Raw genomic sequence first — 72,089 nt, forward strand, 5'->3', positions numbered from 1 at the left:
GACTTTCGCATCGTGCAGAATGTCAGTCTGTCCCCCATGGTGGGGGCAGATAGTCGCAACCAATGCCTAAGCAACCACTCACAAATTTGTATTTTAAAAAGGTTGAGGCCAAAATTATGCCAAAAATCTTAAACAAAAATTCTGTGTGATGTGTGAGTTATTGGGGTGGCCCTGGGGACCTCGACATGCAACAGATGCCACATGGGGAATTTAGGACTCAGTGTAGCAGCTGAGGAGCTGGTTTTCAGCAACCACCTGAGGGACCCTGGACCATCGCAAGCCTGTGTTGGGAGTGGAGGCTCTAACCTCCATCTCACAATCTTGATGCAGCCTTAGCAACATGGAAGCAATATTTTCCCTTGACTCCCAATCAGTGACTGAAGTAGGGAAGACCTATGGGCTGCTGGTTGCCTATATGTGCCTTTGAAACTTTATATAATTCTGAAGCTCTTCATATACATGAACATTCTTCAGGGTTCTGTTCCTAGTGGAGGAATCCTTATTTCTTTTGGCTGAAATATATTCAGTGCAAAACAGTGGCTTCACCTATGATCACCTGCAAATATTCCAAGAAAATGACAGGGAAAAGTAAGATTTCCTAGAGGTCTGACGTTTCCTTAAAAATAAAAATCTGAATACAATGGTTGCTTCAGGGGAAAGGGGGAAACAGGTGAAAGCCTACTCAAGCTGCCATAATGGACACTCCGAAACAGCTTAATTTATTGATAGTCTTAATTGATCTTTTGTTGAGTGCCTCGGCTTGACATCAGCTTCTTTCGCCTAGTGTGAGAGGTTGATAGATCCACATTATGACATTTTCAAATCCTGCTTTATTAGTCACAGAGAAAGCATTATTGGCCAGGAACCTCTTATTTAGATGCGTTGTTGACAAGAACCATTTTTCTTTGGGAGGGTTGGGTCAGGGTCTTTCTTTCTTTCTTTCTTTTTGCTTGTATTCATTCTGCATTCTTTCCTGGGTTATGCTTTCTGTTTTTGTATTGCAGGAGCTCATGAACATTTTTTTTAGATGATATGCTTTTGTGATTAACTGAATGCACAGATTTTGCGGCATAAGTCACTCCAGATCACATGGCAAAAGATCTATACCTTGTTTCTCCCACTAGCACTGGCTAAATCCATACATCTCCATTCACAGGGTCAATATTAGGTAGAAGCCCTCTTCAGCATCTGATCACAACTATTCCAGTTTAATATGATTGGCAACCTAAAGGCTTACAGATGGGCTTCGTGCTTTCCACTTATAAGCTAAGTGAAAATAGGACCTGGCAATGGTTTGCTCAACATATTCAGTTGCATGACTTAAATTATGTAACAAAGAAAGTGCATTTGGTTGATTTAACATGTGTATTTATTTGAAATATTTATGCCCCACCTTCCCACGTATAGTTCAGGGTGTAGCAGACAGACAATCCTTTATGGCCATTAGATTCCAGTCAGCTGCACGCAAAGTACTGGAAGGATATTTTAAAATTAACTGTGATCTGCTGTTTGCTTATGTGATATGGGTGTCTGATTTAATAACTCCAATTTCTTACTGTTCCATTCTATGGATGCAAATGTTACATCTATTTTTTAACAACAATTTTCAGTTATCTGTTTTGAATTCTTGTTCAATGGATTTTCACGCATCTGTTGGATGGTAGAAATCCCAGTCTTTAGGATCGTTTCTCTATTGCTGCAGCTAAATGTAAAAACTCTCAGGAGAGATCTACAACAATGTTCAATAAAAGAATAGTTTAAAATATCTTTATTGCAGCAATCTTGATTGCTTACAGTCTTTAGAAAATTCTGTTCTACTGCCAGATGATTTCACAATTCTTGTTTTTGTCCAGAAATGTTTTGTCTTACGTGAATATTGGACAATATAATATAGGTATACCTATGTTCATGTATGTCACTGTTACAGCAAGGTGGGCTATAAAATAGCCCTGAAACCAAACAAGCTATCCTGTCTTCAGAAGTAAGCAGCAGATTGATAGCATTTATGAAGCACATTTTAGTGGTGGCACTAGCCAACCATTTTTTTTAAAAAGAAAACTGTATTAGTGGGAAATCCACAAGATTCTAGGTACTATCGCCAGTTCTCAAGATTTTTCAGACCTCCATAAAGTGCAGTTACCTGACCCTGAGCATATACTGTATATGGTCACAAAGATTTCTTCCTTCCATCAGTGGGTGGATTGATGAGAAACAACAACATGAGCTCCTGCAATCTGGGGCAGCTGTTCTCCGATAAGCAGAAGCTGCTTCATATGATTACACAGGGATAGTTTTGTTGTTAGGTTTGTTTTAATTGTTGCTATTTTACTGTGTATCTCATTGAGAGAATATTTAATTAGGTGACAAATAAAATAAACAGATCACTTAAAAGGCTACACAGAATCCTAGCTATAGTCAGGCAACCCCCATCTCAACCCCATACAACAAAACATTACCAACAATATGGGGATTTTGCCCTTGCGAACAGAATTGAATTAACAACTCTAAGGGAGGGCACCCTTTGGCATCACCCATTCAGAGTCAACAAAAAGGCTTGTATCTTTGATGGTGGTCTGCTGCCATGTCAGTATCTCTGTTCTCTATTATTCAAATCTTCCCTTCCCTCTATTTTCAAATCTGGGGGCTCATCCACACTAGTGCTTGTCCCGCTGCCTTCCCTTGAGCAAAACTGCTCTTTAGTGCTCAATTGGAGTGAACGACAATTTGGGTTTCCCCCAGATTGATGTATGCTCTGATTTAGCGCTAAAGAGCAGGTTTTCCCTGGGAAAGGTGCAGGCAAGGGGAAGACCTCTTGGTCCTGTGATTTCTTGGCAGGGGGCGAGCAGAAGTGTGAACGAGCCCTGGATTATCCCATAGAGTTAACAGAGCATGAGCACATGTGTCAGAGTGTCATTGCTGAAACATTATGCCATGTCTCCCTAGCTGAAGACCCTAATGCCATTAACCCACAAACGGGTGCCAAATACATGATCCTTCAAGATTAACCATGCAGGAGTGTTTGCAGGAAAAGAGGCTTCCAAATACCGTAATCAAGCAAGACTGGTAAGTTCACCCACATGTCTTGGGTGATGAACTTCATCAAAATATTTATGAATGCCCAGCTGCACAATGTCTACCAAATCACCCCTATCCAAATGCCAGCACTTTCAAAGGACTTTGAAAGATTACTTAGGTCAAACATACCTTTGCAGAAGTCATGGTGATTCTTCTTCAGCAAGACTTGTTCTTCTATATGCTTGATATTATTATCTTTAATAATGTTTCCCACCATTGTGGTTCCTTCCAACTCTACAGTTCTATTAATTCCCCTGGAACATACATGCATGTTACTGTCACGACTTGGAACTTCATCTTGGCACACTGTCAGGTAGGCCAGGGGATCAGGACAGTTGCACTAAGGGCTCGCCCATACTTCTGCTGGTGCCATGCCTAGAAAACACAGGTCTGAGCAGTTTCCCCCTTGCCCTGCTCCTTCCCAAGGCAAATCCTTTGCTTTAGTGATAGATAGTAACCAATGGCAATCCAGGGAAATCCCAAATTGCTGTTTGCTGCGATTGAATGCTAAAGAGCAGTTTTCTCCTGGGCAAAAGCAGTGGGACAGGAAGAAGCGTGGATAAACCCTTACTCGCTTGTAATTTCAGAGATACCTCCTGGAACCCCTTTAAAATATTGGTTTGATACTGGGTCCCCAAATGGTCTTCATGTAGTCTGGTAATAAAGTGTGGCTTTTAAAGGAAGCTTTTGGCCTAAATTAATTGTCATTCCTTACTACTCTTTCAAATTTTCTCCTGTAAATTTTGAGTCTTTATTTTGCAGATATTTCATATTGTCCATAGTTGTAATTGTTTGTAGATTTGCTACCATTAACTTCAGGTTCTCCTGACACAAAGACTGTAAATGTTTAAATAAATGCAAGCATTATCATGACTCCCCACTTTTCCCCCGCCCCTGCCACAGGGTTTGGGGACATGCTAGGAGGAGAGCCCTATCTCTTTTCACAGAACTACTTTTATCAAGGGGACAGCAAATAAATGTTAAGCCATTGTCTGTAGTCTTTGGTACACCTGTAGAAATGTAGTGAGTGTTGATTTTTTCTGGCATGGTGAAAAGTAATTTGGAATTTGTCACCTGCTACATTCCTATGTGTCAGTAGAGTTTAAGTAGAGTTGTAAACTCTTGCAATACTTGGTAAACCTGTGTAGAGTTCTAGAGGACCCATTAAAAGGCACGGGAAACCTACATTGGAATAAAAGATTTAAGATCGCTGTCCCATTGCTTTTGTTTGTAAGAATTAGCTTCATTTTTGACTCAACATTTTAAAAACAAATTCATCTTTTAATATTTTGTTGGACTTTCTCTTCCTTTCCCAGCTCCCATACTTTTGTTGTTGTTTGGAAGCTGTTTTCTACAAAGGAGCCTTGTACGGTTTAATGTTGTTTCTTCTGTAATGCTGTTTAATGTAGCAACACAAACCCTGGCAAGTGACCTGAATTTCACAGATCAAACTGCAATCGCGTAGGAGACTCGGGGACCTGCAAACAAGAATGTTTTGCCTCACTCCTGCTGTTCTGTTCCCTGCCCATAATCCTACTGCTCCCCCATCTGACCTTTCAGGCAATTTCTACAACTGATTCTTAGGAGCTCTCTAGGTGCGCGGCATGCCTACAAGTCCAGTGAGGATATTGCATGTGCACCATCTGATTAATATGTGGAGAATCTGAATCAGGCCTGCACAGCTCTGATGACCCACCAAACTGAAAGCAGCCTCCCAAATACCTGATAACCTCCCTGCTCTTGCAGAGAAAGGTGCTGATGAAGGATTTAGGCCCAAAGTCATTCAAGGCTTTGTAAGCCATTTATAAAAACTATTATTCAGACCAGAAACTCAATGCAGATATTTAAGAATCAATGTGACATGATTTTGGCTGGTGGCTCCACTCAAAAGTTGGACCACTGCATTTTATGCTGGCAGCAATTCCCAAGTTGTCTTCAAGGGCAACATTACAATAATGGGAGGATATCAGAGCATGGATTCCTGTGGCCAAGCTATCCCTGCTGAGAGATGATGTAGCTGGAGACCTTTGCATCTCCACCAACAAGATGGTATCAAAGAGCACCCTAGACTATGTACCTGCACCTTCTGGGAAAGTGCAGCATATCTAAATCAGGCTGTTCCCCTAGTTCTTAGGCCCAGGGGACATCAAGGAAGAGCACGCCACATCTTATAAAGATTCAATTTTAATTTATTCACCTTCATCCAACTCAGTGGCCAGATACCAAGTTATCAGTTTCCTCCAAGCATGCCTGAAGATGAACTGCCACTGCCTTCTCAAGCACCTTGATGAAAAAAGGATGAGAGTTGCTTAATGCTTCTGGGTCCATGGAGGTCTTCTTAAGGAGAATCCTTCAAGGCTGTTGGTTCCCCGACCCCCTTCACTAAGGAAGCAGCAATCACTCTCTGGACCCACAATCCGCTATGGCTAACTCTAAGAAACCAAGGTGCGCAAGTGCCAGAGGGGCAGATGGTCAGCCACACATATTCCAGCAGCTTGTCCATATCCTCAAGATATAATTGTTGTTCTTAATAACAATTTGTCCCAGTTACTCAGTGTTTTGCATGAGATGAATTTCCCACCTGGATGCAATATCCCAACAGGAAATTGTTTTTCAACACCCACTCTCTTAATAGTTATGAATAAACACATGTGCATTCATCTCACATTTTTGCCATGTAAAAATTAATCCTGTGTGACGTAGCTTTTATTGGGGCTATTTCACACATTTTCTGTGCCCTTTGCCTTCAAACCATGTTTTCTGATGTTAACAGACTGCATTTACTGGTGATTCAATCTCTTCCTCTACATATCTTTCTACGTAACTAAACTTGGTTCCTTGGGATTTACCTGTCCATCATTGCCTTCCTTCCCTTAGGCAGGATCAGCGTTGCCAGCAGGTAAATATCTGGAACAGAGAAATTTGGATTCCTTCAGAGACCTTGCAGAGTAGAAAGCTTCATTGCTTTCTATTCTGACCTTGGAAGCCACAGTTTGGCAAACAAAATACTGAAGTCTAAGATTATCCTTTTAATGTTTGCCTGAAAAGAACCTATGGGCCTTATATTTTACTAATTCCATGGGGTTTATCACAGATTTCACTGTGAGGTACTTTGCATGAATGGCTCATCTGAATAAGCAACTGTCTTTCCCTTTTGTGGTGAATGTGAATGTGAATGTGAATGTGACTTCAGATAAATTGGTGAGCAATGACTCAAGAGCTCAAGTCAACTGGACTAGGGCTAAGAGGACAAGTAAATTCATTTCAACACTTCTTAGGGCTCATCCATATTTGCCTTTTGCCCCACTCTTTCCAGGCATAGGTTCATGCTTAAAAACACTATGTCTGAGCAGCTGGTTTTTGCTTCTTTAGCACTCAATCAGAGCCAACGTCAATTCAGGTTTTCTGTGGACTGTCATTTGCTCCGATTAAGCTTTAAAGAGCGAGTTTCCACAAGGAAAGCTCTAGAGCGAAAAAAGGGTGTTTAGTACACAGCTTTAAAGGACAGACTCTGACACAGTAAAACTATTAAGGTACAAACCTGTGTGAAAACTTTCCTGTAGGAGTTATAGAACATAAATGATATTCTTTGTATGCTATACTTTACAATTGGGGGTTAGGCGCTTCATGAGGTAAATGAAGGGAAAGAGTAGAGCACGGGATCACCATCTGAAAGACTGGTTTAGCTTAGGTATTTACAGGAGACGGGTTTTTCAGTGCTGTCCTTGCAGCATGTAGCCCTGAAAGGAAGTCTAGCTTCTTCTTACCTGAAAACTGCTACCAAAAGAGTAGCTAGCTGCATTCTTTTATGATCTCCCCTGTGAAACTGATGCAGTGGAACGGTCTGATTTAGGATAAGGGACAGGGGTCAAACCAGTCTGGGTCCACACAGAGAAAAACTTGACACTCCAGTTTGGGTGCATGAGGAGCTGACCCCCCCCCCCCCCCGAACACTTGAGATGTGGCTAAACAAAAGCATTTATTCAAGTTAATAAACAACTGCAACAAGAAAATAGTAAAACGGATAAAAGCACAACAGCAATCCAGGTTCAAGAACTTCCCACCTCCTCCCAGTGTCTAGAGGAGCCGATGGAAATCTATGTCCTTCGGCTTTATTCATGCTTAACCTAAGAATCAAACTTGTTAGTTGGTTCTGCAAAATAAAATAGAATAAATTTGGTGACTGAAAGCAACAAACAGGCATAGGGGTCAGTTCTAAGGAAGTTTCCTCCATCAATACAGTAAGATTCCAATGTTTCATAAGGCAACACAGGCTGAGGACAATATGAGGCAACTCTCCTGGTCCCAGGTACTCCATCTTTCCCATCTAGGTTTGGGCCTGAAAGAGCCAGGAGATGTGTGGGTGCATAGATGGTAAGTTGTAAGCAAACACAGTTTGTGACATTGCACAACATAATTTCTGATCATGGCACAGGGCATGTCTGTTAAGGCATCAGTCTTGGCTTCCAGTCCCCTGGCTTTGTAGAGCTTGAAGAAGTCTGGTCTTAAATTGACAGGTTTTTTTTAAAGCAATGAATGTGTTGACCACAGCAAATTATGGCAAGTTCTTAAAGAAATGGGAGTGCCTGATCACCTCATCTGTCTCCTAAGAAATCTCTATGTGGGACAAGAAGCTACAGTTAGAACTGGATATGGAACAACTGATTGGTTCAAAATTGGGAAAGGAGTACAACAAGGCTGTATATTGTCTCCCTCCTTATTTAACTTATATGCAGAATTCATCATGCGAAAGGCTGGACTGGATGAATCCCAAACTGGAATTAAGATTGCCGGAAGAAATACCAACAACCTCAGATATGCAGATGACACAACCTTGATGGCAGAAAGTGAGGAGGAATTAAAGAACCTTTTAATGAAGGTGAAAGAGGAGAGCGCAAAATATGGTCTGAAGCTCAACATCAAAAAAACTAAGATCATGGCCACTGGTCCCATCACTTCCTGGCAAATAGAAGGGGAAGAAATGGAGCCAGTGAGAGATTTTACTTTCTTAGGTTCCATGATCATGACAGCAGTCACGAAATTAAAAGACGTCTGCTTCTTGGGAGAAAAGCAGTGACAAAGCTAGACAGCATCTTAAAAAGCCTCTGCTTTTTACATGTCGGCATGATGTCAGCATCACCTTGCCGACAAAGATCTGTATAGTTAAAGCTATGGTATAGTTAAAGCTATGGTTTTCCCAGCAGTGATGGAAGTGAGAGCTGGACCATAAAGAAGGCTGATTGCCAGAGAATGGATGCTTTTGAATTCTGGTGCTGGAGGAGACTCTTGAGAGTCCCATGGACTGCAAGAAGATCAAACCTATCCATTCTGAAGGAAATCAGCCCTGAGTGCTCACTGGAAGGACAGATCCTGAAGCTGAGGCTCCAGTGCTTTGGCCACCTCATGAGAAGAGAAGACTCTTTGGAAAAGACCCTGATGCTGGGAAAGATTGAGGGCACAAGGAGAAGGGGACGACAGAGGACGAGATGGTGGGACAGTGTTCTCGAAGCGACTAACATGAGTTTGACCAAGCTGCGGAAGGCAGTGGAAGACAGGAGTGCCTGGCGTGCTCTGGTCCATGGGGTCACGAAGAGTCGGACACGACTAAATGACTAAACAACAACAACAACATATTCCAGGCTGATGGAAAAGGTGAATTTAATGTTGATACAGATGGCCTAGAACACCATACGATAGGAAAAGTTCTGCCCGGCATCAATGAAGCCTGGTGGACAAAGTCCAATGGCCAGACTCGCCAAACATCTGGCTTTCGGAAGATGCATTCTATGCAAAATATTGCTGTGTAAATATTGCCTTCCAGACATCTCCTTATATAGGCCCTCATAATTTTTAAACATCAGATTGCTAAAGAAATTGTTTTGACTACCAGCCACCATGACTGCATTAATACTATGCATTTAGTGGATGTAAATTTTGTCATAATCTTTTATGCGAACGCTAAGATTTATGAGGCTGGACAGACCATTAAGTCATTTTTTTCTCCTTTAATAATGTCTCTGATTCAGTGAACTCAGATTTATGCTTTACACTATAGTGTGCTAACAGCTATTTTTTGGCTGGGAACTCAGCAGTAAATTTGAATTTAATAAAGTGACAATAGATCTCAGCATGAAAGAGATTAGGGCGCCAATTTTTTTTCTTCCTTCTTACTAAACAGAGCAGGAACGGCATGTAATCCATGCACTAAATTTAGCATTAAAAAGATATTTGCCACAATGCATTTGTAACTACACACACAAAAGGGGTTAGCATTTAATGCAGCGCCACTGCATGGGACTGGAGGTGGTGGGCAGGGAGGGTCAGGGCACCCTCAGCTGTAATGGCCGTGGTTCTTCATAGTCAGCACTGGGAAGCTATACTATCCTGTGCTTTTGTCTCAAAATGTCTATCAAATGTATCACATTGTAATCCTGTCCTTCCGCCAATGAGCTCAGAAAACAGCAATCCTTTTATTGTCACAACAAACCTGCAAGGTTAGATACAGGTATGACTATACTTAAGCTATTCATTTCTGGAGGTGCTTTTTTCTCTTTTGCTTTGCGTGCCTATTTGCATAGCCTAATTTGGGGTTCTGTCATACTAAGTGGTGGTTAAATTTGAAAAATCTCATATATAGGTACTCTTGGAGATTTGGAGAGTGCATATTCTCATCTTTTGCACATTATCTAGAAAGTTAGGAAATTCTACTACCATTCTTAATGGCATTCCAGAAACACCTTATCACACACTAACACAGGTTGTATTAATTAGCCCCACCTTGTATTCTAAAGAAGTTTACTGATCTGTAAACTGAGCCCCATAATGCAGCTCTTGCTATGTCCTCGGTGGGACAATTTTGCCCACACCTGTGACACACTGCAGTTCTACAGCAGGTATGAAAAATGTGGGCAGGTAATGGAACATAGCAAAGAGAAAAAAAGCAAGATTGCAGTTTTCTCTACCCAGAAAAAAATAATTAGTTTATTTGCCTAATCCTAGGGATTGACTTTTGTTGTTTCTAAAAGCACAAAGTACCATTCTTAGAATTATCACACGTTTTATTTTACATTTTATTGGTTAAGACTAGTATGACATCTGCTGTTACACTTCAGGTTTGCTTTGCAATTCTTATATCTATTTGGATGCTATGGTGCACTCAAAACGCATTTTACAAACTTCATGACCTTTACTGAAAGAAATGCAGTGGTAGAAGCACAATTTTCATTCAAGTGAGTAAAAAGTTATTGGAGATAGATAATATACCGAATCTACAAGTATTTGCTCCAAAGGTCTTGATTATTAAGAGCGACTATACACAGCTGTCTTCCTCCTCTGTGTTGCTATCCGTGTCTTAAAGGTAAAGGGACCCCTGACCATTAGGTCCAGTCGTGGCCGACTCTGGGGTTGCGGCGCTCATCTCGCTTTATTGGCTGAGGGAGCCGGCGTACAGCTTCCAGGTCATGTGGCCAGCATGACTAAGCTGCTTCTGGTGAACCAGAGCAGTGCACGGAAATGCCGTTTACCTTCCCGCCGGAGCGGTGCCTATTTATCTACTTGCACTTTGACATGCTTTCGAACTGCTAGGTTGGCAGGAGCAGGGACCGAGCAACGGGAACTCACCCCGTCGCGAGGATTCGAACCGCTGACCTTCTGATCGGCAAGTCCTAGGCTCTGTGGTTTGACCCACAGCACCACCCGCGTCCCATTCCATGTCTTACATCCTCCAATTAAAAAACATGTGATGGAGGCCAGCCATATTCACAATTAGGTTTGTCTATTTGACATACCAGTTGACTGTGTTTGCTGAACAATGTATTCTGCCTGTAAAGCCTGAACTATCCTTTGTTGTGGTCAAAAATGATTAATGAGAGTAGATAGTTTTGAACCACTGGAAAATGTGGTCACAGAATTTATGATGTCTAAGTGAACCTAAGACTGGGTGTTGCAAGAACAGGTTAGAAGTGCACTTCAGTACAATAAAATAGAAAACAATCTGATCTTCTAGTCTGTCTCTGCAGTGACCATTGGACAGAACCCAGAACTTTCCACATGGAAACATTTTGTTGTAGGTCCCACTTGTGTCACCTGCACCCCCCCCCCCAATGTTGCAGTGTGGAGTTTCCTGTTCAGGGTTCCAGCCAGCCAGCAAAGCTCTCTTGGTCATATTAAGAAAGGTTTGGGTTTACTGCCCTTGGGTTTTTATTGTTGTTCCACAGACCTTGGTTTCTCCCAAAAGTGCTGATTCCTCCCTCTTGTACATGGATGACGTCATTTTGACTATATAATGACTGACATTCAGAGACTGATTTCACTATAGTATTTTTGATGTTAAAATCAGATGCAGGAACAGGAGTATTTCCTTTGTGTGTTGATACATGGATAATGGTAGAGTAAAAGGAAACAGATGGAAGAGAGGGAACTTGATTCCTCTTCATTTTGTTGCTGGCCAGGGGGTGCCAAGCAAACAAAGCTGAATCAAATCTCCATTAATGACTGCACCAAATGTTGCCATTTGTAATGCACAATTTAAAATTTGCAAAGCATTGTTGGTGAATTGGATAAAGAGTTTTTGTGATGGTGGGAATTCTAATGATTATCACATTCAACTCTATCCTTAGTTTCCCCATTAGAACAGTCAACCTGATCTCTACCTTTGAGAAGACAGGCCACCCCACCAGGTCCAGGGGCTGCCAGTCACCACTGAGTGTAAACAAATGTAAAGTGATGCATGTCAGGGCAAGAAAATCCTTGATTTTACATATGTGCTCATAGAGTTTGGACTGGCGGTAGCTGACCAGGAACAAGGCCTTGGGGCAGTAGTGGACAGCTCAGTGAAGATGTCAACTCAGTGTGAAAAAGGTAAATTACATGCTAGGAATCATTAGGAAAACAACTGAAAATAAAACTGCTGATATCATAATTCCACTATAAGACAGTGCCCATCAAAACACTCACTAAGTGACACGACTGAAATTTTTTAGAAACTGCTGGTGGCACCTTTGCTAAGGTATTTCCCTCAATAGGGGAAAAAGATGAGCAATTGGGAAATGTTGTACCATCTTTCAACCTGGGATCACTCAGTGAAGTTTATTGGCAGATTTGGAGCAGGCAGGATAAAGAATTTCTTCACACAATGCACAATTATTGAATTAAATTGTCATAAAACATGGTGATAGATAGATAGCTTTTATTTTAGAAATGGACAAATTCATGAAAGACAGGTCTATCATCAGCTATTAGTGATGAAAGCTCTACAGAAGCTCCATGTTCAATGGCAGTATTCCTCATCAGGATTAGTCCCTTTCAACTCTAGGATCTGTGATCTAGGATCACTCCATGCCTTGCTTGTGAGCCTCCTGAGTGGGGGTGGGAAACAAAATGCTGGGCTAGGTAGACTTTGGATAGCTCCATTACAGCAAATATTATATTCTGATTCTCTGTAACATGCAAGCAAAGTGGTACCTCAGGTTACATACACTTCGGGTTACATACGCTTCAGGTTACAGACTCCACTAACCCAGAAATAGTGCTTCAGGTTAAGAACTTTGCTTCAGGATGAGAACAGAAATCGTGCTCCAGCGGCACGGTGGCATCGGGAGGCCCCATTAGCCAAAGTGGTGCTTCAGGTTAAGAACAGTTTCAGGTTAAGAACAGACCTCCGGAATGAATTAAGTACTTAACCCGAGGTACCACTGTACTCATAAAAAGAACACAATATTGGCTTTAGAATGTGTTTCGGTCTTAACAGTGTGAAACTCCCTCAGGCACGGACGTGAGGCAATGTCTCCAGCATTCAACATACTGTGGCTAATAGTTAGCCTTCCTCCTGCTCTGTGAAGACAAGGGTCTCCCAGCTGGTTGGCAGACCTTCTGTGCTCTGAAGCAATCTGGTACAACAAGCTGCACATTGGCCTACTGCTTTGTTTGTATCCCTCCTGCCCCCTAAAAATGCTGAATTAAATGCATCTGAAAACAACAATATAGTCAAGAGAACAATATAGTCAACTGTTGCTGACTTGCGATAAGTAATTTTCCTTTGGGCAACAGGATAGATAATGGAATGGAGAACTGGAACACACTACTGGTAATTGCTTCGTGAGAGATGCACTGAAAACAAGAAACCTAATTATATACCATGTAAGGATCCAAATTTGTGGTTACCACTTGGTAAAGGCACATCAGGGTCAGCACAGAGACTTCACTGAAAGCATCAGCCCAATGGCAGGCAGAAATTTTAAAAGGTGATAGAATTGCTAGAGGAATTATTATGATGATAACAGTTTACTAAGCTTCCAGGAAATAAACTCAGATGGACATTCTTGGGATTCTACTATACCCTGAAAATTCAGACAAGTTCAGTGCCCAACTTTGCATCTTTCTTTGTAAGCCAGTGGTGATTTTACTATTGACAGCTTTTGTGTTCGTTGAAATGTATCCCCTGTGGGATTGCTCCCCCCCCCCCCGAACATCACATTTCTCTCCCTGCTCTGCCATTTCACACACATACTTGTAAACACAAGACTAAGCCCTTAACTGTGTGCCTAAATAATGTTGAGTTGAAACAACAATGAGGCTAATTCCATGCACCCAAAGGAGATTTGGACTTGTGGTTCTCAAACAGCCTCCCTTCCCAGAGATATTATTTCATGTTTCAATAGGAAGACTGAGATCTTAGTAGAGAGGGCAAAATTCTCAGCAAGGTTTAACTGCCCATTCTTCGTTATATTGAAGATGAATTGACAGTACTAACAGTAATGTGATTATCATCATCTGTATTTTAACAGCAAGCTGATTCCTGTTTATATTCTAAAGGGCTAATTTTATTTTGGATATCATTGTTTGCACATGAGCAATTTTGAGCAATGCTGATACACACACACATTGTTAACATACCTTCAGCATCAACCAATGGAAAACAGGCATGCGGCATTTCTTCTTTCGGTTGATTGAAACAAAATTGTGCTAAATTGTGTTGTGGGGGGGGCAATTGGAAGTGGGGGGGGTGACCACAGAGAGCAGCCACTAAAACGTCACTACATACATTTTTTTAAAAGCTCACTCAAAATGTGAACTCACAGTGCACTTCACTCAGGTAATGCATGATTTTATGCTGGATTCCCTCCCCTCCTTAACCGGATTATCTGCAGACCAGGGAAATCTGAATTGGAAGGAAGTGTAGGCTGCCACTTGGTTAAGGAGAATGTTGTGTGGCCACTGACAAAAGAATCGAGGCACACTCTGGGCACAGTGGAAAAAGAGAGGTGCCTAGAAATAATAATAATGATTTCAGACCCTCCAAGTGTCCCTATTTTCCAGAGACATCCCTGATTTAGAGAAGCTGTCCAGGTTTCTGATTTGATGCCAGAATGTCCCACTTTTCCTTAGGATGTCCCTATTTTCATTGGAAAAATGTTGGAGGGGATGGGGTTATCTGACCCTCCCAAGCTGTCTGAAGGCAATCCTGTGTAGGGAAGTTTTTAAAAAAATATATTTAATGTTTTATTATGTTTTTATATATGTTGGAAGTTGCCCAGAGTGGCTGGGGCAACCCAGTAAGATGTGTGGGGTATAAATAGTAAAATTACCGTTGTGGAATAGGATGTCCCTATTTTCATCGGAGAAATGTTGGAGGGTATGTAATTTTGTTATTTATACCCCGCCCATCTGAATGGGTTGCCCCAGCCACTCTGGGCGGCTTCCAGCATAAACAAAAACAGTATGTTGCAACAAATATTCACAACTGATTTGAAAAGTTGGGAGTGTCTTCTGTTCTTTCCTAAAAGGAATTCAACCCCCCCCCCTTTTGCCATTTTTACTTATTAGTTGCAATAGAAGTTTGTTTGTTTGTTTGTTTGTTTGTTTGTTTGTTTGTTTGTTTCCTTCCTTCCTTCCTTCCTTCCTTCTTGAAAATTATGACTGACGCTGAACTAGAGAATCTCAGAAGAAAGTAGAAGTTGTGTCAGACATCATAAACAATTCAATCTATATTCTGTCAGGTGAGCAATACATGACAGAGCCATACAACAGAGGAAGATATATCTCTTAATCAAACACAAACCTCGTTTATCGCCACTTGAACTTGAATTAATAAGCCCTGCGCCTTCTCTTCTGCCCAGGGTGCCAGAGGGCCTTGGTTCCTCCCGTGAAACAGGGAAGCTTCCAGAACTGGCAGTTGCATTTCAATGGGCTTAATGTGGATCCTGAGCATACTCTAGCACCATCTACCAGTCTTCCTAAGTAATTCACAAAATGCACGGTTTCTGTTTCTGTGATATTGTCTGTCTTTTAAGAGAGGAAAAACTCTTCTCAAAAATCTGTTAGACTTTACAAGGTATCTATCAGCATATCCTGAAGAAGTATTTCCAACAGTGAAGCAGGATAATGCAGCAATTTACACGTTTACGTACTAATTCTGATCCCAGAATTGCATTAATGTAAATTAACAGCAATTACTCTGGTTACGTACTTAATTTGTCCCAGAGGTCTGTTCTTAACCTGCTGAAACTGTTCTTAACCTGAAGCACCACTTTAGCTAATGGGGCCTCGCGCTGCTGCCACACCATCGCCACACAATTTCTGTTCTCATCCTGAAGCAAAGTTCTTAACCCGAGGTACTATTTCTGGGTTAGCAGAATCTGTAACCTGAAGCATATGTAACCTGAAGCGTATGTAACCCGAGGTATCACTGTACCATAATTGTAGTCATATTAATAGGGTGCCAAACTAAAACATACAATTTTTAAAAAACTCATATTGCCAATTTACCCTCATAAAAAGGGGGGGCAAAATCTGAGGTAAACACAGTTTGGGTTCTATCCCTCAGCTTGCAAGCTCTCCGTAGCCATTGGCAGAGTTGCTATGCGATGCCAGGAAAACACAGAGACCAAAGCTGCCGTTGATGATGATGATGATGATGATGATGATATTTATACCCCAACATTCTTCCAAAGAACTCCAGGCGGCATTCATGTCCCATCGCCCCCCCCCCCCATCCATTCTATCTTGACAACAAGTACATTGAGAGGCAGCGAGTGGCCCAAGGTCACACAGAGAGCTTCATGGCTGAGAAGGAATTTGAATCCAGCTCTTCTGGATCCTAGTACGACACAAAACATGCCCACTTAAAGCAAAGCTTGAGGCCACTTCATAAAGGAGCAAAGTTTTAAGGATTTAAATTTCATTATTTTTCAACTTCCATTTTAAAATGCGGTTTGAAGTGATATGTTCTAAGACACTGATGACATTTGGAAATTATTATTAGGTGTCAGCTTGTTAAATGCAATATCTTAACCAGCATTAAAACCTATGAGATGTAGGGAAGATGATTCCTGAACTAAAGCTCTGGGAGAGCCTCTTTTTTTTTTTTGTATATTTATGGAATCTGTAAATTGCCCTGAAGAAAATTCCTGTTGTTAGGTTACACAGGAGATAAAGGCAAATGTCTAACCCTTTCCCCCCTTTTTCTTTGGAAGCCTCCAAATAACACCCCTTCCCCCGTTAAATGTTAATAAGAATGGGAAATGCCCTAAATATAGTTATGTCAACTAATTTATTTCCAAAGAGGGAAAGGAAAGGGGGGGGAGACATGCTGAAAAGTTATTTTGAGAACTGTAATTTGTTTGATAAATATGGGAATAAGGGTTTTAAAGAGAATGTTCCTTTCATTTGTACTAGATGCTACTTTTTGAAAGGAAAAACGAGGAAGGTGACTGGTGAGTATACATACACAAAACATGGGTTAAAGATCATTGAGCTGAAAAATGGTGCAACAGCAAATAATTTCTGCTCCAGTTCCAGTTCCGTTCTGTTCCAGTTCAGATCCTGGGCGCTGTTTGTGCTTGTTGCAACATCCTTTATGGGTGGTTTTTTTTTGGGGGGGGGGCGCGGAGGTTGCTGTTGCATGGGCTAAGCTATAAGTCATGGGTGGGCAAACTAAGGCCCGGGGGGGCCGGATCTGGCCCAATCGCCTTCTCAATCCAGCCCACGGACGGTCCGGAAATCAGTGTGTTTTTACATGAGTAGAATGTGTTCTTTTATTTAAAATGCATCTCTGGGTTATTTGTGGGGCATAGGAATTCGTTCATTTCCCCCCCAAAAAATATAGTCCGGCCCCCCACAAGGTCTGAGGAACAGTGGACCGGCCCCCTGCTGAAGACGTTTACTGACCCCTGCTGTAAGTGGTAGAAAGCGTAGGACCTGTCACCACACACATAACGTATGGGCATTGCCTGTCGGAGTGGCATCTTTATGGCTGTGTGACTTCTAATCCGAGCCTGAGCAGCCCAGGGCCAGGGTGCTTCAGGGCCAGAGCGCCAGTCATGCTGCAGGATGCCTTTCTTTTTTTAGCCGGCTATTTCTTCTCGGAGTGGCTGTGATGTGACCGTCAGCTCCCGTTTCCTGATGCCCCGTCTCACATGACTTCTGGAAGCTGGGCACCATCACATTCATAGAGCTGCTATCCAATTCCTAATCAGTACAGAACAGCAGGCATGGACAGTAAGAGACTCTCTGCTGGCTCCGCTCCACAATGTACTTGGAGGAGGACAAACAGTTGCTGCTCACATGCGAGTTTTGGAGTCCCCTCGTACAATCAGGAGGTCGATGGAAAAAGAAATCCCTGCTGCAGCACAAATGTAATACAGGTTGGGTTAGAAGCTTGGTAGCAAGTGATCTCCTCAGATGACTGGCTTCAGGGCTGCGAGGGGACATTCTTCAAGCACACCCATTTACTACTCAGCACCTCTCTCCCCTTTGTTTATCAGACGGGATAATGATCATGTCACACATTGCCTGGTATGCGTGTTGTATTCCAACTATACTTTCCCAGAAAAATCTAGACCACCTTCTCCGTTCTTGACTTTCATAGAGAAACATGGAATGGGGGTGTTTGGCTTAAATTGTGAAACCTGTTTAAATATTGGCTTCCCAAAGAGCCTGGAGATTATCAGTTTTGTATATCTCAGGCACATTATCAGCCATTCTCATTGGCTAGTGGACTGACCACAAGGGCAAACAGCCATGCTTCTAATTGTTTATTCTAAGTCAGCCAGCCAGATAAAGGAGTCAATTACCGTATTTTTCGCCCTATAGGACGCACTTTTTCCCCTCCAAAAATGAAGGGGAAATGTGTGTGCGTCCTATGGGGCGAATGCAGGCTTTCGCTGAAGCCTGGAGAGCGAGAAGCGTGAGTGCGCACCGACGTCTCTCGCTCTCCAGGCTCCAGGAAGCTATTCGCAAGCCTTGCACGCCCGGGGGGAGTTCCCCCAGGCGCGCAAGGCTTGCGGACAGCAGCCGGCAGCACTCAATTTATTCCCCCCCCCCAAAAAAAAAGTAGGTGCGTCCCATGGGACGGAGCGTCCTATGGGACGAAAAATACGGTAATTGATTCATTGGTTAACCAATTAAATCTGGAAATGAATAATCAGTAGTTCTGAAGCATCCTGTTTTTAGATGATGCATGCCGGTGTAATGTCAGACACTGTCTTAGGTGGTTCTTAGAAGAAGCATTCCTGCCTGTGTATTACAGAAGGGGGAAATGCTTCTAGAAGCTAATCTCCTGCATATTTTGTACTTGTATTTTTTAAAAATTAAACCTCACCTCACCAAATTAAACTGAAGATTGATTTTTAATTAATAAAAATGATTTAAGAATCCAACAAAAGAAATTGTTGAATCGTTGGAATATTCTGTTAGTCTTGTTTGTTATATATTTAATAACAAAATAATTTCTAAACAAGTAAATAAATATGCTTTAAACTGACTACTCTAACAATTGACCGAGTGCTGCAGTTCCTATATAGGAAGGCATGTATTGAAATCATTTCTCAATTCTGAGTGTCTCAGAAACATTTCACATCAGGGACATCATCCAACCAAACCTGAGCACTTTGGAGAGTCCAGCTGCTTAAATCTATTCTACTTCAGCCACAGAAATTTAAAATTGCCTGGCATTGGTGGGAACTATAAAGTTAACCCAAAAACTGATGGCATCATTCTATCCCAATTATCTCTAGACTTCATGTGGGGAAACATGGCAAATAATAATAATATAATTCTTTAAAAAAAAAAAAAAAAGTTTGAGGATTTTGTGAACGACTCCCGCTGGGGTTTATCCACCTGAAATTTGACAGCTTTAATCCCCCTTTTTGGGTGGAGAGGGTGCCCTTTGCCTGCAAATTTAATCCATCCATGTATGTGAAAAAGGAGGGAGAAGCTTCAGATTTAACAGATCAGATCTGAACCTGAATAAAAAAATTGAATCTGAGTGACAGAGCGGAGCTGAAACAGATGGGGCTGTTTCCAAACGCTGCAAAAACAAGGCGAATCTGGTGCTTGCTGCACACTCCTATTAAATACACCTTTAACCTGCAAAGCTTAATAAAGTACACTGTCACTTGCTTGCTCCGATTGAAAATTAACACAAGAATTAATTAGTGCCCAGAAGAAAGAAGCAGCAAACTATTTAACTTGTTTAACAAAAAGGTCAGAAGGAATTGAATTTACAACCTTTAAAAATAAGGCCAACAATCCTCATTTGCTTCCAACACGTGGAATATTCTTAGCTTTATTATTTCCTGTTACTTACAACTTAAAGCCACTGCTGCCACTGTCATTACGTGTAGACCCTATAGTGGCCATCAGGTATAGAATAAGGAATGGGAGCTTGGAATCCCACTAATGCATTTAAATGGCGTCATAAAGTAGCCACTTCTCGCTTCCACCAAACTAAACTGAACAAAATTAACAAAAGTAATAATAGTTGGCAATGGAACGTTCACCGCACATCCCATATGTCAAGAATATTTACAACGTCCCTGCAAAGGAGGTCAGCATTATGTTGCCATACTACAGATTGGGGGCTGAGGCTGAACAATTGTGTTTTGCTGAGGGCTGCCTAGGGAGCTCAAGACTGAGGTGTGATTTGACACCTGATATTAGAGGGCTTAAAAATGCTTAACTCTGCATTGGGTCCTGCGGCTCCTGGCAAGCCTCTCATTATCAAAGTGCAGTGCTCCAGTATAGACACCTCAAGAAACAGGCTCATTGAATGTGAAGATTATTTAATTTATATAAACTCATTGTGAGAATGATTTCAGTATCTCCATGCATAACTACAGTACATCATTCCCATTTACTCACACAGGGCCCACCTGCAGCACCAAACAGCTTGGCTTGCAGTGAACAATTCATCACCTGAGTGCCAGAGATGGACAGCTGTACTCTGTGCATGACACGGTTGCTCCATCTGCAGATGACATCAAATGACAGATGCTGAATTTGGAGGGCACCTACTTAATAAAGAGATTGGAAGGTATGTGCCTGAAAGAGAAATAAATACAGATTTCATCTGTATCTGACAAGCCATTTAAACGGGAGTGCCTCTTGGATCCATACATTTTGGCTCAACTGCTTTGTGGCTTTAAGCTGCTCCAAGATGAGAGGCGGCATTTGTTTCCAATTCTGTTTTGAATCCCTTCAGCTGCAGTTCTGCAGCACAACCTGTCAACTGGAGAAACGCTGGGAATCCACATAAGCCAAATGTATCATAGGGTACAAATGATCATGTAAGATATAAAAAGTATTTTTTAAAAAATATAATTGACCGCTAATAATGTATCATGCATGTCTCATTAGCTTAAATGCCACATAATGGTGTTCCATTAAAACTATGCCGTTGTTTCCCATTGATTGTAAAAAAAATTGCCTCAACGTAATATTACAACATCTTATGCCTGTAAGCCAATTAAATATTTTCATCTGCTTTTCAGTAAATCATTGACTTTAGATAATTTGCATAATATCAAAATGTCCATGCCTTTTTGTGATGTTGAAAGAAGTGTACAAAAACCTATCACTCGTTCTTAGGCCAATTGTAATATGTTCTTTGTAAAGAACAGCAAACACCCAAGCTGTAATAATCCCGGAACCAGCATTTATTATATATATGGAAGTGTACAGGGAATCCCCAAAGAATTATATATACCACACTACAATTTATCTGACCACTCTTAGGCACAGAGGTGGTTTTCAGAGGGCAGATCTAAAATAAAGGAAGGCTTTGGTGAAAAATCATTCTTATGGTGATGCTGACGGAGGGAAGTCGTCTTGCATCAAGCTGTGCTAAACATCCAGAATAAGAGTATCCGGTGAGAGAGTTCTCTGAGCGTGTGAGAAGTTGATCTTTTCATATAGTTTCCATTCCCCTTTGTGGTTGCTTCTGTGACAAACACTTTGCGTGAAGTTACAGCTGCCAGCAGAAGTCAAACCCTAAGAAACTGGGAATTTCTAGTGGAAATTGATCAAATGGAGATATAGTACGCTAGCAAGAAAGTTCATGGGGCAGAGCATGATTAGACACATATACCAGTCCAATTTTCCCACAGTTACAGCCTTATTTCTGCACCGTTGCTTAGAATGGATGATGGGGAGCGCCTGTGACCATTTCTCACATTCTTTGGTGGTATGTTTAATGCACATCACATTGCATTGTGCAGGCAGTGAATTTAAAGCCACTAAAAGGGAGAAACCTCTGTGTTGACCACTCTGCTCAAGGAGCATCATCCGTAGATTGTCAAGATTTGGTTGATTTAAAAAGAATCAGTTTTTCCCATGCATTCCAATTGTCATGGCTTAATAGGGGCTTGGCCCCCGTGAATCACTGACCCAAATTTGCCTTTGAGGGCTGCATTTTTAAAAGCACTGTCAATGTGCACTAGAGCTGTCATCTGTTTGGTCTCAAATGTTTCTCCTTCGGCCTGCCTGCCTGCCTGCCTGCCTGCCTCCCAGCCACCAGCCTTGACATTTCTTCACAATGGACACTTAGGTTGGTGTGTGAGGCAAAACACAGAGGTGGTTCATCAGCACTTGAGCCAGCTGGGCAGAAATAAGGGCAGAGGAATACTGTGTCTTCCTTTCCATTTTCAGCTTCTCTTTCTTCTTCATTTAAACACATTTCTTGTTTGGGTTCTTGTTTTAATTATGTATTTTGTGTTATCTTGTATTTTTATGCTGTGAAACGCCCTGACATCTTTGGATGAAGGGTGGTATACAATGGCAGGGGAAAGCGTAGAAAGAGATTTAGTTACACCCAGGCCAAAAGAGCAACTAGAGTCTCACCTCAGGGTTTCACCATTTTCCTCCTCAAAGCAGCACACCCCCCCCCCCATTGCCTGCTCTTAGGGTTGCTGCTCAGAGGGAGATTTTGTGCACAAATGCATAACAGCACCTCAGCAGAGCCAGGTTAATTGTTTTTTAATTGTAAGGCACAAATCATGCTTGAATGCATTATACTTTCATCTGAAACCATATGCAAACAATAAATTGAAGGAGGGGTTTAGAGAATAGTATATAATCACTCTGTACATGCATATGACTCTCAAGCACACATTTATGTCTTCAAAAGGTAATAGAAGCTGGACTGAATCTCATCATTATCTGTAATCTGTTTGGGACCGGTTAATGTGCCATTTACTTAGTGTTAGGCAGCACTGAAAGTATTTCAGCCGTATAAGAAGATCTGGTACTCATGGAACCAGTTACAGCTTTTAAATATGTTCTATTGCAGGAATCCTCTTCTACTGGGATCAGCCTTCATCACAAGAACGGGTTTAAAATGGGAGAGTGGCTGAAGTCCTTCAACGTCATGGTTCAGCATGCTTTAGGAGAAAACTTTAACTGGCAAACGCTGAGGTTTTCAGCTATCTTAGCCAGCTAGATGCCTCAGCTGGTGAAAGGGACTTGTCAGACTTCCCATCACGCTAATTGCTGTACTTCTTAATTACGTATGTAACTAAAGCATGCAAATTAGCTGCAGGGCTTCTGCTTGTGAAATGCTTCCAGAGTGGCCCTGAGTATGAAACCAGCTTTCCATTCCTTCATTTACACTGACTTACTGGCCACCTACTATTCCAGACTCAGCAACACCTTCAAGCCCAACCTACAAAAGGGACCCACATTTTATCTTAGATGTATATCTATCTTATATAAACCTGCCCTCTGACTCCCTACCCCACGCCTTTTCAGTCCATTCATTCTTCCTACTCTCTACACTTGCTGCCTAAGTATGGTTCTGGCACTGGCCATATGAATATTTTCGGTCACGTTATGATGATCTGGTTACAGATCTTGACCTACCAGTGAAACACCAATATTTTAGAAAAACTCTTCATCAAATCAGGCTGGTTCTGTACCTTCCAGTTTTCCTTTCAAGCATCAGTGGTATCAACAGGAATGTTGTCGTGAGATCTGTGTGGAGCTAATAATAATAATAATAATAATAATAATAATAATAATAATAATAATAATAAAAAATAATAATAATAATAATTAATTATTATTATTATTATTATTATTATTATTATTATTATTATTTATACCCCATCCTCCCCAGCCAAGACTGGGCTCAGGGCGGCTAACAACCAATAGTAAAAACAAGTTGATTAAAATACAATTTAAAAAAAGATTAAAATACAACATTAAAACATTAGGATGCAGCCTCTTCACAGGAGGAGAAAGGAAAAAGAAAGAGGGGGAGGGAATCAAATTGACTCCAAGCCAAAGGCCAAGCGGAACAACTCTGTCTTACAGGCCCTGCGGAAAGAAATCAGATCCCGCAGGGCCCTGGTCTCATGAGACAGAGCGTTCCACCAGGCCAGGGCCAGTGTTGAGAAGGCGCTGGCTCTGGTTGAGGCTAATCTAACTTCCTTAGGGCCCAGGACCTCGAGGGTGTTGCTATTTATGGACCTTAAGGTCCTCCGTGGGGAATACCAGGAGAGGCGGTCCCATAGGTACGAGGGTCCTAGGCCATGAAGGGACCTAGTTGCCTAGCTAAGGGACGTGGGTGGTGCTGTGCTCTAAACCACTGAGCCTTGGGCTTGCCGATCAAAAGGTTGGCGGTTTGCACGATGGAGTGAGCTCCCATTGCTCGGTTCCAGCTCCTGCCAACCTAGAAGTTCAAAAGCACGCCAAAAAGTGCAAGTAGATTAATAGGTACCGCTCTGGCAGGAAGGTAAACAGTGTTTCTGTTCTGGTGTCGGTGTTCCATTGCATCAGAAGTGGCTTAGTCATGTGCTGGCCATATGACCCAGAAAAATTGTCTGTGGAGCGGACAAACGCCAGCTCTCTCGGCCTGTAAAGCGAGATGAGCACCACAACCCCAGAGTCATTCGCGACTGGACTTCACTGTCAGGGGTCCCTTTACCTTTACCTAAGGCCAAACTACATGCTGCCTGCATTCACAGCTGGTGGTTTCAAGGTTACCAGGATCAGTATCTCTCAGCAACCAATTGCTCTGATGAACATGAAACCTAATCAGGAGGGAGACACACCTGGGCAGCATCCAGCTGCAGCATTACCTACAGGGTCTCCTCTGACAACTGCAGGATGTGAGAGGGTTGCTTGTGGGGAAGGCACTCCCTCAGGTGCTTAGCTCCCAAGCTGTCCTCTAGTACTAACCTTGAGTTGAGCCCAGTGTAGGGTAGCTCACTGGCAGCCAATAGAGCACTTTCAGGACCACTGACAAATGATCCTATTATTATATCCAAACTCGCAGTCACATTCTGCAGAAGCTACAGACTCCAGACCACCTTCAAGGGCAACCTCACATACAGTGCATTGCAGTAGTCCAGGAGGGATGTCACCACAGCATGGGCAAGTGAGGCGAAGCCATCTTGGTCCTGGAATGGCTGGTGAACCAGACTAAGCTGGGCACAAACACTCCTAGCCACATAGAAGTCCAGTGACAAGTCAAAACTGTTTTTAACTTTTTTAATGGTCTTATTGTATGGTTTTATCGCTGTAAACTACCTTGATATATATATATAGATATAGATATAGATATAAAATAATACACAAATATACAATCTATAAAGCCTTCCCAAAGCTTAGACTATGTTTCTTCCCATCCACAACACCTCCATTCAGTCTGTTTATTGTGGTCACGGTTTCCAGACAGAAGCCCAACACTTTCACAGCCTCTCCTGAAGATGGAGCACAGAGAGAGCGCCACGTCACCACAAGTGCCACATATTATTCATTCCAAACCTGTGAGTAATACTTTCTTCCGTGTGGCAGCATCTATACACTGGAACTTCCTGCCCATTGGCAACTTCACTGTACTGTTTTTGGTGCCTGTTGTATACGTTTTTTTAAAGGCAAGTCTATTAAGTGAATACAGTACCTCAAGACTGTGTGTGAGAAGACCCTCAGATTTGAAGAAAAGGCTTTACGACTGCATAGGGCAATGGATGCAAGTGGCAAAGACAGGACTGGAACTCTTTTAAGCATACCATACACAAGACAGGGGGCAAGCCCATTGAGGGAATTTGGTATGGTGCATGGAATAACCCTTAGAATCATAGAATCAAAGAGTTGGAATAGACCACAAGGGCCCTTGTTACCCTTGTTACTCTAATTCTAATATTTAGCTTGCTGACTTACATGATGGAGGAAGAGGAGGAATCCCTGAAAGGAATTGGGGGTGCTGTTTTATTCCTGGCTTTGTGCTTGGACTAGAAAAGTAACAGCTTTGCTTGGCTGCTAGCATTTAAATCATGCAGTCTAAGCAGCCAAAAAAAAGGCTATCTTTCTTCCATTTTTTACTCTCTCTCTCTCTCCTCTCTGTGAATCTACATCTGTCTTTTGCATAAGGGAAAACAATTGGAAATCACATGATCAACAGATTGGCCCCCTAAGAGACAGCCAGCTGGTGAAGAGATGCCTCTTAGTCGGAATCACAGAAGTGTCAGAAGTTGGACCTGAAAGTCGCTCCGTCCAACTCTCTGCAGCACGGCAAGTTCAGTGTTTGATTTGGAAAGGGAAGGAAGACAGGAATGACTCCAATACATGGGCAAGCCCAGCCCTGACCCCTCAGCTCCCAACTCCAGAAACCTAGGGAACAGCTATGAGGGCTCAGTTGGCAAGAGGGATTATTGGCAATTAGTACCAGTAATTAGTATGCAAAATGGAAGTCAGGCCCAAGCTCACACTAAACAGGCTCCTCACTGAGAGTTGCAATTATATTTAAGGATATTCACAAAGCACAAAAAAATCTACCATTTCAATTTTGAACATGGAATTCCAAACGTGAATTTAGAATATTAAAAATGACATAAACTAAAAGTGCCACTAGTCTGTTACATTGTATATATGAACTCTAATAGATTTATTTCTACCTTTTGAATGATACCATTATTCTATTACATATGATTTAACAGTTATTAGCCTATGTGTTGTGCCTAATTTTTATTTTATCAGGCATTAGATAAAATGTAAGCAATTTAGGCTGTTTTCCAGAGTCCAGTGGAGGTGTCCTGGAATCGATGGCCAGGTCAGGAGAAGTGGGAGGAACTCAAAGAGCTGGAGTCTGAGGATCCTGGTGAGTTCAGAGAGTTCTGTTTTTTTTTCCTGCTCTTAGCAAAAGAGCCAAGGCTGGACCTGAACTGGCTGCAATTCTGAGCAGAGGAAGGGTAGTTCCAACCCCTTTTCACTTGCCCCCAACCCCGTTTCCACAGGTAACAAAACAACTTGCTGTTAGTGAAAAAGCACTCAACAACCAATTCAGGCTAATTTTGCTTTTTTTAAAATAACAAAAAACCCATGGAATTCCCCATGGAACATGTTGGGTTATTGGATTTTTTTTTTTAACCAACTGTGAGGAAATCTCTTTTTCCATTTGATATAATTTCTGCTTCCAAGATCAGAAGGCGAGAACTTGGTATAGCACAAAAGGGCACTTTGGAAGCTTATTATTAACTGATGTGCCACTCCAAATTTGCATTTTTGTTAAGGTAATTGGAAAGTACAGAAATTAACATGTTGGGAATTGTGACAAATCTCTTCTCCCCAGCTGTCTTCCAGCCAACTGGGCTGATCACAAACTACCGCCAAGCCAAAACATTAAGAAACTGCACGCAATTGTGTACAAATCACATATTTAAAATAATAAATCTGAGATTCCAAATGTTTTACCATTTCTGACTTTTAGGACACACCATCTTATTTTGACATTTCCCCTTACAATCATGACTCGATTTAAATAAATAACAACTTTCAGTTTCCCCCCCCCAGCCAAGAACATCCAATGTCTAGAAATCCACAAGCCATTCAGGAGCACTTCATAGCTTCCCCAGCCTTGGCATACCAAACACTTTCATTTTAGGATTATCACCTGGTGTTAAGCACTGAAGCTGAACTTCTAGTACCTACCTTAGATAACTCCATTTCAGCCTCCTCAACCCTCTTCTCCTCATCATCTCCAATATGAGGATCATTTGTGGTGTGTTTGAACTCTGGGGCTGTACACAGCGCTGTAATTTGTTATGAAGGGTGGTACAGTGGTACCTTGGGTTACATACGCTTCAGGTTACATACGCTTCAGGTTACACACTCCGCTAACCCAGAAATAGTGCTTCAGGTTAAGAACTTTGCTTCAAGATAAGAACAGAAATCGGGCTCTGGCGTCCAATTTTGGCATCCTGGCCAATGAGCAAGAGCAGTCTATAAGGAATCCAGGATTCTTTCCAGGCTTTAAAAGAACTCTAACACAGTACTCTTTCCAGGACTGGGGAATTGGACCACAGTTTAAGGTGATTAAAAAGACATAGCAGATGTGGGAACATCAACCAATTTCTTGTAAAATGTGCCTATAAGGCCATCCCGGGTGTTTCATGAGTTTATCTTTCTTGATGGCCTTTGCCAAGTCTTCTGCTGCAATGTAGTTTCTTGTAGCACACTTTTTTTCTTTATTCATTCAAATGTATATATTATATGAAACTTTGAAAACATGTTTCTGGCTTTTTGTGTGTTTTTTAATTGCCACCAAAATGACATTTAGAGGGAAAGATCAAAAAAGCAGTTAATTTATGTAGACAAATTTTAATGAAATAATTTGCACTTTAAAGTATACATAGGAAACAGCAATAAACTTTGACAGAAAGGAATCAAAAACCTTTCTTAAGAGAAAGTTTAAGAGTCCATTCAACAGCAAAACCAATTAAGGAAAAAATCAAGAGATTTATCTAGAGAAACAGCTCAAATGACTTTACTCCAAGTAAACTCTGAAAGCTACCATACTTTTGGTCCAAATCGTAGTTTTCAAGTTGGCGGGTGGGATACAGTGAAGTCTATGACCGAGTGTATTTGCCCCAGATGTGCAACATGAATACAGATGCAATAAAGAGGAGACTCATAACGAGAACTGGAACAGGACCACTGAAAATAAAGGGAGGGGATGTATTTATTATCCACAACAATAGGTATAGATTAGCTTTTAGCTAAAACTATATAATCACATGCTATTTAACAAAATGGTTACCCTACCTTTCTATCCAATACAAAGGAAGCTAACAAAAGCAGTTTTAAACAAGCAAACATTTTTTTAAAAAATCATAATGTTTTTAGAGTTCAATACCACAAAATGCAGTAGTGGCTGTGCTTAGATTACTTCAAGAAAAGATTAGACCAAGTCATGAAGGATATATCTATCAACACAAGATTAACTAAATGGAGGGTCCCTATGATGAACCATTTGTATCAGCTTTGTTTGGTTCTCTGTTTGCAAATTCCACCAAGTAAAATCCCAGCTTAGTGCAAGAACATCTAAATAAAACTTGTGCAGAAATATACCATATCAAGTCTCAAGATCCATTCAAATATGAGGAGATTGGTAGGTTACAAAAGAGAAGGACAGAAGACTGTTTTTAAATATAGAATTGTTTTGGCCCTATCCAACTTAGCTTCTGGAGGAGCAGAAATCAAGGAAAACACTGGTGCTATTTCATGCGCATCTTAACACCATTAGTGGACCATAAACAGTATTTAAAGATACCGTGAGATACCCATATCCAACCCAATTAAAAAGTTATCAAATGGAATTTTAATAAAGGATTTAAAAAGTAGCATTAACAGAAGAAGATCAAATAACTAACAGAAAAAGAAAAATGCCTTTTAAGTCTTAATTAACCATTGCCATGCCCAAAAGCAACTGCAAATTTACAAATGGAAGAGAATTCTTGAACCTCAAGTAATTATTTCACCTACAAGGTTTGGGAACCATAAAAGCTTCATGTTACTCCAATGGGTAGTTAAACAGCATAATATCTAATCAGGCCTGCTAAGTATAGTCTACATCAAATACCCAAGAGCATAGTGTTATTTGACTTAGTAAATTAAGGCGCACACACGTTTATATGCACGCACAACACATAAGATAATTTGATTTAAAAAAATTCAAAACCAACATTTTGTCAACTACAAAAATTGTTCTTCCTCCATGTAACGACAGAGAATGATAGTATGCATCCAATTGCTTCACAATAAGCTATAGATTGGGGAGAACACAAGAAAGATTTACTAAAAAAAAACTGCTATATTTTAATATTTCCACTTACACTTTGAGGCCAGGGGAATCCTCTGTATAAAATCTCCACATCCCTCCAGTGCCTGCAGAAGTTGTACGGCCTGCACTCCTTGTTCCACAGCTAGCACTTTTCCTAAAAAAGAATAGCAGTAACAGAAATGCAGCAACAGTAACCAAATATGACAGGTTCTCCCAACAAGAGGCTTTCGTGTGACTATAATTAGCTAAACACAATGTCTAATATTTGCTTGATAACCGCAATCATCATTTCAGCTGTATATATGCATGTTTTAAAAGTATAAAGGCTTTTTAAAAACTTGATAGAAACGGGAAACCCCCCACCACCACCCCCAGTGAAGGAATTCACCTAACTCTAGACAGGAAGGTTTTGTGAGGCTGAGGGGGAAAGCGACCACTACATTGAATAATATTAATAACAATAATAAACAGTGGATTTTGGGGTCAGCCTCAAACTTCCAGGGCGCTTCCGTTGCGCCTCGGGGGGGTTCCCCTGACACCCCCCCCCCCCGGAAAGCAGCTAACAAATTCACTAAACAACACCGTTATGAGTCTTACAACAACCTTAGTAGCAATAATAATAATAATGATAGGTAGCCGTGTTGGTCTGCCATAGTCAAAACAAAAAATTCCTTCCAGTAGCACCTTAAAGACCAGCTAAGTCAGTTCTTGGTATGAGCTTTCGTGTGCATGCACCCTTCTTCAGATACACTGAAACAGAAGTCCCCAGACCCTTCTATATAGTGAGAAGGTTGGGGAGGCTGACCCCAAAATCTGCTGTTTATTATTGTTATTAATATTATTCAATGCAGTGGTCGCTTTTCCCCTCAGCCTCACAAAACCTTCTCACTATATAGAAGGGTCTGGGGACTTCTGTTTCAGTGTATCTGAAGAAGTGTGCATGCACACGAAAGCTCATACCAAGAACTGACTTAGTTGGTCTTTAAGGTGCTACTGGAAGGAATTTGTTTTGTTTTTAATAATGATGATGATGATGATGATGATGATGGTGATGATGATGACGTCATCGTTCCTGCCCCGGCCGGCCTACCTCTGCCTGACGGTGGATCCTGGGGCCCGCGAGGCGACGGCTTTGCTGGGCGAGCGGCCGGAGGCGCCCACGTTGGTGGCGCTGGGATTGGGGCCGGGCTGCGGGGAGAGAGAAGAGCCGGACACGGTCAGGAGCCCCCCAGGCAGCGGAGCCCCCCGCCCCCCGCCTCCCTCCCCTCGCTTCTCCGCCGCCGCTCTCACCATGGCGAAGAAGGGCGGCTCCGTCGGCTTCTCGCAAACTCCCTCAGCCGGCAAGTGTCGCCTCCGTCGTCGTCGTCGTCGTCGTGGCGGCGGCTTCTCCCTCCTCCTCCTTCTCCTCAGGCGACGGGAGAGGGGCCCTCAGGAAGAAGGACCCCTTAAAATGCGGCTGCCCAGCTCAGCGCCTGGCTCGAACCTCGGCCTTTTCCCCACCAGCGGGGGCAGCGCTACCTCCCCGCCGAGCAGGCTCGGGCCGCCCCGCTTTGCTGCCCCGCCGCGCCGCCTTTTCTCCCGCGCTGCGGTGACGGCCGAGAGTCCGCACCCCCCCGCGGGGGACAGGCGCCGCTGCAGCCACCCTTCCTCCTCCGGAGGCCGACGTGGCCCTCCTGGCAGGGCCCGCGCGTGCGCAGAAGGGTCCGGCCCCGTCGTCATGGCGGCCATGTCGGGTCGGGCTGAGGCGCGGGGCCCGTCGGTGGCCTTCCTGCACCCGGACCTGGGCCTGGGCGGCGCCGAGCGGCTGGTGGTGGACGCGGCCGTGGCGCTGTCGTCGCGGGGCTGCCGCGTGCAGGTGTGGACGCCCCGCTACGACCCGGCGCGCTGCTTCTCGGAGGCGCGCGGGCTGGACGTGCGCACGGCGGGCGGCTGGCTGCCCCGCAGCGTCCTGGGCAGGGGCCACGCGCTCTGCGCCGCCCTCCGCATGGCCTGCCTGGCCCTCAGCCTCCTGCTGCTCAGCGGGGAGGAGGTCGACGTCTTTGTCTGCGACCAGGTGAGGGGGGGGGCGGGGGGTCGGACTAGATGCCCCTTGGGGGACCCGGCCCCACCATTCCTGGATCCGACACCCACTCAGAAGAGCCGGCCCAAGACATTCCGTAGGATCCCAGGATCACAGACGGGGCTGGGTTTCCGTATAAGCCAAACAAGCTATAGTTTAGGGCCCCACTGTCTTGGCCCCCCCCCCAAAAAACACATTTATTTTATTTTATTTTTTTAGAATAATATTTATTCAGGTTTTAAAACATTACCAAAAAAAACAACAACCAGAAAACACAATACAAAAGAAAACAAGACATTTCGAAGAAAAAGTGCCAAAAAAAGGTGCAAAAAAACCAAAAACAGATAAAAAGGGGAAAAAAATAATTAGAAAATACATACAATCAAAACAGAGAAAGAAAAGAAAACAAGTTAAACCTTTACATAATTTCTTTCTATGACTTATTTCCTTGACCTCCTCACACCTCCTCTCTTTGTTTTCTAGTTCAAATAGCTACTTCAGCAAATCCTTCATCTTTATTTTTATCCTAATAATTTATCCTAATATACTGTAATTTTCCATTCTCTCTTTCACCAATTGGCCATCCACTTTTACTTTATTTAATCTTATTTCTCATTAAAACTGATATATTTAAACCTATTCTCTTAAGACATTTCCCCTAGGGTCAAAGTCATTTGATCCCCAATGATCCCAAAAGTCATTTGATCCCCACATAGGGTGATCTCTCCACTTTCCCCCCCAAAACATTTAAAGGGGGGGGCGACAGGATGTACATTTCCAAAATATAAGATAAAACAAATAAAACCTATGTACAGCAACAGTGTTTTGTGCTGTGTAGGCTCCTATGATGTAAGTAATGGGCCCCACCTGCTCCCTCAAATATCACATATAAAGAGCCCCATTACTTTCAGTAGCTTAGGGCCTCATAAGACCTAAATCTGGTCTTGATTGTAATAATAATAGTAATAATAATAGTAATAATAATAATAATAATAATAATAATAATAATTTATTTATACCCTGCCCATCTGGCTGGGCCTCCCCAGTCACTCTGGGCGGCTTCCATAGAAAGTAAAAATACAGTAAATAGATTTTTGTAGATTTGGAAGGGGCCACAAGAGTCCTAGTACAACCCCCTGCAATGCAGGAATCTTTTGCCAATTTGGGGCTTGAACCCACAGCCTTGAGATTGAGAGTCTTGTGGTCTACCAACTGAGCTATCGTTTTTCTGAGGCGAATTAGGAAATCTCTGCACTCCACCACCACCACCTCCGCCCCTGCCAGGGAAGAAGGAGTGAGGAAATCACTGCATCAGGAATGAGAGGGAAAGGAACATCTGCCTCTGTGGACCCTTCCTCATGAGTGGGCCACTGCATAAGCCTTGATTTTTGTTTTATTATGTATTTTGCATTGTCATTTTGTCATTTGCTGTCAACCGGCCTGGGATCTTTGGATGAAGGGTTGGTAGACCACAAATTTAATAAATAGTAAGTGCCCAATTGATGGTAATGGGACCTTCTCACAGGAAAGTGTGCTTAAAAAACACATGCATGCTGCTTGCAACAAAGAAAGTGAAGAGGGAGAAATCTGCTTATAATCAGGGGTGGTAAGTGTTACTCGTATCTGTGGTTACTGCCATGCAAACGGCTGTCAAGGAGCCAGAGACAAAAGTTCTAGAAAGATGGGGCATCTTGCTGTCCCACCAGCCCAGACGGAAGGAACACCCTGAAGGGTCCCTAGCCACTATCATCTCATCCAGTCCTTTTCCAAACAAGGGAAGGAAAGCACCTAAAACATTACACACACACACACTAAGCCAGGCTTCTTGCATTCCAGCTGCTTCCTTCAGCTGCAATTTTCAGCAAAGTCATATTTTTTGACCTCTGTGAAGAGATGAAAAGGAATACTAGGGGCAAATGCATTGTGCCACAGGTTGGTAACACCATTTGACACTAGACATTCTGGATTATGCTGACACAGCTGATTAAACATCTAGTGTAGAGGGCATTCCTTTGGGTTGTTCAAGATAAAACACAGCTAAACGTAACAATTGGGCAAGCATAAGAGCCACTGTTATTCAGTATAGCAGTTTCCTTTCTTAGGCGTATTTCTTTGTTTTTCTAGGTATCTGCATGCATTCCATTTCTCCGTCTTGCCCGCGTCCGTAAGAAGATTTTGTTTTACTGTCACTTCCCTGATCAGCTTCTGACCAAGAGGGAATCGTTTCTTAAACGTATCTACAGAGCTCCACTGGACTGGTTGGAAGAGTATACTACTGGCATGGCAGACTGTATTCTTGTCAACAGCTTTTTCACAGCCAGTGTTTTCAAAGAAACCTTCAAATCCTTATCTCACATAAATCCAGATGTCTTGTACCCTTCTTTGAATGTCAACGTGTTTGATACTGTTATTCCTGAAGATCTAGCTAACATAGTTCCCAACAGGAAGAGACTCTTGTTTCTTTCCATCAATAGGTATGAAAGAAAGAAGAATCTAGTATTAGCATTAGAGGCTTTGCATGACCTTCGGGGTAAACTTGATGCTCAGGAGTGGAAGGATGTTCACTTGGTTATGGCTGGTGGTTATGATGAGGCAGTTCAAGAAAACGTGGACTATTATGAAGAACTGAAAGCAGTTGCTGCCAAGCTTCGCATTGATGAGCAGATCACATTCTTAAGATCTTTCTCTGATGCACAGAAGATAGCTCTTCTTAGTAACTGCACGTGTGTGCTGTATACACCAAGTAACGAACACTTTGGCATAGTTCCTTTAGAAGCTATGTACATGAGATGCCCAGTCATCGCAGTAAATTCAGGGGGACCTTTGGAATCAGTTGTAAACAATAAGACGGGTTTCTTGTGTGATCCTCTTCCAACCCAGTTTTCAGAAGCCATGGAGAAATTCGTGAAAGACCCTGCTTTGAAGAAGACAATGGGAGCTGCTGGGAGAACTAGAGTTCTAGAAAAGTTTTCACTGGAAGCATTCACTGAAAAGCTGTATCAATACGTTCATAGCTTAGCACAATAAAATCAAGCTCCATAATGCTGGGTTTTCTATTACACCGATGGACTAACATCCCAAAAGATTATTAATGTGATTCTTCTGACTCTTGTGTTGGACCACCACTTAAGACCGAATCTGGCATATAACAAACCACTTTGATAGTGAACTTGTCTCTTGATATTTTTTATACTTCGTCTTGCACCATGTGCTGCAAAATAATAAAATGATGATTTAAAAAATCAGTCCTGTTTATGCTATCATTCATTATTTCAAGAGGCCAGTCTTGAAAGTAACATAGTTTGTTGCATGGAAGAATTTGTTGCATGGAAGAATCAATAGGTGCCCATGACACTTATGATCACTGAAGTAGTTCCAATTGTTTTAGATAAGCAAGCCAAGGCTCATTCCATTTCATTTATTTGTAAAACTATTTACAGTATATACAATTTCCTCACAAAACAACATAAAAAACTTTAAAAAGCAATAGGCAATCTGATAAGGGAGAGAATTCATTTTGTCACCCCTATTCCAACAGCTTAATCATGAAACATTGCTTTATCCATTGTGTTGCCTCAAAACTCTAGATGATCCCAAATCACTTTACCTCCACAATCATGGAAGTTACAGATACCCCACATCAGTGGTTTTCATTCTGTTCCTAAAAAATACAAAGCTTCCCAGAAAATACCTGAGGTTTTCCTCAATGTGAGAATGCATTGTCTGCCATTACTGATCTACTGGAACATGCATTGCAGGAAAATAATTGGATATGCACTAGGCCTAGTAAGTGGCCTATGTTAATTGACGCTGCATCTCTCAAATCTGCAGTGCATAGGATTCCATTGACAAATAAATGTCAATCTAGATAATTTGAAAACTGCCCTAGGAGAAGGGAAAATACAGGAGGTCAGTATTCAGTTCCTCCCTCTTCACTGACAACTTAAAAATTGCTGAGGGTTTTTGCAGACCACATAAAAGGTTTATCCTTCTTGTAGGAATTGTTAATGCACTGCTAAATGCTGTATGGTTTTTAATTGTATAATACTGCTTTTATTTCTTATATATTGTATAACAATCTAAATTCCATAAAATTCAAATTTTAATACAGTAAGATACAATTTAAGAAGTAAAAGAAGCAATAAAAATGCAATTAAAGTTAATACAATGAACGTGGTGCAGGACCCCAGATGGTTACATCCAGTCAATGGCGATTTGGGGTGTGGCCTTCATCTCGCTTCAGGCCAAGGGAGCCAGCATTTGTCCACAGACAGCTTTCCTGGTCATGTGGCCAGCAGAACTAAACCGCTTCTCTGGCGCAACCAAGCACAAGCCCACAAACACGCCACAGGCCACTTAAATAATGCTCATGGGTGACAATTTGAGAATCCCTGCTGTAGGTGAAAAGGAACTTTCTGTTTACAGCAGTGGCTCCCAACTAGCTAAGTACTGCAGACCTGTTTTTCAAAAGTCAAGCCATGGAACTCCTAGTTTTGACATTTATTATATCTCTGGTAGTTTTTGTTATGTGAATGGTGCCTCTGACCCCTCTCCTGTTTGGAACCACTGCCTTCTAGCATTTATTGTTATTGTTATTTATTATTTAAATTTATATACCATCTAAGAATCACAGGGTGGTTTACAGTATACAAACATAAAAATGCATACAGTGGTGCCTCGCAAGACGAAATTAATCCGTTCCGCCAGTCTCTTCGTCTAGCGGTTTTTTCGTCTTGCGAAGCACGGCTATTAGCGGCTTAGCGGCTATTAACGGCTTAGCGGCTTTAAGAAAAAGGAAAAAAACTCGCAAGAACTCGCAAGACGTTTCGTTTTGCGAAGCAAGCCCATCGGGAAATTCGTCTTGCGGAATGACTCAAAAGACGGAAAACTTTCGTCTAGCGAGTTTTTCGTCTTGCGAGGCATTCGTCTTGCGGGGCACCACTGTAGTCTGATAACAAACAAAACAACAATCTCCCCCTCCAAACACACACAGTTTAAAAGGCCACAGATTGTTTAATAAGCCAAAGGCCTGGGAGATGAATGTTTTCATCTGGAGCCTAAAGATATGTAATGAGGGTGCCAGGCAGGCCTGTCTGGGGAGAGCATGCTACAAGTGGAAACCTTGTGAGGAGTACCTGAAGAAGGGCCTCCGATGAGGACCGCTGGGTCCAGGTCAGTTCACGTGAGAAGAGATGGTACTTGAGGTATTGCAGTATATTCTAAATAGCGTTGGTTAATGTCAAGATACCTGAGAACAGTAAGCAGAGTAATAGTGGCATATTCTCTGAGCGGTGTAGACCTGAGTTTAGCTTTGTTTTGGAAGGAGGACACAACAGGCTTATGGTGTTTTGCGATATTTGCATTTATTTGCAAGTCCCAGTATGGCTGAGCATACAGAAGGAAAGCAGAGCTCGTGTTCTGTTAGCAGGACTACATACCTCCAGTGTGCTGTGACACTTTAATCTAAATAATACTCTCCCACTTTTGCGTCACATATTTGTGAAATATAATCACCTCTCTCATTCAAGAAATCATAAAGCTGCAAGCTTTTGCGTGTAACTAGATTTTCTTGTGAACAACTCTGCATAGCATGGCTCTACAAACTTCTCAGGCTACAGTAAATATTCTCATACCTTTGATAATTCCAGTTGCTTTTCTTTGAAGCTGGTCTCCAATTTGAAGTCACCAGTTTTAAATATGAGGGGTGCAAACTACATACATTGACCCATAGACCATCATCTGTGAGGTTCAAGCTGTGAATGCTGTTGCTTATGTGGCCAGACAGGCTTGTGGGAACCTCAAAGTCTACAGAAATGAAAATTTTAAAATATATTTTAGATGGAAACCTCAAAACAGCCCAGTGTGAACTGGCATAAAGCATGGGGAAATGGGGATGGAGAATTAGAAAAAGATCTGTTTAAGTAGCAATCAAAAGATAAGGTCTAAAATGCTTCTAGAATGGGAAACAATGGGAAAGGTTATGGAATGTGGATTTGAAATTTACAGCATGTTAAACAAATAGAGAAATTATTTGAAAATGATGCATAGATGGTATCTGACTCCTAGTAAATTGGCAAAAATGTATAAGTTGGAATTGGATACCTGAGAAAGAAGGTACTTTTTCCATATGTGGTGGTCATGTAAGATAGCAAGAACCTTCTGGGAAACGATTTGTAATGAGTTGAAAAAAATGAAGAAGAAAAAACCCACAAGCTTTTATTTTAGGTATAATCAGTGGAGAAGCACCCAGCGAACAGAAAAAAACCCTATGTATGCTGTCCAAATGATTAATGCACCAAAATGGAAGGAAGAAACAGTTCCGACAAAAGAAGATGGGCAATTAAATTAATGGAGTACGCAGAAATGGCAAAACTTACTGAAAGAATAAGAAACCAAGAAGAAAGACTTTTAAAAATAGAGTGGAGGAAAATTATTCATTATCTGAAGATAAATTGTAAACAAATCTAGAACTTTAGCAGGACTGATATGAACATGTGCAGTAAGAGATTAGGGAGAACAGGGGAGGGAAGTTGAAGGGAAAGTAAATTTGATTTGTAAAGTTTTGGTTTAAAATATTTTTAAAATGTGAAAATGATTTTTTAAAAAAATGTGGGTGGAGGATAGAGTGGCTGAAATCCTGAACAAGAAACACTCCCCATGCTGGAACATTTGTTGCATTCCGACTGGTTAGGACACCAATACTTCTTCATCTCAGCTGGAAATTCCCATGCAAATCATTTGTAGGGATGCAGGTTTTAAGCATGAAAATGTAATTATTAGTTTCTTGGTTGGGGTTTATTTTAATAACAGAATAATTTTTAAATTGATGTAGGCTGAAAGTTTAAGGGGAACTTGTTTATTTTTGGAAGCTATTTTTATATGTGTTACTATTATGGAATAAAAATGTTTTTCTAATAATGGGCTTATTAAATTATGTATCTTGCATTTCTATGAGTAAGAAAGCATTGGGGAGTTTTGGTAGGATTTGTGTTTATTTCAATTACATATAATACTGATCAGTTAAAAGACAAGTAATTGATCAATTGAATATTTTTAATCAGCTTTGAAACTATACAGTATACAGTTAGTGTGTAGCTGTAAAAGACACTGCAGGGATTTTTTTCAGGTCACTGCTCTGCTTTCTATAGTTTCCTGTCATAATAGCACCTGTTATCATTTTGTCTTTAGACTCGGATTCATAGAATACTTTGATAACAATGTCCCTGGCTATTCTTAATAATATTTATATATTTTTTTCATTTCATTAAATAGGAGGTGCCTTTGGCAAATCTCTTAGAATATGTTTGTAATTTTATTCCAATGGAAATTGAAATTTTAAAATAAATAAGTAACATGTCTGTGTGTGAAGTTTTTATTCTATTTGAGGTGGGCGTGTTTGGGGGGAAAAAAATCAAAATACCCAAATTTTTGCCAACCGTGTTAACTAGAAGAGGAGGTATCTTAAATTCTTACATAAATTGTCATTGAATCGACAAAAGGAACGAGTCTTTGGAAGATGATGTGATTAGTGTCAGAGGAAAGTGCTAGAACTCAACCGCTGGCGAATGTCCAGTAGCCATCACTGAATAATCACCACCTCATCATTCAGCCTCCTCAACTGACATGCAAAACATCCCAATATTCATTGCACATCTGTGCTAGACAGATTACATATTAGCAATTCAAATCAACCTAATGCACTGGCAGTTTTCTGCAAAAGGTGTCTGTTTAGCGGGGAGTAGCCTTGTTGTCTGGGCTGGATAATAGGGCGACTGTGTAATCTTGGAGAACAATCAACCCATCTTGAGGAGGTGACTGACCACATCCGCTCTTGCCCTGACAGTGCTAGAACAATGGCCCCATAATGCACTTGACTCATCTGGTAATAAAATCTACTTTTGATTAGCAGCCCTGGCTTGTGTCAATCACTATATGATCCACTATTGTCCTCTGGTCCCAACACAGTTTATTTACAGGGAAACAAAGCCCTTTCTGGGTATGGCTGCCACCCAAAGATTACAAAATAGATTGAGCTGTCAGCCCCACACACTAGATGAAGATTAATGAGTTGTGCAGACAATAAATATGAAGCAATGACCATAAATATGCTAATAGGAATTATCCATATACAGTATAATTGGTACAAAAATTAAAACGTAGTGTGAAGAAGCTGGGTCACTGGGTGACAGAGAGATAATCTTGAGTGGCGAAGAGCTGCGCCTCCATTAGATTCTCTACAGGTTTATCTTCCCCAATTAAATCTTTCAAAGGACTAATTGTTTAAAAGCTGCTTGAATAATCTCTTTTTAAGCAGGGCTTTATGGTGGAAAGTGTTTATTAAAAAGTGTCTTCAATGAAAGTGTTATTAGAATTTTTTAAAATGTTAACTATCAAAAGCAGGACATAAAAAGATTAATATTTGTGATCAGCTGCCAACTTTCATTAAAGGGTCAGAATTTATTGAATGGTGCATCAATCAGAACTCCTAGAAAAACTAAAAAGGTGGAAATAAATACACTCATGCAGGTGTTTCAACCCCTTGGGAAATATATTAGTGTCTGAAGCTCAGCATTGTTCTAGCGCAACTCCTGAGATGGAAACGCCATCAATGGGAACTCATTAACCAGAATTGTTGCATTAACTCATCTTCTAGCGGAGGGGAGGGCTGAGGCACTAGATGAGGCTTGTTTCAAACCACCAAGCAAGTTCAAGGGTGAAGGGAGATTTGAACCCAGAACTTCCTGGCTCCACGCCCTCAGCCACTCGGGGCTAAAAGTCTAGCTCCATACCTGGCAGAGACAATCGCAAGGTGGAAGAAAGTCACATTTGTGAGCACCACACTGAGGAAGATCAGGATAATGGGCGCTTATTTTTATGCCTTTATGAGCATGTATTTTTTAGGTAAATGCGGTGCTTTTTTTTTTCAGCCAGAGTGCGTCAGTGCACAGTTGTCAGTGCAGCACCACTCAGATGGGCATCATTGCGGGCCATTGCTCCCCCTCCAAGAACCCCCAAATGAACATTTAAAACAAATGGCCAGTGTGTGAGAGTCTACTTTTTTTTTTAAAAAAAAAAAGATCTATGACCCCACCTAGCTCCTAGCCGTTCCTAGCCATAGCTGTCAACTTACAGATTTGAAAATAAGGGACCAGCAGCCTTGAAAATAAGGGACCAACAGCCAAAATAAGGGACCTCCAGCCTCACCTGTTCCAGGTACTCCAGTCTTCCTGTCCTCCTGCAGCCTGGTCAAACTCATGCTGGTAGCTTTGAGAACACTGTCCAACCAACTTTGTAACCAGAGGTTCAACTGAATAGAATCTGAATCACATGCACCACAAGGCCTCAACTTAAGATGGCTCCCCGGCCTGGCTTTGCACTGCAAAGTTTGCAGCAGCACGTGCAACAAAATGGCGTCCAGCATTCAAAAAACCCCTCAGCTTGCATTAACTAGCCACACACAAGGCATGCAACCTCCACCCCCCAGTCATTCTTAGACTTCTTATTGGGTGAGCAACACAGCCAAGCAACACAGTTGGAGCCTCCCTCCTCCCTGGCCGGCGGGGAGGGAGGGAGAGGAGCTGCTTCCTTTGGAATTTAAGGGACATCATTTAAGGGACATTTAAGCGACATCCATCAATAAGGGACAGCAGTGGGACATGGCGCTGGAATAAGGGACTGTCCCTTCAAATAAGGGACACTTGACAGCTATGTTCCTAGCTGCAATTGGTCAAGCTATGGGGCAGGCCAATTTGTGTCTCCATTTCTTCAATCTGTCTCCCGTGTAGCGGGGGCAGGCTTTAAAATCTTTCCAGACAGTTCTCTAGCATTGCTCACATTTTTTAATTTCTAGGGTTTAGGTGGGTCCCCTCTGATCTATAACAATATGTTGGTTGGGTGCCCCATTCAAATCCACATAAGCAGGTCGTTTACTGATATTTTATGCAGTTATTTCAATAAATGATCGATGCTATATGTACTCAATGCTTATTTCCTGTTGATATTTGTTTGATTTTGTGTGTGTCTATATACACATAATTATACAGAAAACATTACGTCAATGGGAAGAAGGATAAAGCATGTATCACAAAAAATGTTCTTATAGCATATATAATGTTTTCTTGTTTTCCTATATTTTACTGCTAGAATTTTTATCCTACAGAGACTTTTACACATGCCTATTTTAGCCTAGTCCTGTGATTTACGGTTCTCCATAAACACGTCTCTGATTTTAATTGTTTGCAACTTTCAATACAAGGCAGGTTTTAAACATTTTTGTGTCCTGGGGGACTATTTCATTTGGCAAGTGCAGAAAATATCTTGTGATTTATATTTCTCCCAAAGAGGAAATGCATAATAAAACCTAATGTATTCTATGGGCATGAAAGATAACATCAACAAAAAATACAGACACATTTTGCATCACATCACTATTTCAGCCAAGCCTGTTTCAGTTTCAATCTTATAATGAAAATATAATCTTACCAGATGTCCCAAAGCTTTTGTGTATGCTTAGTCTCTTTCACAACTAATATCAATATTCTTCTTTTTCCAGGTGCATTTATTTGCCTATCTTTTGGCAGGAAGTATGCAATGAAAAATCAAAATGTGTGTGGTTTTTTTTTAAAAAAATGTAATAATGTAGTATAAAATAGGATGTTCTCCCCACAATATGCACATAGGTTAAAAAGTGTATAAAGTATTAAGTATAAAAAAAGTTTTTAAATGAGTGTTTAAAACGCCCTATAAAATTTTGAAAGTGTGGGTCTACCATGTAAGGGAGACGGCGGCATGAAGGTTTTACACCTCCTCTCATTTTAGTCCTATTTTCAGTGGTTTACTCCTTTGTACTGCAGCCATACAAAGCTTTGTCTTTGAGATGGGGATATATTTGATTCACTTCACATTTAAGAGGGGCCAAAACAATACGCAAACTGAAACGCAGCCATCCTTCAAAATTCACATTTATCCAAATTTTGTGATGCACTTCTCCAACCAATTCCCCCCCCCCCCGGCCCCAGAAATGCATATTTTAGGGGAAAGTGTGCATAAAATGACTATATTAGTGAAAACAACATACAAACTGCATTATATCAGGGGGGAAATACTTGCAAACATAAAAATTGATTTATTTAGGAACAACAACAACAGCAGCAGCAATGATTTTATTATTTATACCCTGCCCAACACATATAAAAACATAATAAAACACCAAACATTAAAAACTTCCTGATACAGGAAGCCTTTAGATATCTACCTTCATATATCTTTTAAATGCTTTCAGTTGTCTTCTAAAAGTTGTGTAGTTAATTATCTCCTTGACATCTGACAGGAGGCTGTTCCACAGGGCAGGTGCCACCACCGAGAAGGCCCTCTGTCTCGTTCCCTTTAACTTTGCTTCTCGCAGCGAGGAAACTGACAGAAGGCCCTTGGCACTGGACCTCAGTGTCCGGGCAGAATGATGGGGGTGGAGACACTCCTTAGCACTGAAATACTGTTAATACTGACATGTTTTCATGAAGTTCATATATATATATATATCACAGGTTGCTGCAAAATGTGAAGAACTGAATTTAAGATGGAAAAAATGGAAAAGAATATGGAAAAAATAAGAAATGGAGAGGGAACAAAAAACTGACAGTTTCTTCCAACCCCATCGCCAAATCTTTTGGAGTTTTGTTACCTCTGTTACCCTTAGCAAAACTAATAGCTGCTTGAAGAGGACAAGTTAGGGTAAAGGCATGGAAAGAAAAGTCTGAACACTTTCTCTCAGAGTAGTAGTTCCAAAGCAGCCCTTTGGGGCTGGTAGTTAGCAAACATAACAAAAACAAAACAAAACAAACCACAACCACCAGTGGGAAATTTTAGTCTTCATTTGCATGTTTTGTGTGGCCCCAAGTAGTGAAACAGCATGTAGCTCCAATAAAATACACACCCACTAACCTTAAACACACCATGTTGCTGAGAGGACCTGCCAGTTGTAATTCTAGACCAGTCTTTCTCAACCATGGATCCCCAGATGTTGCTGGACTGCAAATCCCATCATTGCTAGCTAGGGAAGATGGGAGTTGTAGTCCAACAACATCTGGGGACCCAAAGTTGAGAATATCTGTACTAGACGATCCCTTTGCATGCTTGCTTGTTTCTAATGTGTCTGCCAGTTGTTGCCTTTTGCACTGTCTCCAAATCAGTTCCAGAGCCTGTCCACTACTTTTGTACCTGGCCATCTGTAGCCTCAACCAGCCCCTGCTTGCCTATCATAATTTTGGCCAGTTCAGTTTACACTGTTATTCCTTTAGTTTTATCCATAAATTGTTTGTGAATATTCACATGAAGGTTTCACTCTCAGTTTGGGCTGGATCCTGGTATGCCCTCTGGTGTCACATTTTTATAACGCATTACAGTGGTGCCCCGCAAGACGAATGCCTTGCAAGACGAAAAACTCGCTAGACGAAAGAGTTTTCCGTCTTTTGAGGTGCTTCCCAAGACGAATTTCCCTATGGGCTTGCTTCACAAGACGAAAACGTCTTGCAAGTTCTTGCGAGTTTTTTCCCTTCGCTCCCTTTTTCTAAGCCGCTAATAGCCGCTAAGCCGCTAATAGCGCTAATCCGCTAAGCCGCTAATAGGCGTGCTTCGCAAGACGAAAAAACCGCAAGACGAAGAGACTCGCGGAACGAATTAATTTCGTCTTGCAAGGCACCACTGTATTAGCATTCCAAGCAAAATGTAACGTGTCCCTTACAATTTTGAAATTCATTCCTTAACCCTTCCTTAACGATATAAACCATGAGTGTAGATCTGCCATTGGTCCCCAAAGGGTTAAAACGTGGTTCAGGTAAAGCTGGCTGCCTCTCATGGGCACAGAGTGAAAATTGGCAAATGGCAATTGGCAAATGTTTAAATGATACGTTGTGATGGAACCACAATTTGGACAACATCAGTGAAATCAACTTCTGCAGCCAGAAAGAGAAAACTGTGGCCTGGGGCCATCCATTAAACTGTGAGAACAGCTAGAAGCACAAACGTAAGAAACCTGCTTGGAACAAAGAGCTTGGCTGAGGTGTTTGCTGTGGGCAAAGTAATGTGAGTAAGTATAAACTCTGTGGCTTAAATAGTTTAAAAACATATCTTCTAGGCAAGAACATTCTACCCTGGCAGTACTGCTTAAAATGATCTATATGTACATTTGTTTGGGAAATTCTTTTTAGATAATTGTCCAATTTTAAAACTGGCAGTGCAATTTAGCACCCATTTTAAAGACAATGAACTATTCAGTTCAATCTGCTGATTAGTGGATTCATTTGTCAAAAGTAAGCCAGTTCATAATCAAATCTGCAATTTGTCAATATCCTCTGTCCTGACTCTCTAAACTTAATACACAATATATATTCATATCCCAAACTGATCACTGGCATCCAGGGCCGGCCCACCCATGAGGTGGGGTGAATCAGCTGCCTCAGGTGGTGGGATGCCATGCGCCGGCGCCCCAGAGGCGCTCTACCTGCTGCTGCCACACAACACCAGGAAGTGAGGTTTCAACAGAGGAGTAATCTCTGCAGACACCTTCTGCAGGAACATCGCTGGTCATTCCCCAAGGTGATGAGGCTCATTTGACTTCAACAACAACAAGCGGTAGAGCATGGGACTCTCTATCTCAGGGTCATGGGTTTGAGCCCCTCACTGGGCAAATGGTTTCTGTGTTGAAGGGGGTTAGACTAGATGACCCTCGTGGTCCCTTCCAACTCTACAGTTCTATGATTCTCTGACTGCCATTGGCATAATATTGTGGAATATTGTGGAGATTTTGCAGGTGCCTTCTGTTTCAGCTTTTAAACGCCCGCTGAAAGCCTTCCTATTCTGTCAGGCTGATGCAGACAATGAAGAATGCATCTTTCAACAATACTTAGCTGATTTCTAAATTTTTAATACACACAGAGAGAGATAGTGTGGTGCACATTGCTCTAGTATTCCATTCTGCTGACCTGCTAGCATATTTCTGACAAAATTTTCTAATATACAGCATCTTAAAGCTCTGAGATTGAAAACAGCATCTACTTTGCATAAAGAGGAGCATAAATAGTAGATACACAAGGATGTTAACAGCATTATGATTATTCAGATAATGTGTTTTACTGACTTGGAAAGAAGTTGGGAGATTAATAGCACAGGAAAAAAATCTAAAGGGAATAGAATTACCATTCCATGTGGTGTTTCAGAGGGGTTTGCTTTAGTGATGTCTTATCTCTCAGATATTAGTAGTTAGTAAATAGTGATGTCCACTGGCAATACAGTAGAGCTATATGCATTTTTATGTGGATTGGGATCCTGGCTCTCAGTTTACGTCATTTACCATAGCTTTTAATGCCTGCTATAGATAACCTTGGATGAATTAACCAAATAGACCTGTTCCCCTTCAGACAAAAACATTTCATGAGCAGTCTGTCAGCATGGTCTTGAGCTAATGGTTAATTAACAATCAGGCAAACAAGCACTGCAACTTACAGTGTAGCCATAACCATGTCTACTCAGGAGTAAGTCCTACTGAATACACTGGGGCTTTCTCCCGGATGTAACTTAAAAGTAGTGTGAATGTAATTTTAGTAGTTTACAAGGCAAATGACATTTATTTAATTAAAAAAAATAATCTTACCACATTTTAAATAAGTATTTTAAATGGTATACAAACTTCTTCTTCTTTTAAAAAATCAAAATAAAATACAATATTATTTGGTTAAACTGTGCTTAAAAATAAGAAATGAGAAGAAATAAGAAAGGAGGTCCCGGGTAATAAATAATTTTTCATTTGGACAATCAACCAGATAAACAGTAAGTTCCTTGGAAAGATTACGCAATTAATCAGTTTTCATCCCATTGTTTACTAAGGTTGTTGCTTTATCTGTGAGGTGGAACAAATGGTGGGGCCAAGCCAGTTCCTGTGCTTACAAAGTGGTCTGTGTATAATGTGGAATTGAGTGGTTTGGGGGGACAATGCTGAAGATGGTGAACAGCAGTTCATGAGATGAATGACAATTATAAACACAGCTCTTTCAGAAACCAGTTAAAAAGAATTAAAATGTATATGTCCCCCAAACCAAAGCAAACTTAGCCTACCCCATAACTTATATTACCATGACGAGGGTGTTAAGTTGTGGGTGAACATATCAGACGACACAGCGATTCTTCAGACAGCTCTTGTTTATTCACAGGCCAGAACAGAACTGAACTGAAGGGTTCAGCCGGCCTGCTTATATAGAGCTCCACTACAACGCAACAGTAACAACTTTCTGTAACTATCCAATCACTGAACGCCACTTTCAATTCATTATTTGCATATGTGGACCTGAGTGAAAACTATCTGCAGTATCCCCCTGCTGGCCCAGGGTGAGAACTTCAGTACATAAAAGAGGGGATGTTCCCCTTCGACGTACAGTGGTGCCTCGCAAGACGAAATTAATCCTTTCCTTGAGGCTCTTCGTATAGCGGTTTTTTCATCTTGCGAAGCAAGCCCATTGACAGCTTAGCGGATTAGCGCTATTAGCGGTTTAGCGGCTTTTAGCGGATCAGCTGATAAGCGGCTTATCAGCGGATCAGCTGATAAGCGGCTTAGGGCTTAGGAAAAGGGGGGGGAGGGAAAAAAGCCCACAGGAACTCGCAAGACATTTTCGTCTTGCGAAGCAAGCCCATAGGGAAATTCGTTTTGCGAAGCGCCTCCAAAACGGAAAACCCTTTCGTCTAGCAGGTTTTCCGTCTTGCGAGGCATTCGTCTTGCGGGGCACCACTGTACAATCATTTTCTCCTGTCAGAACTGCTGTATATGTGCAACACTCACCGAATATGTGATTAACTCAAATGACAGTGACAAATAGAAAACGGGCTGTGTGTACCCCACAATAAACTTCGGGCTGTCACAAATCAAATATCCACACTTCTTACAGAATGTCCTCCATGTGATGGCATTGAATCTCAATGAGATGGCATTGAATTCAATGCCATTTTGCCAGTGGCGTAGCGTGGGGGGTGCAGGGGGGGCCGGCCACACCGGGCGCAACATCTGGGGTTAGGGCAAATCCACGGGTTAGGGGGCGCAAATTATTTGCCTTGCCCCGGGTGCTGACAACCCACGCTACGCCACTGCATTTTGCACAGAACACTCTCCTAGTTATGTGGCTATAAAGCTTGTGGCGAACCACCCAAAACTTATTTTGGGTTTTGCATCCCCCCCAGTCCTTAACCCTTTCTACTCATTTTGGTTGTTTATTGGCATAGGTGAAGCCCTTACCCTGACAGTTTTATGCAACGAAGAATGCCAAGGGTCAGTTGCAATGCTGTCCCATCCACAAGGCAGACCAAGGCAGCCGCCCAAGACAGTGAAATCCAAGGGGCACCAATGTAGGCATGCCCGCCCCCCTCTCCATACCTCAGGCTGCAAAACGGGATGGGCAGCCCCTGGTTGGATGTGATTCAAAGCTATCTCAAAGAGGACACTGTCCTTGATGTGTGGGTGTATTATTATTATTATTATTATTATTATTATTATTATTATTTAAAAAGCAGAGACATCAGCTTGCCAACAAAGGTCCGTATAGTTTTTTTTTAAATGAAATATTTATTAAAGTTTTCAAAAATAAAACAAAAAGAAAAGAAACAACAAAAATACAGAAATACAGAAATACAGAAATAAAAACAACTTAAAAACACGTAAAATTTCCATCCACTTATTTTCTTTTAACTTATTTTCCCGACCTCCTCACACCTCCCTTTCTTATATTCCAATTCCAATTGTTTGTTCAGCAAATCCTCCACTAATTCTTTTAATTATTTCAAAACCTTATTTTCTATATCTCTTAAGCATTACAGCTGAAAACCACTTAATTACTCTACAACATCATTCTAACATTCCTTAATTTTACAATATTTCTGCAAATAGTCTTTAAACTGTTTCCAGTCTTCTTCCGCCGCCTCTTTTCCCTGGTCTCGGATTCTGCCGGTCATTTCTGCCAGTCCCATATAGTCGATCATCTTCATCTGCCATTCTTCCAGCGTGGGTAGATCTTGCGTCTTCCAGTATTTTGCAATGAGTATTCTTGCCGCTGTTGTCGCATACATAAAAAAAGTTCTGTCCTTCTTTGACACCAATTGGCCGACCATGCCCAGAAGAAAGGCCTCTGGCTTCTTAAGGAAGGTATATTTAAATACCTTTTTCAGTTCATTATAAATCATTTCCCAGAAAACCTTAATCCTTGGGCACGTCCACCAAAGGTGAAAGAATGTACCTTCAGTTCCTTTACATTTCCAACATTTATTATCGGGCAAATGATAAATTTTTGCAAGCTTGACTGGGGTCATGTACCACCTGTAAATCATTTTCATAATATTCTCTCTCAAGGTCCGTATAGTTAAAGCTATGGTTTTCCCAGTAGTGATGTATGGAAGTGAGAGCTGGACCATAAAGAAGGCTGATGGCCGAAGAATTGATGCTTTTGAATTATGGTGCTGGAGGAGACTCTTGAGAGTCCCATGGACTGCAAGAAGATCAAACCTATCCATTCTGAAGGAAATCATCCCTGAGTGCTCAATGGAAGGACAGATCATGAAGCTGAGGCTCCAATACTTTGGCCACCTCATGAGAAGAGAAGACTCCCTGGAAAAGACCCTGATGTTAGGAAAGATGGAGGGCACAAGGAGAAGGGGATGACAGAGATGGTTGGACAGTGTTCTCGAAGCTACCAGCATGAGTTTGACTAAACTGTGGGAAGCTGTGGAAGACAGGAGTGCCCTGCGTGCTTGGGGGTCACGAAGAGTTGGACATGACTAAACGACTAAACAACAACAACAACAACAACAACAACAACAACAACACACCCCACCCATCTGGCTGGGTTTCCCCAGCCACTCTGGGCGGCTTCCAACAAAATATTAAAATACAATAGTCTATTACACATTAAAAGCTTCCCTAAACAGGGCTGCCTTTGTAGTGGAATATACATCCCCAGCTCCTTATTTGTTTGTGCATATTTTGATGATTATTGGCTAGAAGATGCTATATTCAACATTGCCCTGCACCTTTGGAAAGCGATGGGCCAGATGCAACTCAATGGCAACTTATGAAGGTTATTCTTCTGGAGGTGGGGATGTTTGATTTTGGGTGGCCCAGAGTATACTCTGTGGTGCCTACCCCCAGTTTTTTATTTCCTACTTGACAGGGTCAAGTAGGTCATCGTGCCTTCATGAGTGTTGTGCATATGAACACACCTGAAGTAAATGTAAATTTGTTGTTTGGGCTCACTTTGCCTTGGTGTGATGACCGGTTAAAGGCTAACAATAGAGTTGCAGGTCTGTTGTGCTTCCTTTCTTTGGTGAAAACCATACTTAGTGTAAACTGAAGAGACCTAAAAACTAGCCTGGAAGACCTTTCTCCATGATGTCTGACCCAATGCTTGACAATAATTAGTTCAGGTTAATTACAGCAAATCTGTAGATTTGTAGCCTCAAATCATCTCATTCTCTAAGCTGCAGCCTCCTGAGGTTCCTTTGATGAGCTCTGCATCCTAAGGGTGGATTTAAAGTAATGAATTTGTCTCTAATAAGATTCATAGGTTTGTTCCCTAAGCAATGGTGTCAATTATACAGTTTAACAGTGATGGCTTATTTTGCTGGAAATGCAGGAAATTAGTGGTGTTTTTTAACGTTCTCCTTTTGCAGGTTTTTAACATTCTCCTTTGGGTCTTTTTGTTATTGCAAATAAGATGATTTTGGACTGCAGAAATATACAGAGAAGAAAACAACAAAGACACAATAAAATAAAATAATAAAATAAAATAAAATAAAAATATTAAATTAACCTGAACATGCCATGCTTTTCAAAGTAGTCCATGAAACAAGAATGGTTACATGTTGTGTCAGACATAATTCATGTACAGAGAGATTAACATAACAATATTTTACTCAAATGATGTTGGTTGAAGGCCTACAGGGTTTGGCAGAAGCCCTGCTGTGCCACTGAACCCCAAGACACCTATGGAACATCACATTCATGTCATTGTTCCAGAGCATGGGCTGGCAAACTAAGGCCCATGGGCCGGATCAGGCCCAATTGCCTTCTGGATCCGGTCGATGGACGGTCTGGGAATCGCCATGTGGATCTCCAGCGCACACGTTCTTTCCCTCTCCCTCTCTCTCCTTCACACGGCCGGCACCACCTCCCTCCCTCCTCCTGGCTTCTCGCTGCCCTGCCTAGAGGAGGAAGGTGGCTGGGCTTTGTTGGTGCCAACAGCAGCAGCAGAACTTGAGCGACTGCCATTTTAAGCAGCCCCTCTCTGGAGCCCTTTTGCATGCTGCTCATCATCCCTCCACCGCCACCGCTGCCAGCCCCTGCCGCTCGCAAGACCCAGGAGCCGTGGTTGGCTGAGTGCCCCTCTTGAGCAGCCGCCATGTTAAGCAGCCCCTCTCCAAAGCCCTTTCGCACGCTGCTCATCGTCCCTCCGCTGCTGCCGCCAGCCCCTGCTGCTCGCAAGACACAGGTAAGCAGCCACCAGGGCTTGTGGTGCTCTTGCATCATCCCCCCCCCCCAAAATATAGTCTGGCCCCCCACAAGGTCTGAGGGACAGTGGACCTGCTGAAAAAGTTTGCTGACCCCTGTTCCAGAGACACTGGCAGAATGGCTAAAACAGGAAAGGAGCACATTTGCTCAATGTCCTCTACTCATACAGTCACAGCCTGTGGAAGGCGTCTGTTATGCACTTATGTTAAGTTCTCACCCTGGGCCAGCAGGGGGATAGTGTAGATAGATTTCACTCAGGTCTGCATATGCAAATAAGGAATAGAAAGTGACGTTCAGTGATTGGATAGTTACAAAAAGTTGTTACTGTTGCTTTGTAGTGGAGCTCTATATAAGCAGGTTGGCTGAACCCTTCAGTTCAGTTCTGTTCTGGCCTGTGAATAAACAAGAGCTGTTTGAAGAATCGCTGTGTCGTCTGATATGTTCACCCACAACTTAACATTGTCTTTCTGAAGTGGAGAATATCTGTGAAGGATCTCCACTTGTTTTGGCATATTAGAGTTCTAAAAACATGCAGGGAGCCACTGTGGATACAAGAGGCTCCTCAGTTAAGATAGTCATCTTTCATGAGTTGAAAAGTCAGTGAAAAGGCAAAGGGAAACAGGCTCATCTCCACTCACATGTTTACATTGTCCTAAAATGAAATGCCTGCATAGGACTTCTGTGTCTCCCCTTCGTCATCCCAGCCCACATCCGCCACAGAGACCAGATCCGTCCCACATCCCTGTCCTGGGTAGACCAGGAGGGAAGTTCACCACATGGCCGGCAGAGGAACCAACAATCAACAACATAGAAATCTAGAAGAATTTACAAAGAATGAGTACAAAAAGTGAAAAAAGCAGAAGCAATTGAAACTAATAATAGAACTACTCAATTGGTATGCTGAAAATCAACATTATTAATACCAAATGAGCCAAAAACAGTTACTGTAGTTTGCTCATGGCCACAATTTAAGAGGTTGGAAACCAACATACTTTATAGACTGGAAGTTATCTTTATGAGCATAAAGAGCATTTAACTGAAGCCCATCTGAGAGAGAAATTACAGCAAGTTCAACAAGTTTATGATTTCATTTCCAAGAAAAAAATTCAAGCGCAGGCAACCAGAACTACCTCTTTCTGTGTAAGTTGTCTCTTGTTTTCTTGTTCTGCTTTTTAAAGAAGTCAATCGGTTCCGCATTACAGGCTAGGATTAACAGAAAGTCCAGGCTGACCGGCCCTTCCCTGCACCATTTTGAATGGCTACAGGGAGTGATGGCATGAGGCGCAGAGCTTGCCCTTATTTTCTTTTCTCAAGATGGTGTACTTCTCTAACCCAAAACTTGAGCCCAAGTGCATAGAAAATTTAGGGTATGCCTCCACCATTTACAATAGCACGACCTTCTCCCAAGCAACATGGCAGCTAGGTTTCTCCATGTGCATAAGGGGTTCTGGTGGGATTTTTGCTGGAGATTTTTGCTAGTGGTTGCACATCACGAGTCATTATTGTGCAGAAACCCTCTATCTGAAAGAACAAATAATTCCTATGGCATCTTGACAAACAAACTCTCAAATGCTTATTTTGTGGAATTATTTGTTGTGGGAGCTCAGTGTATCATAAGAAATCTCTCTTTTGTGGCACCAACTAGTGAAGAGGTAAACATCCTTGGGCTAATAATAAAGAGGTTTCATTAATGGATTTTGATGGTGGCTACTGGGCACTAGGTACTAGCTGGGGGCTGGAGGGAAACAAACATTTGAAGCTGGGAAATGAGATAGATGTCTGTGTTCACGCAGCTGGCTGGCCCACGACAGCTTTAGGTGAGACTCCATAGGCACATTGTTTGCTTTTGGGGGCAGGAGTATTATACTGCTTTTAAGATTTGCTTTGTCTGCTTGGTTACTCCCCCCACCTCACCCCCAGTTGTAAACTTGAAATAAAAAGGTGTTACTGAATCCTCCACAAGTTCTCCAACTATCTCTCCTCAGAAGGCAACTGACCCCATAAATGGTGACCCGGGGAACTTCCTATACTTGTGGGAGCAATAAACCATGTAACCTGTTTGGTCTTACAGAGAATACGCTGCGTGGAAAAACCACCGCAAAAGGTCCAGATGTGTAACAGCTCCCTGTTTTAATCCTGCTTCTTAATGTGAACCCTCTCCAGTTGAAATTTGTAACCCATTAATTACCTTCTCCTCATTTATATGATAAGTGGTTAATTTTCTTTTATTGTGATTGAAGCCTCTGCCAGCGTTCCAGGAAAGGTGGGGAGGGGGGTGGAGTTGCAGAGGGAGTTTGATTGGATTTCATTGCTGTGGGCCATTTCTTAAACAGGTTACAAGCTGACAAACGCAGGAGGAAAGGGTCGATATCCTTCCTCTGGCTCATGGACAAGCCAATCTTTTCTGTAAACATTTCATCAGTATCTGCCCTTTGTATACATACCTGCCACACAGAGAGACTGGGGGGAACTTGGCTTTATATAGGTTTAGGCAACTGATAAATGAAGCAAAGCCAATATAAGTGGAACAAATCTCCAACAGATTTTCCTAATCATCGTTTGTTGTTTGCTTCTTCTGCTGAAAAGATGCAGCCAGTTTTTAAAACAATGCTTAGATTTATCATCATCATCAACATCATAATTTATTTCCCACCCTTCATCCTTAGGTGCTACAGCAGGCCTCAGCAATTCAAAATACAACATTAAAAGCAGTTTAAAAGCGTACGATTAATAACAACGATGAAGACGCAGTCATAGAGAAGAGGGTGGGTCCTGAAAAGATACCATAGCTGTCAACTTTCAGATTTGAAAATAAGGGATCAGCAGCCTCGAAAATAAGGGATCAGCCGCCTCACCTGTCCCAGGGACAGTCTACGGGATATCTAACAATCTGGGATAGCAGTGGGAAGCAGCGGGAAACGGCGCTGGAATAAGGGAATTTCCCGCAAAAAAAGGGAAGGTTGACAGCTATGAAAGGTACATCTCAGGTGCCCAAAGGCCAGAGGGAAGAGGTCCTTCTCCATCGGTCGCCCCCAGGGAGTGCCGCTGAGAATGCCCTTGCCAGGCCACACGCCCCTGAGCTCCACCCATTGGGCCTCTCTGCCAATCTTAACATCCATGACGGTCTGCAGGGAAGGAGGTGGGGGAAATCCCTGTCCCAAACCCCAGAAAGCTGCTATGAGACAGCGGCTGGATCTACACTGACCCGTTTAATGTTATTAGAACAATATTAGAGATATCATTTTAAAACGTCACAGGGCGGATTTGTAATTTTAACCGTTCCTTACCTTATTTTGTCTGTAACGGCGCAGTTTCCCTGCTGCTGGCTCCTGGTTGCTCTGCAGCGCCCTCTGGTGTCACATTTTAATAGTGCCTTATGAATGCTGAAAGCAGAACAGAGTGTGTCCATCTCTGTTATGAAAACCATTCCTTAACCCTTCCTTAACATTATAAACTGTGAGTGTAGATCTGACCATTGTCAACAATATGGAGCTAGATGCAGCAATAGTCTGACTCAGTACAGTCATACCTCGGGCTAAATGTGCTTCAGGCTGAGCATTTTCAGGTTACGCTCCGCGGCGACCCGGAAGTAACGGAATGCGTTACTGCCAGGTTTTGCCACTCGCGCATGCGCAGACGCTCAAAATGATGTCATGCACATGCGCAGTAGCGGCGAATTGCGACCCGTGCAGACGCGCAGTCACAGGTTACGCTCTACTCAGGATGCAAACGGGGCTCCGGAACAGATCCTGTTCACATCCAGAGGTACCACTGTATAAGGTAGTTTTGTATGTTCCTTCTTCACCTAATTACAGTTGCATAACAGCTCTCCAATTCCATTTTGTTACAATCCATAGACTTTGAGTTTTTTCACCAGCCCCCCAAATTTGAGTTTTTTCACCAGCCCTGCACCCTTTTTCTTCCCAACTTCTTGCCTTTTTGTGAATCATCCAGTCTGATCAGGAGTTTGGGCAAGAGACTTCTCACTTCTGTGTGATCTTTAAGTTGGTTCCAGTAAGCATTGCCCTTACTCTTACATTTTACCATGCATAAGGCCAACAAGTGAGTCCCCGCCTAAAGTTTTATATAGGTTTCAGCAGCATGGGCCCTTAGCTGTTACGTAGGCAGTCAGTCCAAGGGTGCTTCTGTACAAAAGTGTTGTGACGTGGGGTTTGTGATTTCAGCTCTCTTGACATAATATGCTGGAGACAGTTCTCTAGTAACACTTCTTTATTAACGCAACAAGACTGAAACTTGAGGAGGGGAGAGCTACATTTATAGGGACAGGGAACTAGCTAGAAAGGATACATTTTGGAGGGAACAATATCAGGCAATCACAGTCCTGCCTTTTGGAGGCAACCAATAAGACAGGGGATCCAAATACAGCAGCTTAAATGAACCAGTAGTAGCTGTACCCTCTGGAACCAAAAGGCAGTTACTTTACCCTAATGCAAATACAGACAATAATAATACAGATATAAAATCCTTTGACTCAATACACAACAAAAAGATTCAAGATGTTTGCTGTGTTTGGAATAGCCTGCACTGAACTATTGAAAACCTCAGTGCAAGCCTAACCACAACGGTTTAGGAGTAAGCTTAGGGCCCTCATATTTACGGGACTGCCTCTCCTGGTCTGCCCCGCAGAGGACCTTAAGGTCCATGAATAACCATAGTTTAGCGGTCCCGGGCCCTAAGGAAGTCAGACTATCCTCCACCAGGGCCAGGGCCTTCTCAGTGATGGCTCCGACCTGGTGGAATGCTCTGTCCCACAAGACCAGTGCCCTGCAGGCTTTAACCCCCTTCCGCAGGGACTGTAAGACAGAGCTATTCCGCCTGGCCTTTAATTTGAATTCCCTTCTCTTCCCTCCCCCTCCCCTTTTATGAAGATCACCTGCTCTGAGACCCCACAGCTAATTCTCCCCTGGCCTCCTCGCTGGCCCAAGTAGGACCAATTCAGCCAGCTAGCCCTGGGGATTAACTAATTGATTTTTTATTTTTATTGTTATTCATGTTTTTATACCGTATTTTATGCTGCTTTTATAATTAAGTGTTTTAAAGTGTTTTAAATTTGTTGTTAGCCACCCTGAGCCCGGTGGGGTAGAAATAAAAATTAATTTATTATTATTATTATTATTATTATTATTATTATTATTATTATTATTATTATTATTATTGAAAGCAATGGGGCTTACTCCTAGGTAAGTGGAGTTACTACTGCAGCTTGGATTTTTTAACGGCCTTATGGTGACTCCTGTTTAGGGATACTTTCATTGCTATCACATTGGCACATGGCTCAGTGCTGAAGTCTCTGGGGACTTGCTTATTCATGCACCATTTCCCTTCTCAAATCCTGTACTGACCACACCAATGCACAGCAATGCACTTTTTCTAATGTGTAACCTGCACTCATTGCTGTTTGGCCAAAACGCCTGAATACATTGTTCTGCTTACAGCTTCCAAACATTTCACTGTCTAGCTGCTGCTGAGAAATAGTTTAGTAAAGTGGACAAAAATCACTATCATCATTATCATCATCATTATATTATATATAAAGGGACTCAAGGCGGCTTAAAGATAAATTAAAAATAGCCAAAAACATAGGAGGGGAAACCAATAATAAAAACAATTGAACATAGAATCATAGAATCATAGAGTTGGAAGAGACCACAAGGGCCATCGAGTCCAACCCCCTGCCAAGCAGGAAACACCATCAGAGCACTCCTGACATATGGTTGTCAAGCCTCTGCTTAAAGACCTCCAAAGAAGGAGACTCTACCACACTCCTTGGCAGCAAATTCCACTGTCAAACAGCTCTTACTGTCAGGAAGTTCTTCCTAATGTTTAGGTGGAATCTTCTTTCTTGTAGTTTGGATCCATTGCTCCGTGTCCGCTTCTCTGGAGCAGCAGAAAACAACCTTTCTCCCTCCTCTATGTGACATCCTTTTATATATTTGAACATTAACGTGTGTGTGTGTGTGTGTGTGTGTGTGTGTGAGAGAGAGAGAGAGAGAGAGAGAGAGAGAGAGAGAGAGAGAGTTATTAAAGCCATACAGATAATTACTATAAAACCAGCAGCGCACCAGTCCTGTCATTAAGAGCCATCGGTTCCGAAAAGCCTGTTGGAATAGGAAAATCTTCACCTGCTGGCAGAAGGACAACCAGTTCAGCAATGCCAGTCCTTTGGCAATAGTTATTATTATTATTATTAGACAATAGTTGGGGCACATAGACTCCATTTTTGTTGTCCAGTTGTCACCTTCCATATGATAGGTATATAATTCAAAAGAATATTTTCTTCTGAGTTTTTAAAGTTTTTCCATAGAGGTAGATTTATACAGGTTTTTTCCCCATAGAATTAAGTTTATACAGTTCAACACACACACACTCCAAATTTTGTGAGAATAACAGATGTCACTGTCTTAACTAAGAAACAAAAAATGGGAGGATGTAGATTACTGAATTCCTCCTTCTGAATGCCCCAGAAAGAGTAATCATGTAAGTAGTCTGGGGATAGGTTTAATATGAAACAATTTCCTCTTAATTAGTGGCCACTTTGCAGGTTATTAAGCTAAGCCGTGCAGGACTGAGAACTTTCATTTTAAATCTTTTATTTTTGTTGTTTTATCTAATTGGACTAATTGGGCAAGCAGATTAGCATGGTTGGAGTCAGGAGGGGAAAATATTTCTCTCTGTAGGCAAATTGCTGGTACATGTTGCACAGACAGCCTTGGTTACGTTGATTAATGGCCTCAGTGGACAGCTGAAAAATCGCTAGAGCTGCTGGAAAAGATCATTAACAGTTTTAAGGCTTGGGTCACTCTGATGGGTGGAGAGAAATTATTAGCAAGATTTCTAATGTTGTCTGCCAAGACTGTTTTGTGTGTGGAGAATTTGGTCCATGGCGCTGCTGAAATGGAAGCCACTGTGGTTCTTCCTGCTAAAATACAAGGTAGTGATTATAATGCAAACACACATAGGTCTAAATGGCATCCCTTCTCCATTGCCACAACTACAACAACGCCAAAACAAGGAGTGTAGGTTTGTGAAGGTGCTGCTATTTCAGATAAGAGATTCACAGGGCACTACAGAACTGCAGACATGCCCAGTATCCTCATTCATCAACAACTTGTCAGCACAGAAATGTGTTTAAAGAACAGTAATTGAAGCAACAGTGGCACTTAGTGCCCTTAGTACCCTTAGTAACTGCATGGTTCCCCCACCACTTACCCAGCATAGCTGTCAAGTGTCCCTTATTTGAAGGAACAGTCCCTTATTCCAGCACCGTGTCTTGCTGCTGTCCCTTATTGATGGATGTCCCTTAAATGATGTCCCTTAAATTTCAAAGGAAGCAGCTCCTCTCCCTCCCTCCCTGCCGGCCAGGGAGGAGGGAGGCTCCAACTGTGTTGCTTGGCTGTGTTGCTCACCCAATAAGAAGTCTAAGAACGACTGGTTGGTGGAGCTTGCATGCCTTGTGTGTGGCTAGTTACTGCAAGCTGAGGGGTTTTTTGAATGCTGGACGCCATTTTGTTGCACGTGCTGCTGCAAACTTTGCAGTGCAAAGCCAGGCCGGGGAGCCATCTTAAGTTGAGGCTGCATAGGCCTTGTGGTGCATGTGATTCAGATTCTATTCAGTTGAACCTCTGGTTACAAATTTGGTTGGACAGTGTTCTCAGAGCTACCAGCATGAGTTTGACCAGACTGCAGGAGGACAGGAAGACTGGAGTGCCTGGAACAGGTGAGGCTGCAGGTCCCTTATTTTGGCTGCTGGTCCCTTATTTTCAAGGCTGCTGGTCCCTTATTTTCAAATCTGTAAGTTGACAGCTATGTTACCCAGGTATATTTTCACTACAAGTTTCCTTAGGAACCATTGCAGGGAATGGGGTACACTGATGTTCAATAATCTCCATCAAGGACCAGAAGACACGGCTTCAAATCCTGCTCTAGGCAGTAGCTGCTGTTCGCTTTCTCCCCTGAGCTCTGATCATTACCACATTATTTAAAAAAAAAAAAAAATGCACCACCACCAGCATAAATCTTTATGGTTACTGTTGTTTGGACAGAAAACTCTGAAGGCAGAAAATGCAAAGAATCCATTCAGTAACGAGTAAGGAAAGAACTGAGGTGGGATGCAGGAAGGTCACACTGAACAGTAACTGGCTAAGAGACTTCACATGCCAAGAGTAGCCGTGTTAGTGGTTCTGACAAGATGAGATATGGTGGTTTTACAAGAGAAGACTATTCCCAAGCTGTTATTAATGTTTTACTTTATGCAGGAGTTCATAAAGTCCAGAAATGCTTTATTCCTTTCACTCATGGGTAGGCAAACTAAAGCCCAGGGGCCGGATCCGGCCCAATCACCTTCTAAATCCGGCCCGTGGATGGTCCAGGAATCAGCGTGTTTTTACATGAGTAGAATGTGTTCTTTTATTTAAAATGCATCTCTGGGTTATTTGTGGGGCATAGGAATTTGTTCATTTATCCCCCCAAAATATAGTCCGGCCCCCCACAAGGTCTGAGGGACAGTGGACCGGCCCCCTGCTGAAAAAGTTTGCTGACCCCTGCTTTCACTCTTTCACACAATGATGACCCATCTAGACAGGATGCAACCTGCAGCTGGGCTCCCTCCCAATCTGCCTGAGTCCCCTGCAAAATCCTTTCACATCAAGCGGCATGGTGATGGCATCCATCAAATATTTTTGCATATAAATGTATGTATAATAACTTGGACCTTATAAACAACACCTAAGTGAGCTCTTGATGTAAGAGACAATATGATATGGGCAAAGCTTGAGCAGCTCAGAACTGTCAAATTCCGTATATTAAATCTGTTTCCGATTCCCCCTCCAATATTGTGGTCCTCATTCTGGCTGAAGAGCAACACTGTCATCTACTGGAGAACAATAAAATAGCTTCAGCAAGTGAGGTTGGCAGGTTTAAAAGGGCATCCGTTTGAATTGCTTTGTGGTGAACGGAAACAACAAACTGGGTGCTATTAGAGGTTGTGTGATTCATATTGCCAAGGCAAGAAAATATGAGAGCTAAGGGAGTTGGTGTGTGTCTGAGAGCGTACAGCAGTGGGATGCTTGAGGAAGAGGCATGACCACACATCTCATGGCACATTCAGGTAGACTTTTCCCAAGTCACACAAGGCGGAGGCTGGTCCATTAGGGCTTTTGGACCAACCATGCCTACCTCAGCCATCCCTCAGAAGATGGCACGGCCAGACAGCTTCCTCCTTTGTCTCGGTTTGACGTTCTTGAAGGTAGCTGGGAGAAGGATGGGGTCAAAACAAGAATTGGTTGGTCCCAGCCGTCATTGGTGCTGCCTCTGCTGTCATGGGATTCTCTGCTTTCCCTCTTACCAGTCTCAGCGGGGCACATCTACATTCACTATTTTTGTGTGTCTATATTGCAAGTTTGTTGTATCTTCATGGGGGGTTTCCTGCAGGATGTGATTACAGACACCGCAGCACTTGAAAGTGAGTTGAGTGCTACACCACAAAAGCAAGTTTCGTTACAATCTGGGCACATAGTGAGACAGCAATAAATCTATGAGACCAGGAGACAGGCTGAATGTGGTAAAGCTTGTCCTGAATTGCATCGCTTCAGGCTGACCCCCATGATGGAATGCTCCTGCATATGAAAAACAAGAAACCTTGACCTCAGGAAGAAGAGTTCTAGTCAAGAATAGCATTCTTTCTTCTTTTTAGGGAGGAACATTCAAACACAGTATCGCTCCCCTGCAAGCAGCACAACCATGGATTTACCATGGGATCTGCTTACTTTGTAGTTTATGTTAATAGTGGATGGCTTTAAGAAGAGAAGCCTGTTGGATCAGGCGAGTAGAGCTGAATAATGGGGGTGGAGACGCTAGATTGGTAAAGAAAAAGTGTTTTATATGCGTTTTATAAGCAATATAACACTGTGACACCAGATGGCACTGTGGAGGCCCGTCTTTCCCAACCAGATTTCCCTGTATGAGTCACCAGTCTGGAAGCCACATTCTGAATTAGTTATAGTTTCTGAGTCACCTTCAAAGGTAGCCCCATGTAGAGCGTACTGCAGTAGTCCAAGCGGGAGAGAACCAGAGCAGACAGGTAGGGTCTCAGCTGGCATACCAGATGAAGAGAAAGCCGCTTGTGATTACCAGGAACTGGCAGTCTTGGGCATCTTGCCTCTGACAGTGGAGGAATATCACATCCAAAATAGCTGTTTCTTAGTCATAGTGATATCTTTTCCACTGAAACAGTTAGGGGAGTTTCCATCAGGAGGGGGGAATCCTGACATTTTCTTCTCATTTTCTCTGCCTCCTCTCTTAATGAGAACTGAGGTACTGTGTCAAGAAAATGGGAGAGCCCCCTCTCTTTATTTTATTAATACATGGGGGAAAGCTCTTTTCCCAAAATGTAATGGTGTGTCTCACAAGTAAGAAAAATTAAGAGTGGTGAAAAATGATTTGATGGAATGAAATTATTCCTTGGATCTGGAGCCAAGCCTAATCCTCTATTACTCTATTACCCTTTTTCATGATATGGCAGTTTCCTCTTCTTGTTTTTTGTTCTTCTGTAAGATAATCTCTGTATAAGCACAGTTGTTATACAAAATTACAAGCTGACGAACCAAAGGATTTACAGATGTGCTATCACTTCCTTTATGGAGTCTCAATATGTGTGTGTTGGGCCACTCTTCTGAATCATGGCTATAGTGATGGTGATGAGTTTTGAAACAGCCACAAACTCTTCATACGAAAAATACTTTATTTTCAAATATTAATAATTCTGCTGTATTGAATACTTGGGTTACATTTAATGGACTTGGAATACAAACGGCAGCACCACTAACTTAATATCATGTGACCATGTAAGGCAAAGATCTTTCTGATTTCATCTTTCATTTCTTTTAAACAGAAGCTGAATATTCATGAATATACACAATTTTAGTAAGGCTATGCTCATGGAAGTAAAGAGATAAGGCGGGTGGGGGTAGAAAGATTGACATCAGGACCTGATACTCTTCTGGATCCTGCCACCTGAGGCAGTTGCCTCACCTTGCCTCATGGGTGGGCCTCCCTAGGGTGAGGTGTGCGTTCTGGTTAAAGTGGGGCTGCATATGGACTATGCCTTTAAAGGGCATTTGAAGCACACACACCCTTAAATTACAGTGCCTGATGTCTCAGTTTATTGGACGTGACTCCCCTCTGCCCACTGCAGTTTAAGGGTTGCTAGGAATTGTAAATGAGAGATAAACTAGTGCCCATAATTCTTGGGGGGGGGGGAGAGAAATCTTCTTTTAAGGTATAGTGTGTTCACAGCCTGGGACTAAAGGAAGGAGGCCTACAAGCTGCCTTGGGGATTTGGAACTTCAAGGGAGGTTGGGGGCTGCTGTCCAAACCTGGGCCACATGGGCTCCTCTGCCCGCCCCTCAGGATGTCCCAATGCTACGCTGGTCGTCTTTCTTTTCTCCTCTTCTGGTAGGTAAGGAGCAGATTGCCACTGGACAGTTGCTTAGCATCTGGGCATCCCTGGCTCTCTCCTCCTTCCACCTGCTCTTTGCCCGGGGTTCACTGGACCCACCCACCCCCAAACTTGTCTAAACTCGCAGGTCTCTGCCTCGTGCCAAAATGAGAATCCTAGGCAGGAACTTCTGGGTTCACCCAACCCTTCTCTCCCCTCTGTGCACATCCCGGTTCTTTATCCAGCAGCTCCCAGTGGAGACTTGCACTCTGTCCCCTTCCTCCAAGGTCTCTCACCCCTTCTCCTCCACACCATCCATCTCCAAACAGAGAAACATCATCTGAATGCTGGCATCGGATAAACTATAACTGCCCTGGGCTGGTTGGTGAGGCTGGCAGCCTCCCTGGGAGTAGCTGAGATACCGCCTCTTTTTTCCTTGGTCACCCTCCAGCTGGCTGGCTGAGATCTACAGTCCAGCCAATAGCTGGCCCTGGGCAGTATTATTTCAGATGTATAGACGTATCAAAAATATAAGGGCAAGTCTTTTGTGCAGAACTATGTGTACTCTGCATTATATATATATTCAGGCAATCCATATTTTGTACTAAGAAAACAAAATCCTGTGAGGTGTGATAAATTATAAAGTTTGAGCAGATTTTATGATTTATCTTATTTTGCATAATTTACAAGTTTTGCTATCTTTCATAATTTATGCTGCCCGTGCTAATTATGGGAAAGGAAATGACACTGAAACCTGACGTCTCCGATGACTGAAAATCTCATTCAGGCACGGCTTATACTTCTGAGCTTTCAGCAAACTTTTGCATCTTGCTTTACAAAATGAAAACTGAATTTCTCAGGAAGGTTATTTATGTGTAGCTTCCTACACTCACTTCGAACTGCAGCATAAAGTCGTGCATTACCAGTTACATATCTAATAGGAATGTTCTAAAAGAGCAGATGAATAGAAGATTTACAATATTTCTTAAAGTGGGGGAAGAGATGGTGTTAAGAAAGATTGTGATTTCTAATGATGGCAGAATAATCCCAAAGGGCCTGCCTTCCCCTAGTCGCTGGTATGGTATGTGTTTTTAATGTAAACCACTGTGAGCAACACCATATCATGTAAATTGTCATCTGAATTGTACACACAACAAGCACACATTGTGCCAACTTTTTTTTTTAAAAAAAAAAAAAAACTTCAACCAGGCATCTAAATTATGCACCAAGGAAACAGTAATCCTTTAACCAGTGTAAATTACGCACAGTTGCTCTATTTGCACGATTTCGCTTTTCTGCATAATTTACCTGTATTTTTGCTATCTTGCATAATTTATTCTGGTTTTGCTATAGAGGTCAAGAACCTATGTAAGCCACGGAAGTACTGAAATCAACTACCAGGCTTCTGACATATTGGTGGGCATTTGACCAGCCACTTCTAAGTATCTCTTTGCAGCTGTGCTGCTTGTTTTATTTTCTGGTGAGATTCTCAAGAAGCTGAACTCTGCACTTCCACTGCAACATGTATACAGCCCTGGATTTAGGCTGCTATGTGGCATCCTGGATTTCACTGAACAAATAGTACTCACCCAAATAGTAGCTACTCATCTAGGACTAAGTTCAAATTTCAACTAACTGGAAAACCTTTCATGGCAACGGCAAACCTTGCTCAATATACAGTACATCGCAGAGTTCAGTTTTCATCTTCTGTGCTCCCAGATGCCACCATCATCTGACAGACCATTGTGATTTCGACACATGCACTTGGCCAAAGTACACAAATGTTATTTACAGAGTGTATCCAGGCTACATAGAGAACCCTCATACATCTAGAAAGAGCATACAAAAATATTATAAAGTACTGCAGAAAAGCAAGGGCTATGGATGTGAATGGGATCGATAAGGAACTCAACTGTTTTCATGCAATAGCCAAAATCAGACTGTTTACTTTGTAATTTACAATCTGAACTTGATTAAAAAAAACATTTTAAAGTTATCACAACTGAATTTTACTTAAACCATACAAATGTAATTTTAAAAAGGAACTCTAGACAAATATAAAGCTATATAAAACCATTATTTGAACTCCTAATTTTTGCACATTCTACATTTTGGGCTTGCTGAGTTTCCTCAGCCCTTTAGGCACTGGTTCCATACAAAAGTCCATTTTGGTAGGCAAGATTGATTCTCACGATTCAAGCCACTCTACTTGTAGCAAGTTTCATAGCCATTTTCAAATATAAACCTGCTTATCCAAACTAATCCGATCCTCCGCTTTGCTTTTCATTAGCCGCTTGAGCAGTCCTTTCCCTCAGGCTCCTGGCAACGTTATTTCCTTGGCGGGAGCACATTCTGTTCGTAGTGACCAGGGTTGACAATATTGCCAGCAGGCTCATATCGGGCCACCACAAATGTGGAGCCGTCGCTGGCAGCCGCCTTTCCAACTCCCATCTTTTTGGTGTTCTTCCAGACCATGGCTGTAAAGTGTCCTTAAAGAAAAACCCCACACAGAATCTATTAGGCTCTGGGCAAGAGTCTCATGCAAGACTGGGCAAGAACAGTAGTCGGTTTCAGAAAAATTGCTCAAGGAAATTCAAGCATCCTAACTCAAGGACATTAACCTTTGTGCGCAATAAAAGTATTGCTTGCTCATAACTTTTTAAAAGAACAATTGTTTTGAGGATACATGTGAAAGTTTTAAGGAGCGCTCCAATTAGTTAACTTGTTTGTTTGACCTCAGTTTCAAGTTCCTTGGTGTGAAGCTCACTGGAGACTGTGGTGCTCTTGTGATATACGCTTTTATTTATAAACATACACAGGCTGAGCATTAAATGAAAGAGCATGAACACTCCAACCAATCTTGCTCCCCATTAGGCTTCATGGAGAACCCCCAAAGTCATAGCTTTGGTTTCAGAAAAGACAGCATGTCTGTCCTCTTGAGAATTCCCAGCGACCTGTGCCAGGTGAGACTAACCCTGACTAGTCACTGGCCTATTGCTCCCGAGGCATCCCTAGTTAGTTGTTTCTATGGCAACACGTCCGTACTTAACAGGTTAACCCAATGCAGTTAGTAAAGCTTCTAACTGGTATCTCTGCCATTTCCTGAAAAACTAAACCACGTGTCTTTGGAATCAATGCTTTTTCAAATTATGGTGTTAGAAAGAGGAAGATTTAGAAATTACTAAGCCTGAGCTTCTTCACACTTGGTTACCCAGTGCCTGTTTCTTGCTGAATTTTGAATACCATGTCTCCACCTCCCTGCCCTCTATTCAGTCGAAAGGATATGTTTATATAAAAGCTTAATGTCTGAGATATTGTGAGAAACTAGAAGTGTCCTTTAGGTTATCTGCAGGGCCAGCCAAAAACATTCTGGTGAACCACTAAATGGCACCCCTGCACCAGGGAAGAATGGGTGAGTGAAGGGGGGAAATCAATTCAACCTCACCCAACAACTGAGGTGGGGGGAGAGGAAGAGAGAGGTCCACTGTCTGAATCTCATTGGGTGGATGGGGAGGCCACCATTTCCTTGCTAGGGTGGGAGGAGACCAGCATTGCCTCCTATTCACTGAGAGGCCATGGCAGAGGCGGCATGGGGGGGCCAAGGAGGAGGCAGCTGTGGCCTCCAAGGAGGGTCCCACAGCCGTCATTGCCACCACCAAAGCAGCAGTGCGTGATGCATTCCTTAGCGACGGGTTCTGCCGCCCCTGCAGATCCTGCTGGCTGAGGCCGTCCCTTTCCTTGCCTCAAAGGTGGGCCAGTCCTGGCTAACTGTCAATAAGCAACGCCAAGCCCATACTCACCTGTCCCAGAGGAAAACCCCGGACTCTGAAAGTTGTAACTTTTTATTTCGTTGTACCATCTGTCAGCTACTTCGCTCCCTGCAAAATGAATGAAAAGATGCTGTGGAATTGCAACTGATGGGGTGCAAAAATGCTGCCACTATGTTCTTTTTTCCCTCCAGGACAAGGCAGCTCTGGGCTCTCAAAAAACATTCTAACCAAGCTGGAATTAAGTTAGTAAAAACCCCAAAGTTTTGGGGGAAAGAGTATCACACACCATTCTGACCAACAGCAATAAGTAGCTGAATTTAAAACGTAAAGAGAAAGCATTTTTTTGACCACCTAAGTATGTCTTTTGCAGTTACCAAATGTCCTGATGCAGTTTTGAAAAATGTATCAAAACATGTAACATGTGTATTTTGAGAGAAAATAAATTTAGAAATGTTTTGGTCGGTGAGTGTAAAATCACAGAGATAACTGACAAGCACTAAGCACATTTTCAATTTTATAAAATTCAAATGTTTTAATATTTAATGCAGTTAAATAACTTTAAACATATTGGATTCAGTAGTCAGGTTCTGCCTCTTTTCCATTGATTTACACCCTACCTTACCCTTGGGCCATAACATTTCTGGGCTGGATCTAGACACATGAAAGAAGAAGCGTTTCAGTTAAACGCATTGTAAACTTCGTATGAGAAATCGGGTTGGCAAAAATGGAACTCTACAGCGCCACCTGGTGTCACAGTATTATAATGCATATACAAAGCATATAAAGCACTTTTTCGCTGCCAATGGATATGGAGATGCAAGCTTTTTAGAGGAAAGGTAGGATACAAATATAATAAATAACTGAAAAAAATATAAGCTGGCTCACATCCAACTTTATTGACACAATACCACACCAGCTCTCTGCCTAGGTTCAATGAGCCTCGAACAAGAGTACCAAAGGTGGCACTGGGATACCTACACAAAGCATACAACCGATTCCAAGCATTGAAAATTAATAATGTTTATCTTAAACTTCTTGCTGCAATCCTATGCTCATTTAGGAACAAGTCCCACAGAATCAAGAGGGACATTTCCCACTTGAACATGCATAAGTATGGCACTGTGCCACTGTTAGACTGACAAATAAAAAAATGCTTTCAATGGTATTTTATCACATATGTGTTGCTTAAATTGCAGTCCTTACAGTTTTGGGAGGAAAATGTTGGAAAATGTTAACAAGTCTTTCCTATGTACTTATCTTACCTGACTGATCATACGAAGCCCATGCCAGGTTTTCCCCACATTTCCCACTACTGGATTCAGGACTGTGTTTGAGGATTCTGGTGCTAGCAAGTGCTTCTGAATACCTAGATATATAAAAAAGGAAAGATCTTTACATAAGCATAAACAGACTGCATCATGCTGAAGCAAAATGGGTGCCAATGGCGAAGGTTGTTCTAAATCAGGGGTCTCCAAGCTTTCCTTGCCTCGGGCCGGGGTCTCCAGTGACAACTGCATGACGGGCCAGAGGGTGGGGGAGCGTGCACCCATACGCACGCACACAATGCTATTTCCGGTGCTCCTCTGCATGGGAAGTGGGTCCCTGTGTTGCGCTGCACAGCACCAGTAAGAGTGGGCGAAGAAAGTGGCTGCCACTGCCGTGGGCCAGATAAACAAGTCCCTTGGGCCTTATCTGGCCCCCGGGCCGTAGGTTCGTGACCCCTGTTCTAATGAAGAGCATGCACAATGTTCTGTATAAGAGCAGCACAGTGCTCCAGAGCTACTCATACCATTGTGGGAGACTTTTCAGGAAGTTTTTTTTTTAATGTTTGATGCCTTGCTGTGCTTGGGGTATCTGTGCGCTGCTCTGGTTCGCCAGAAGCAGCTTAGTCATGCTGGCCACATGAGCTGTACGCCGGCTCCCTCAGCCAGTAAAGCAAGATGAGCGCTGCAACCCCAGAGTCATCTGCGACTGGACTAATGGTCAGGGGTCCCTTTACCTTTTTAAGCCACCCAGAGTGGCTGAAGCAACCTAGTCAGATGGGCAGGGTGTAAGTAATTTTTTTATCTTTATCATCATCATCATCATAGCCATCATCAAATATGGCTTCTGCCCAAGCTCCTCTCTTTGGTCCTCCTAGATCAGGCCTCCTCAACCTCGGCCCTCCAGATGTTTTGAGACTACAATCCCCATCATCCCTGACCACTGGTCCTGCTAGCTAGGGATCATGGGAGTTGTAGGCCAAAAACATCTGGAGGGCCGAGGTTGAGGGAGCCTGTCCTAGATAATTCCTTCCTTTGGCCTTAGAAATGGGGTGGGGGGCTGGCAAGCTCCTATTTCCTCCTCCTGTCTCAGCAGTGGAGCCAAGGAACCCCCCCCCCCAATGCTAATACTAATAATGTCAACACCAACACCAAGGCTAACCCTAACCCTATGGATGTGAAGGGTGAGCCAGCTGAATTGCATTCTGCCACTGTAATGAGAAATCGGGGGGTGAAGTAGGTTCCAGAGTTTATAGACAGAAAATGGTCCCACAGATTGATCTGAAACTGGGTTGTGCAAAAGAGGTAAATTTGAGGGTGGGCCATGCCATATTCGTAAGTAGAAAGGGTAAGAGATTGTTATTCGAAATGAGTCAACATTTGATGAGGGACGTTGACGGTGCTGTGTGCTTCTCTCCATGCTGAGGTGATTCTCCCATAAAAATTTCTATGCTTCCGTTGTTGCTGAGTAGGTTTTGGCCCACCACACTAAAGGCAGACATGGCTGCACAGTAAACTTCAAACGGGATCGTTCACTTAAGATCCACACACGTCAGAAACAAGCAAGCAGGAAGAGAAATGAGAACGGAAAGCTCAGGAAGGCCACTTAGTTTTTCGTTCCTATAGACATTAACTCTCTAGCGGCTTCTTCCTCTCAGGACAGCATTAATTAAATACGCACCATTGCCTTTTCGAACACTCCTTCTCAACAGACACATTAATTAACCCACAAAGCTGATTTTTCTTAATAGCTTGTGACAACGCTCCCCTGATAAAGGTTTTGCAGAACATCTGCTGTGGTATCTTCTGTAGGACAGTATAGTAGGTCTAGTTCCTCTGAATCTCTTTTTTAAAAGTTGTATTTTGCATCAGTGTTTACCTCGCATCCCTTTTCTGGCTGTAACACTGAACAACATTCTGACAGTTGTGTGCCTGATTCCATAGAATCATAGAAGAGTTGGAAGAGACCACAAGGGCCATCGAGTCCAACCCCCTGCCAAGCAGGAAACACCATCAGAGCACTCCTGACATATGGTTGTCAACCCTCTGCTTAAAGACCTCCAAAGAAGGAGACTCCACTACACTCCTTGGCAGCAAATTCCACTGTCGAACAGCTCTTACTGTCAGGAAGTTCTTCCTAATGTTTAGGTGGAATCTTCTTTCTTGTAGTTTGGATCCATTGCTCCGTGTCCGCTTCTCTGGAGCAGCAGAAAACAACCTTTCTCCCTCCTCTATGTGACATCCTTTTATATATTTGAACATGGCTATCATGTAGCTATCATTCCATGTAGTTCTCCCCACACTTTCGTGAACAGCCTTTCGCAATGAATCGGACCATATACCATTAATTTTACCCTATTGCACTTTACTTTATTTTCAGCTCCCACTTACATCCTATTGGGTTTTCTGTCTGAAGGCTAGAGTGAGTATCTAGGTTTGCTTGTCATGCATGGATTTTATATCTTCCTTTGGCTACCCTTTTCTATCGATGGGCTTCTCTTTCTGGCGTGTGTGCAGCATTCTCCCAGAATGGCCTAGTAGTGCTAACTTTGTAGGACAAATGACCAGAAGGATTGTCTTTTGTTTTCCCCATCTGATCTCAACATCTGCATGGGACTGCCTTTGATCCTCTTCTGATACTGCTTTTTGCAAAGTCATTTGCTGTATTCAACCAATGAGCCTTGCTAGCTTGACTAAGCTTTCCCCCTCCCTCCAAGTCTCCTAAAGCAGCTCAGGGGATCGAGAGAAGCCCCAGAAAAGCATTTAGGAGAGGAAAGGAGAGGTTGTTTGGTCCAGAAAGCACAAATACTTGTTCTGATATAATGATCACCTTAGTATGATGCCAAATCCCACCTATCTTACTGACGGTCACTTTGTGTGTGAATTCAGGATTGTGGGCCCAGACACAATGAGGCCGTGGGCAGCTGGGGACTAATCAAGGAAGATGAGATAATAACAAGACAATTGCTTTGGGATAAAAGAAGGGTTACGGTAATCTCAGGTTAAGGATCACTCCAGGATATACATCAAAATGGGATGACCTCTAAGATCACCATTTTTGGGGGTATCCTAGCACATCAGCCCCCATCTGAGTGTCAGGATGGAAGCACCTCCCCCAGACACCTTTAAGGGAGCACCCCAATCCCTTGGAGTGGGGGGGGTGAAAATACCAATTGCCTCCCCATCTGCACTGACTAGGAATTCAACCCAATGCCTTATCTGCCACCTCAGTTGACTCCACCCTCAGCCAGCTCACCCCCAAGCTACTTACATCTGCAACCACTCTCAAAGGTCTTTGTAAACATCCAGCAGCCACATCTTGGTGCCCATTGGCAACAGATGTGCCCCATCAGGTCTGGACAGGCCTCTGTTATGAACTACAATGCCAGGGTGCTGAATCACCCACCCCCACCCCCAATCTGCCCTATCACTGCTGCAGCACCAACAGTTCAGACCAAAATATAGATATTAAGGAGGTGTTTCAAGAGTGGACTCTCCAGATTGGTAGGCTGGTGAGGCTGATGATGCCTTTTCTGTTTCTCAGATTATTATTGTCTAGCTAATGACAAGGGCATCTGGCAGGGCCTTCACCACAATCAGCGATGTAAGCCAGGGCATAAGGTTGTCTCCCATCTCATCCTCCTCCGGCCCCTTTTCCACACTGGTCTGTCTTAGAAACCTGCACCTGAACCCTTAAGGAAGACTGGGACAGGCACATATCACCCAGCACAAGACCCGTGGCAACCAGTGAAGCAAGAAGCTGGCTGTGCATTCACTGACCCACAGCTCCCCAAAGAAAGCTTTGTACTTTGACCAGTCCATGGAGCCCAACACAGTCTATATGTCCCTTAGGACAGCGTATGCAATTGGTTTTTTAGTGTCCTGGGCTGGGGGGGGGGGTAGCTTCTGCACCAGCCTTCCAGCAGCTTCCATACATGGAAGTAGTCACAGAGGTTCTGGAAGCTGCAGGAGTTTGCTGAATGATGTGAACACAGCTACATGCAAAGCTGTGGTATTTTGCAGCTAATCCCCGTTCCTTAAGGGATGTGATCGTCCGCCTGAGGAGGAGGAAAGTGTGAGGCAGCCCTGCCGTGAGACCTAAAGAATTCCAAAGATTACCAAACCCTATAATACGCTTGGAATGTTGATAGCGCAACAGAATGCAATGCTCCCAGCTTCACAGTGTGTCTCCAAGCACCCACAGGTCCCCATGAAGGAGTTCTGGCAGTGGCCAAGCTATGGGTGTCAACACCATGAAGTGATCCTCCTCAAACCAGTCAGTTAATATCTTTTCCTCAACAGGAACATGATAGGAACTGTTTAGTTTTTAGAGACAGGGTGAGCATCAGAATGCTTGAAAAATTATATAAATTTAATACATCCAGAAAACTAGCACATGAGGGATAAGCGAGGCAAGGCCCCTTCTCTCAGACATGCTAGGAGCTACTGTGTCTATTCTGGGTGGTCTTCTTTTACAGAGAGGCATCCCATCCTATGAGACCTACCAACTGTGTGAAGTGGTCCAAGAAATGGTGGTGTGAATTGCTGGCAATACCAAGAACATTAGAGCTAAGCTACATGCACCATGAGTTTGAC

General features: G+C 42.5%; 3 protein-coding genes and 2 long non-coding RNA genes across 7 annotated transcripts in view; 2 read left to right on the top strand and 3 right to left on the bottom strand.

The window, feature by feature from the left end:
• Positions 1-5,509: 5,509 nt before the first annotated feature.
• LOC309327241 lies at positions 5,510-15,495 on the bottom strand. Its single transcript, XR_014150466.1, has 3 exons — positions 15,134-15,495; positions 7,140-7,228; positions 5,510-5,982 (listed from the first exon to the last, which is right to left on the bottom strand). It is a non-coding gene; the product is annotated as an uncharacterized lncRNA (long non-coding RNA).
• Positions 15,496-16,092: 597 nt separating this feature from the next.
• LOC309327240 lies at positions 16,093-20,898 on the top strand. The gene is made up of 3 exons (XR_014150465.1): positions 16,093-16,174; positions 16,750-16,787; positions 20,193-20,898. It is a non-coding gene; the product is annotated as an uncharacterized lncRNA (long non-coding RNA).
• Positions 20,899-27,932: 7,034 nt separating this feature from the next.
• Positions 27,933-30,834, bottom strand: SEC61B (SEC61 translocon subunit beta). Its single transcript, XM_081836691.1, has 4 exons — positions 30,701-30,834; positions 30,501-30,598; positions 29,463-29,564; positions 27,933-28,284 (listed from the first exon to the last, which is right to left on the bottom strand). Exons 1-4 carry the CDS (start codon positions 30,701-30,703, stop codon positions 28,197-28,199), a joined length of 291 nt encoding a protein of 96 aa, XP_081692817.1. The 5' UTR covers positions 30,704-30,834; the 3' UTR covers positions 27,933-28,196.
• Positions 30,835-31,136: 302 nt separating this feature from the next.
• Positions 31,137-34,513, top strand: ALG2 (ALG2 alpha-1,3/1,6-mannosyltransferase; the record flags this gene model as incomplete). Its single annotated transcript, XM_081836697.1, has 2 exons — positions 31,137-31,463; positions 33,594-34,513. The coding sequence occupies 2 exons, from the start codon at positions 31,137-31,139 to the stop codon at positions 34,494-34,496; spliced, it is 1,230 nt and encodes a 409-aa protein (XP_081692823.1). The 3' UTR covers positions 34,497-34,513.
• Positions 34,514-61,747: 27,234 nt separating this feature from the next.
• Positions 61,748-72,089, bottom strand: part of GLIPR2 (GLI pathogenesis related 2) — a 24,036-nt gene continuing 13,694 nt past the window's right edge. For all 3 annotated transcript variants that reach the window (XM_081836374.1, XM_081836375.1, XM_081836376.1), the window contains 3 exons: positions 67,494-67,597; positions 66,262-66,339; positions 61,748-64,950 (listed from right to left, as the gene is read on the bottom strand). In XM_081836374.1, the coding sequence (XP_081692500.1) occupies positions 64,790-64,950; positions 66,262-66,339; positions 67,494-67,597 (343 nt within the window). In that variant the 3' untranslated portion in view covers positions 61,748-64,789. The remainder of the gene's footprint in view (positions 64,951-66,261; positions 66,340-67,493; positions 67,598-72,089) is intronic.

The sequence above is a fragment of the Podarcis erhardii genome (assembly GCF_964252035.2).
Source record: "Podarcis erhardii genome assembly, chromosome: 13".
Lineage (NCBI taxonomy): Eukaryota > Metazoa > Chordata > Lepidosauria > Squamata > Lacertidae > Podarcis > Podarcis erhardii.

What these genes read in the sequence shown, in the direction of transcription:
- SEC61B (XM_081836691.1), bottom strand. An exon ending in GGATCCACCGTCAGGCAGAG is followed by an intron (nt 29,565 to 30,500) that starts GTAGGCCGGCCG and finishes ATTCTTTTTTAG; the next exon opens with GAAAAGTGCTAGCTGTGGAA. An exon ending in GATTCCCCTGGCCTCAAAGT is followed by an intron (nt 28,285 to 29,462) that starts GTAAGTGGAAAT and finishes CTTTATTTTCAG; the next exon opens with TGGTCCTGTTCCAGTTCTCG.